This window comes from Drepanopeziza brunnea, assembly GCF_022702325.1.
Source record: "Drepanopeziza brunnea f. sp. 'multigermtubi' strain 214-2 chromosome Unknown ctg13, whole genome shotgun sequence".
In the NCBI taxonomy this organism is placed as follows: Eukaryota; Fungi; Ascomycota; class Leotiomycetes; order Helotiales; family Drepanopezizaceae; genus Drepanopeziza; species Drepanopeziza brunnea.
The window spans coordinates 730,670-802,758 of NW_027094076.1; positions in this window are offsets into that span (position 1 = coordinate 730,670).

Consider the following 72,089-nt stretch of genomic DNA (forward strand, 5'->3'; position numbering starts at 1 on the left):
TTTTTCTCTTTTATTTGCTTACAGCTTAGCAACTACTCTGCTGACTTAAAAGGTGTGTTGTGCGGAATAAGCATAGTTCTACTTAAGCTATATATAACATGTCATGTGACCTCGCTTAATAGCGCCTTTAGCATACTAAAGCTCTTAAGTACATATACATAGATCTTAACGAGCTTCTTAAATAAAATATACCAAGCTTCATTCAATCTACAAAATCTCTTCCTGATCTTAGTGCTAGTAAGCACTACATTATTTAATAGAGTAATTAAAGAAAAGTCTTCTAGATTACCTAAAGCCGATAAAGTTATAAAAGACGTAAAAGGAAAGGTTAAGATTATTATTGTAAACACCCTGCCTGATAGGGTACTTGCCATGGCCACTAGGGCCATACTAAACGGACCTAGCCTTTATAAGAAGGCACACATCTCTTAGCTAAAACAATCAACGAGCTTTCCACTTATCTTTTTAACACTTCTTTATAAGATTATAAAGTCTAGCTTTAGTGTCGGGCTTCTGTATGACACGTCTTTTTTTAAGTGCTTTTATATTAATGACTTACGCAAAGATTCAAACCTTTAGTCTTTGTCTTTATACAGCTTATTACAATTTCTTAATTCGCAATTAAGTTGATCTTCGTTTATTATTTAGCTTTTTATACTTAATTACAACTTCAAAACAATTAAAACTTTATTCTCGATAAGTTCGGACACCGAAACGCCGCAAAAGCCGAAGTGCAATATTTCGGCTCTTTAGCAAAAACTCTTTTTTATTATTAATAAAAAAGAATTTTCACTTATTAGTAAAAATACTTTTTTATACTTTAGCTTTCGTCTTAAATTAAAGCAATTGATATAGTCCGGAGTTATTAGCGAAGCTAATCAATTGATTCTTAAGTTTTTTATAGTTCTAATTTTAATTATTAATTTACTTTTGCAAAAGGTTTATTCTTTTTAATTTCGGATCGAAAATACTTTATAAGAATCATTTATTTAGCTCGTGAATTCGGTTTACGAGTTAAAATTAAACAATTTAAAAACTTTTTATTAACTCGATCATTCTTAATATATATATATATCTGATTCTTAAAATACCGAAAAGTTTTTTAAGATTCTTAATATCGAAGTCGGCGCCGAGTCACTTTTTTTTTCGTTAGAATCTTTTGAATTTATTAAATCTTTTAATCGTATTTTCGTAAGCTTCGGATTATTTTTATCTTACTTCGACTTTTAATCGGAACTTTTATTTTTAACGGAAACACTTGCTTTAAAAATGCTTTTTAAAATTAACATCGGTTTTAAGACTTATACTACTCTTTTTTCTTTTGCTTTTTTATTAAGCTTTACGCTAATTATAATCGACTTTGCTATCTTGCACGCTTTTATAACTGCTCGTATATTATTGCTAAGTGCTTTAAAAGCTTTTTGCTTTGATAATGTTAATATTATCGATTTTATTAAAAAGTATAAAAAGACTTATAATAACTTCGATATCTTCGAAGACGATCGGTTCGTTAAGCTCTTTCGTTATTATAATAACTTTCGTAAAAAAGTTATTATAAGCTTGCTCGAATAAAAAGCTAAGAAAGAGTAAGCTGCTTTCGTTAAAGCTTTAAGAGCCGAGTTTCGTAAGAACGATACTTAGCAAATTAAAGACTCGATCGCTTTCTTACGAGAATTTGCTATGCAAAAACGAAATATTAATAACTTGAAAAACTATTATCGCACTTTCTTTTAAATCTTTAAAAAGCTTATTTTAATACACTTTTTAAGCAAGACCGAATAAAGCTGCTTGTTCTTTTTCGGATTGCTCGTCGGAATTCGAAATAAAACGATTAAGCATTATAAAGTCGACGAACTTAACTCGGACTTTTATACCGCTTTCGACGACTTCGCTGCATTCGCTTTTAAAACCGATTAAAATGCTAAGATTATAGAAGCTATAAATCGAAAAAAGTCTTTTTTAATCAACTTTAAAGATATTCAGACTTTAATTAAAGAGTATATCGAGTTAGCTAACGTGCTTAAGTCTATTAAAAAAGCTTTAATAATAATGCCGTTTACTCGTAAACTACAATTCACGAGTGAAAAAAAGGAAATTAATAAAGTAAGTTTTATAATTAAAAAGTTTTTTAAGCTGCAAATTAATGCGATTTATAATCGAATTAATCATTTCGAAGACTAAGTCGCTAATTTAACTGCTCGACGCTTTATTTAATCTTAGCTTTAAATTCGATTCGAAAATCACGACGAAGCTTTTATTAAGTATACCGCTTAAAATGCTCGAAATAAAGTCAGCTTCGAAAGTAGAATTCATATTACTATTATCGGCTACGGATTATAAAAACGAAGAAAAAAAAAGTAAAAAATACAAGAACTAAATGCAAGATTATAGCTTTTACGAGAACTCCGAAGATATAACTTAAGCTTTTTATTAATATTAAGATAAGTATAAAGCTTTTAAAAACATAATTAATAAAAGATGCATTTATATTAATAATTACGAACGCTTTTACTTAAGATTTAAAAGGATCGATGCTTTTATCATTTAAAAAAAGCAAAAAAAGACTTAATTTAAATTTATCGTGCTAAACGTTCGTAAGACGGAATACGACAATATCTTAAAAAATCAATTTACCAGCGGACTTAAGACTTATAAACACTTGCTCTTTTATTAATAACCAATCTAATAGCTAGCTCGGTATTAGCTAAATCAAAATGCTTAGCGACTAATCAATTAGCTAAGTAAGCTTATTATTATTTTTAAAAGATTAATCTATATTAAAAATATCAATGTTATAAAATAGATTAATACGCTTAGCTATTTATTTAATATAAAAGTCGCTTCGGTCAAAATCAACGCTATCGCAAAAGATAAAGCTAAAAAGCCTTTCCCGCTTTCGGAAAGATCTAAGCTTATTAAAATAAAAAAGAATATCCGATAATAAAAAAAAAAACTATAGCACTCTTAAGGCTCGTGCTTTTTAAGAATCGAATACTATTATAAAGATAAACTTAAAAGATAAGTTATTCGATAATATAATTAAAAAAGAGTCTTTTAAACTAATTAAAGCCGACGAAATTATAAAAGATGTAAAAAGAAAAGTTAAGATTACTTAACGAATATTAAGAAAAAAGAAAAAAAAGACTTATAAACGAAAGAAGTTCATTAACCTTTACGTTATTATTAAAGCTTAAGAAAAAGCAATAGCGGCGATTATAAAATCGAGAATCGAAGTTTAAATTAAAGACTTGTTCGGACTCAGCTTTCGCTTCGACAAGCTATTAAGCTATTATATTCTAATAGTTCTTGATGCTAAAGAAAACGTAAAAGTCTTTTAGAGTAAGCTTATTTTTATAAACGCTTTCACTATTAAACGTTTAAGTCGGAATAAAAAAAGCAAGCTAGACTTTTTAATAACGCAAATTCGCAAACAATTTATCGCTCGCAATTGCTTCGAAGTAGCGATAAAGACTTTAAAGGTTTTTATTAATATCAACGGTATAATTAAAAGCAGATCTTTCTTCGATAATAGATTTAAAGTTAATATAATAAATAAAAAAGTAGCTAAGATAGCTAAACTGTTTATTATAACGAATCGAGCTTTGATTTATATTACCGTATCCGAAGATCTTTATAACTTTAATAAGTAAATAAACGACGTCGAAATCATTATTAACGAAATCATTAATTACGCCGATTTTTTTATTATTAACAATAATAATCACGAAGTTATCTTAAGTATGCTTTTCTTTTTAAAATCTTAATTCTCTTTTTTTTACTTCGATAATAGCACGATAAAAGCTTCTTTTTAAAACTACGATCGATTTACTTAAAGACAAATTATTATTATAAAAAATAAGTCGGATTTAATCGAAAACTCGAGAAACTAATAGCTAGCATATAAGCTAAGATAAATGCTAAGCTAAAAAGAAGCTTAAAAAGAAATTCCGCTCGTGAACTATAGTTTATAAGTAGATCGGCATAAAAACAATAAAATTATAAAAAAACAATTCAATTTAATATTAAGCAAAGCTTATTAAAATTAAAAATATTAAAAATATTTGCAATTAAACTTGATAAATCGAAAAATTTTATATTTATTATCGATAACGATAAAGACCTTTTAAAAAAAATATAATAAAAGTTAATACGATATACAAGAAAAAAGCGAAGAAGGTTAGACCGGTGGATTTAAAAGTATTAGATAAAAAGATATTTAAAAAGATCGACGATTAGTTTAAGCAAGATAAAAAAGCGAGACTTTTTAAACTTAAAAAACCTCTTTCAAAATACTTTATTAATAAGTTTTTAAATTTAAAAGTTAAATCAAAATTAACGAAAGAACGATTCGAAACATTTACGATTAGCTTTTAAATCACTTCGAAAGAGAAAGAGCTGCTTTACTAATGCTTTTTAAATCGAGAAAAAGCAATAGCTTAAGATTTTATTTATCTTAGCTAAGTCCGAAAAGAAGTTATGCTACTTTGAAAGATCAAGACGGTGCTTTACGAAGTTTAGCAAAAGAAAACGTTTATAATACTGAAAGCGCTACAAGAAATAATTATTATTATATTAAAAAAGCGATTAAAGCAAAAGGTTTTCGAACTATATTAAAGCTTTTACCGAAACAAGTGGTTCATTATAATAAAGAAAAAAAAAAAGAAAATACAAGCTGATTATTACTGTAATTAAAATGAACCGTGTTATAATTAAAAACGTTGATATTGCTTCGAACGTAAACTAATTCTCGAACGAATTTGCCGGTCTTACGATAGTTACACTTTTAAATTTTTTTTTTAAATACGATTAATTCTTCTTCGATATTAAGTTTAAAAATATAATAACTATTTAAACGCTTATCAAATTGCTTCGGATAACTCGGATACTTATAAATGCTATTAATTCAATCGCTTAATTCGTTAAAGTCATTTACAAAATCCTTATAAACTGCATTCTTAACGTTTGCTTGCTTTATATAAATAACGTAAGAATTAAAAGATCGCGATTTTTTTATAATTATAAAAAAGTTTTGCTCGAAATACAACGATTCGTTTTAAAATACATTTAGAATATCGATAAAGTGCTCGTAAAGTTTAAAAGAGCTAAAACGACCGTCGAAACGAAATCTTAATATTGCATGCTTAGCTTTAATATCGTTAGATTCGTTACGAATAGCGAAAAACGCTATTTTTAAACCGTTAAAATTAAATTGATACTAAAATGGATCAAGTGCGAAGATATATTAAAAACCCGAGCTTTTATTAAGATCTTAGTTTATTATAAAATTTAAATTAAAAACTTCTTTACGATTGCTGCTTTAATCTACGCGACGATAAAAAAAAAATCGAATTCGAATAATTAAAACTTTAATAAAAAGCGATAAAGCTGCTTAAGGAAGCCTTGATTTCTGCTTTCGCTTTTATTAAGATCGATTATAGCAAAGAAAAAAAGAAAATCTACTTGACGGTAAACGCTAGTCTTAAAAGATAAAAAATAGTATTGCAATAAAAAGACCTCGATAAAAAGCGATATCTTGCTAAGTTCGAAAGTAGTTTTTAAAACCTTATTAAAAGCAAGTACGACGCGATTAAGCGAGAATGCCGCGATGCTTTAAAAGCTATAAAAAAAATAAAAAGCGAGCTATACAAAGTTTACTTTATCTTAAAAACCGACGCTAAAGTACTAATTAATTAATTTAATAGATTAACGAGCGATTTACTTGAAGTTTTCGTTATGAATTAAATTGCTTAAATAAGATTAATAGACTTCGAAGTTAAGTATATCTTTAAGATTAAAAACATAATAGCGGACGGTCTTTTTAAAAAAAGAAGAAAGCATTTTTTAAATATTAAAAAGAAAGAAGAAAAAGATATTAACGATTAAGTTATCAACGAGCTAAGTATTGTTTTAGTATTCTCGATTAAACGACTCGTAAACTATAATTTACGAGCTAAAAAAAGAGTTTTAAAGCACGATTACTCGCTCGAATCTAAGCTTATTGCTTATTTCTTTATTACTTTTAAACGCTTTCTTTCGATCAAGACTTACGACTTTTAAAAGTTTAAAAACAAAGCACTTAACTATTTAATTAAAGATAGTTACTTTTATAAGCGAGCAGATAATTCTTATTCGATTAAGCTAGTTATCGACGGAATTTAAAAACGCTACACGGCTATTTCCGACGCTTATCGAAAATCCGGATATAAAAGAGCTGAATTAACTTATTACCGTATATCAAAACTCTTTTTTTAAAATAAATATTACGAAAACTGCAAGGCTTTCGTCTAAAGCTATAAGCTTTATTAAAAACGCAAAGCTAAACGAATAAAAAACTTTCTATACTCGACTTAGCTTACTTAAATATAATTAAAAGTCAGCTTAGACGTGTTACGAGTACTTATTACCGATGAAAAAATAACTTGCTTCGTACTAGCTAAAAAAGATCTATTTAAATAGTTAAAAAAGCGACTACTTCGATCAGCTAACGCCGAATCTATTAAGTTCTTTTAAGAAGATATCGTTTGCCGTTATAAACTGTTCGAAAGATTGATTATCGATAAAAGACTCGAAAACAAAGCAATTGCTAAAGCCTTCGCTATTAAATACGAAATTAAAAAGGTTTAAATCTTAAGTTATAATTTAAAAGCTAATAGAATAGTTAAAAAAAGACATAAGGATATCTTAGATAGCTTATCGAAAGTCACAAATAAAAGATTTAAAGATTAAGTTCGCGAATTTAATAAAATGCTTTTTACGGTCCGGACATCGATACAAGCATTTATTAAAGTTACTTTCTTTTTTTTAAATTATAAACGAAAAGCTAAGCTACTTTTAAAATCACGATAGTTAATCTAAAGGTTATTGCTATAATAAAAAATTCAATTTCGCGTTGACTTACTTGTTATAAAGTTTAAATAATTAAAATTTCCAAACGAAGATATCGATAAGATCATTTTAAAAAAGAAGCGCTATCGATTTGCTATTAAAGCTACTTAAGAACGAACTAAAGTTTTAAAGTCAAAACTTATTAAAAAAAAAGACTTAATATTTTTTTACGACGTCAAACGCAATATCGATATGTTCGCGGATATTAAGCTAGATTATAAATAGCTAAGACTTTATATCGTCTTCAAAGCTTACGATAAAAGATACTATAAGCTTTAAAAAACTGATAAAACTAAACTTAAAAGCACTTTTGCAATTAACCGCTTTAAACGATTCTATCGTTGCGATCAAACTGTTGAACGGTAACACGGGGAAGAAGATAAATAAAAAGATTCTTAATTATTTCTGATGAACTTAAAGAATAGCCCTTTACTTATACATTTAAAAAGGTCTTGACACGTAATAGGTCTATCACCTGATCATATCCGACACTCTTACTCAAGACTTTTTTAAATGAAAAAGATTTTTACTAAAGTTTATAAATAAAGCTTCTACTTAAAGTAGATCCGAAAAGAAAAACAAAAAAGATATAAGAGTATTTTACAAAGAAAAACAACAAAGGCCGAAAAACCTGAATATAAAAAGAAACCAAGAGATTAATTCTAATTGCTCGCTTGTTTTTAAAAAAGGAAGATTATCTTAATCTTTAGTTCTCGTCTTTTCACTTAACTGCACTTAAAAGAGCTTTCTTTCTTTAAGTGAGCTATCTTCTTCTTTTGCTAACTGATCCGAAAAGTGATTAGCAGCATTATTAACTAATAGAAAAAAGTGCTGCGTAATGCTTGTCGAATTTTCAACGTTGTTTTCTATTCGAAAAATAAAAGATCTGCGCGATAAAGCTTAAAAGGATCGAGTCTTTGCTTTCGACAAGGATTTTTAACGTAAAATTAAAGCAGCTTTTATTTATATTTTCCGTCTTAAGTCAGACTAATTGATTTTCTTTGCCTTTTTTTATTTAAGCTCGTTTTCCGATAATAGCTAGTTTTTTTTAATTCTTATTGCTTAACGTATTACGTAGTTAAGTAGCGGTGTAAGTCACGCATTAATTATTTAAATTACCGTTAATTAAGTCGAAAATCTAAAGATCTTCTTTATTAAAGCCTTTTTATTAACTAAAACATATTTTAATAAATTCTTTTTATAAAAAAAGAAGCGCGGATTTATAGACTTCGTTAAGATCGGTATTAAGATAATTGCAATTATAAATCGCGAGACTAAACTTCTTACCGTTTTTCTATTGCTAAGCTGCTTAAGCGTGATCGTTCGGCTATAAGCTTTTTTTTTCGGTTAATTATTAACTTATTTTTCCGTTTTTGTAATAAACTAGCCGAAACGAGAAGTAGCTAGTCTATTATTACGTTTCGTAAGCAGTTTAGCGAATTAAGAAAAAGTATAATTATTTTTAATCTTAATATAACTATTAGCTTGCTCTTTGCAATCGATATAAAAGAATAATCGAGAAAAAAGAATTTAATATAAAGTGCTGGTTTTGTTTATTAAGTAATATAATTAATAATATTTGAAATTCATCGTTAACAAAGTTAAGTAACTCGTTATCTCGTCGGTAATAGCATTTGATTATAATTCTTTTAAATCTAAGATTATTTATTAATTTAGCTTAATAGCGTTGCCGACTTCGTCGGCACCGATAAAAAGGCTTTATAAAAAAAAGTCGCAAAGCAAGAATTAAAATCTTCGTTTTCTTTATTATAAATTATGTTTTCGAAAGTAAGCGTCTTTTCGAGCTTCTTTAACGAATGCTAAGCTATTAGCTTTAATAATTCTCGTACGAGCTTTAATGCGAGTGCGAAGCTCTTTATCAGTCTTGATTTCGGAAAAAAAGAGATCATCGCGGTCGGATTTAAAAGAGTCTAAGTCGCTAAAACGTGCAGTTCGCTTAGCGATCTTTTTTATTCGAAGTATAATTTGAAAAGAGTAGAATAATAAAGTATATAATTAAAAAGAAAAGTAGATTATTATTAGTCTTTTATGTTTTATTAGTCGCAAAAGTCTTAAAAGAAAAAGGATTTTATAAGTTTATAAGAATATTAGTTTAAGTTTGCGCCGCTACGATCAAATCTTTCAAAACTTTAATAATTAAATAAAGTGATTAAAAAGAATCAATCTTTATCGTTTAAAACCATTCTTAATTAAAAAAGAGCAAGTTGAATAGATCGGTAATAAAAGTGCTTTAATTACGTAATATCAAACTTTTAGCACTTTAATCGCTTTTTTGAATTCTTTAAACTGTCGCTTAACTAATAGCTTAATTAAGCCGTCGGCGACTTGATTTATAATAGCGACTTATTTCAAATCTATTAAGCTATCTCGTACGGTCTTTTAAATAAACATATAACGAAAGTAAATATGCTTAATTCGATAATAAAATTAAGTGTTTTTAATTAATGCGATCGCTTTTTAATTATCGCAATAGATTAAGATTAGAACCGTCTTTTTTTGCGAAAGTATTTCGATTAAAAAGCGTTAAAGCTAAATTGCTTTTTTAATAGCTTCCGTCTCGGCTATTAGTTCGGATTCGCACGAAGATAAAGCAACGGTAAGTTGCCGTTTCGAAGATTAATTGATTGCTCCGCTTCCGACGTTAAAAATAAAGCTTTTTATAGATTTGCGTATTAATTAATAACTATTTTAATTTGCGTTAAAGAAGCCGATTAAATCGCTTAAGTCTTTTCGATAAACGAATTCGTAGCGAATAGTTTCTTTTAAGTAACGAACGATACGTTTTGTTGCTTTTATATGTTTTATAATTAGATTTAAAGCAAAACGATTAATTATAAAAATTAAGAAAACAATGTTAAGCTTAAAACTTAGCATAGCGTATATAAGCGAACCGATAAATCGCTAGTATTCGTAATAAAGCTCGGAAAAGGCTTAATACTTTAATAAAAATAAGATTAAAACTTTAAAAGAAACCTTTATCGATGTATCGTAAGTATTGCAATCTTTTATTTCGAAGTCTTAAATAATCTTCTTAATATAAGCTTGTTGTCCGAAACTAAGCGTTCGATTAGCGCGATCTCGAGTAATTATTATGCTTAAGTAATAAGCTATTAATTCGAAATTAATTATTTAAAAACGTTTAAATAAAATAGCTTTAAGTTTATTAACTTCGGCGCGATCACGGCCGGATATAAGCAAGTCATCGACGTAAATAGCGATAATAACTCTTTCTTTATAAAAAACGCTTGCGTTAATGCTAAAAAGTTTAAATCTTATTTCGATAAAGAATTCGAATAAAGTATTATATTAAACGCGAAAAGCTTGTTTAAGTCCGTAAAGTACGCGGTTTAGTTTATAAACCTTTTTAATCTCGTCTTCGAGCTTAATAGATTGTTTTATATAAACGGATTCGGCAACTTTTTTATATAAAAACGTAATTTTAACGTTTATTTAATCGATCTTTTAATTTAAAGCAGCAGCGATAGCGAAAATCATTTTATAACTTATAAGCTTAACGATCGTAATAAAAGTCTCGGTATAATCAATGCTTTTTTTTTATTAATCTTTTTTCACGACTTAGCGTGCTTTTTAACGGATTATAAAGCCGTTAAGTTTTCGCTTGTGTTTATATACTTATCGACCGAGAAAAACGCGCTAAATCGTAAGTAAGTCGATAAAGTCTTAAGTATTATTTTCGTAAAATGATTTTTATTTTTCGGCTATAGCTTTTAGCTAAGCCGTTCGATTATTATTAGCTATAGCTTGTTTATAAGTCTTCGGTTTTAAAAGTTTAAAAGAGTTAGCTTCGAAGAAAGTGATTTTTATTATAAGACCGAGTAAAGCTTGAATATAAAAGCTGTCTTTATTTCCGGCGTACTTAACTTTAAGTTTCTTTTTCGATTTTAAGGTCTGCTTTATTAAAAGTGTTATAAAAGCGATTAAGTTAAGCGAGTTAAGGTTTCGGTAAAGCTTAAAATAAAGTTTAAAAAGAGTTAGCGAAAAAAAAAGAGTTCGAAAAGTAAAATCGAACGTACTTTCGAAAGACGAAAAGAAAAGAAAAAAAGTCGAAAAATAATAAAAGCGATCAAGAGTATCGAAAATATAAAAGTTCTTTTAAAAAAGTATAAGTCGGAGATCTTAAGCGGTAAGCCTTCGAGCTAAATAGTCTTCGTTCTTAACGGTAAGCGAAAAGCGTAAGCATTTTAGCTTTGTATTAAGCGAACTTTCGGTCTTGCGCTTTAAAGCGTTAAAAAGTAAGAATTAAAAAAGTAAAAAGCGAAGTTAAAGTACGGAAAAGTAAATGATCTTTTTATAAAATCTATTTATTCGATAGCAGCAAAAGCTAAAAGCTGCTTAATTATATGCGCGTTATATGCTTTTTTAATAAAACCGTCGGTCGTTAAAATACGATAAATATAATCACTTTCGTATTTAATTAGCTTTTCGTAAAAGATCCGTTTAATATACGGTTTTGTCTTTTTAATTTTGCTTTCGAGAAATTAAGCTTTAAAGCTGATAATACGTAAGTGCGAAACGAACGTTTGCATAAGTTCGTAGCTTTAAAAAAAGTTATGCTAATAAAGCTATAAAAGCGACGAAGATAAAAATAAATAATAATGCGAAGCAGTTCCGGCTATTATTTCGCATCGAACTTAAAACTTTATAAAAGCGTTTTTATAATATTTTAAAGTATTCGTTCGATCTTTTCGATAGATTTATTTATTTATAGATTATACGAAACGGCAAGTTTAAATCGAACGCTTATCTCGATTAAATGTTTTTAAAAACGTTAAAAGACGTATTCGCTTTTGTTATCGGTGCGAAAACGCATGATCTTTTTTTAACGAAAAGCTTAAAAGAATTTGAATTTATTTAATGCTTTTAACTTGTACTTTATATTATAACATTCGACTTTTTTTATCTTATCGCAATAAAAGTAAATAAAATAAGTAAAGCCGTCGTACCTTTTGCGAAAAAGTTTAATAGTATTTATATAAATAAGCTCGTCGAAATACCGTTTTAAATTGATATGTCTTTTATATGCTTTTTTAATTATTCGATTGTCGAAGCAGCTTTCGTAAGCGCATAAAAGAAAAAGTATACGTAAGTTTATATCTTTTAATAGTTTTTATATTTTTAATAAGTTTTTTTATTCGAGATATTTAAAACGCTTATGCTAAACAGCTTAAGCTTTTTTAATAGAAAAAGCGGCTAAAGCTCGATATTAAAATCGTTATTAAAAAAGATCTAAAGTATCGAAAGTCGAAGCTAACTAAGAAAAGTAAGCGTAACGTCGTTAGCTAAAGTCGAAAGCTTTATATATATAACTTAAGCGAAGAACTCGGTCTATAAGCTAGCGCAAATCGATATTAAAGTAAAATAAGTCTTAAGCGATTCGAGCGGTGAAAACTAAAGAGTTCTTGCTTAATAAAAAGAGCAAAGCACTTTTCTCGCTTAAAGTTATACTTATACTTTTTCGAATAAGATTTAAATAAAAAAGAAAGTTAGTATTAAAGTTCGGATAATAAATAACGTTATATAAACGAATCCAATCGAAGCCGCTATCGTTCGTTTTTAATAAGTAAAGCAATTATGCTTTTCTTTTAAAGTGAAAGTAAATAACTTTTTATTTTAAAAACGGTAATTGCTTCGCTTAAGTCGAGTGAAAAAATGTTTTCGAAAAACTCTTAACGATAAAATATATGCTTAATACAGCTATTATTAAAGATAAAAGTGTTTTCGAGTATATTTAAAGATTAAAAAGCGAAAGCGTATAAAGTTTCTTAAGAGAATTAAAGAAAAGAGTCCTTAAAGAAAGCTTTAATAAAAGGTGCGGTATATTAAAGTAAGAAAGAAAAAAGATAAAAGAATATTATTACGGCGATAAGCCGTCGTGTTTTCTAAAGAATAAAAAAAAAGAATAAAAAATAAAGTAAAAAAGTAAGTATTATAAAAAGAATAAAAATTATTTAGTACTTAAGAATAAAAGTAGTATTCGATAATAAAGTCCGGAGCTTTCGAAAACGCTGCTTTAATTGAAAATTACAAGAAAAGTCAAGTCGAAGAAAAGAATAATGCTTTTAAACTAGTTTTAATTAAGATAATCTACTTCGAGCAAACTTTAATTGCTAATTTATATTAAAATCTCGAACGTCGAATTGTTGTTGTTGTTGTTGTTGTTGTTGTATTTATTTACGTCGGGCGGGTAGCAAGCGAAGCTTGCCGCCTTAAGACCTCCTATAAGGTACGGCGACGTGCTAAGCTAAAGAGTTATATATAAGAAAGCTTTAGAAAGCAATTTAAAATGCTATAGCAAAAGCTATTATCGCATGCGCTTTTCTTTTATAAATAAGATAGATCATATAAAAAAAAATCTTTTATTAAAGGAAAATTATAAAAAAGAAAGTTAAGTAAGTATAGACTGCTATAGCTAGCTAAAAGCGAGCTGTTTACGTCGCGTAGCGACAAGAGTTAAGGCCGGACCGAGGTCAGCCGAGTATAAAAGAAAAGGAAAAAGTAAATACAAAAGCTTAAACTCTAAAAGAAAACTTAATATAATATATTAATGCTTAAGAGAATTCTTTCGAAAGCGCATTACGCTATTTTAAAGTCTTAATCTCGTAACGCGGTTAATTTAACGAGCTTTTATAGCTTAAGTAAAGCGGAGCGTACTTTATTCTTTTTATTAAAGCAGTATCAATTAGTTAAAGTAGCACTTTTATCGAATGCAATACTTAAAGTAGAACTTTATAATAGTTAAAAAAGCTTAAAAATCGGCCGGATTATTAGAAAGACTTTTAAAAAAGTCGTAAGCTTTCGAGATCGTGCTCGAAAAGGTCCGCGGTCGAGTCTTATAAAGCTAAGAGAAAAAGCGTCGCTGCGTAAATCAGCAAAAGGCTAAGTATAAAAAAGACTTGCGTTTATTGCAAGCATACTTTAAGTTAGCGTCGTAATACTAGAACTTAATATAGTATTAAGTAAAGTTTTTATATGTAATCCGAATCGCAAGTAGTTTATATAAAATATATCGTAAGAGTTTAAGCTTTAAGAAAGGCTTAATTAAGTATAAAAAGCTTTATTTTTAATACGAGCGTAAGAGCTTAAAAAAGCTTGCGCTTTATTAAGCTTCTCGTGCTTTATCTCGTATATCGCGGAAAAGTATACGGATGCCGCTAATCGTAAGTTGCGATTTTAAACTAATATTTTAATCCGGTTTTTTTGCTTTTAAGTTTGCAAGCTTATCCGCTCGTTCGTTCTTTTTAATACTTATATGCTTCGAAGACTATCGTATTCGCACGTTTCGAATCTTTATTACTTTTTAAACGTTTAAAAACGCTTATTGCGATAATAAAAAAACATTTTCGTAAAGATATTAAATAATTAATATGCTATCGATACAAAGCTAAATCCGTCTTGCCGTTAAATAAGCGTATACTACTCGTTCGAAGCTTTTTTATACTTTTATCGCTTTCGCGTTAAAGACGTAAAAGCAGTCGTTAATAAAGCCGTACTCGTAGCTTGTCTTTTGTTTTCTTTAATAGATTACGTACTCGTAGCTTATTAATCGATTGCTTTAATCGTATTATTTTAACTCGTTCGAAAAGATCGTAATGTCTTTTAACGAGAGCTATTGCTATTATATTTTAAATGCGGCAATAGCTTTTTTTTTCGTTTTGCCGTTCGCCGAGTCTCGTTTGCTCTTCGATATAAAGTGCGAAAAAACAAAGCGAAAGCGAAAAACGTTTAAAAAAAGAGTTTTTAATTTTTAAATCTTAATCTCGAGGATCTTAATAGTCTTCGCGCCGCGACCGCGTTATTAGATCCGCAAAAGTATCCGGCTGATTAATAAGTGCTTATCGTTTATTATCTTTAGTTTTATTATAAACTTAGCTTTAGCTTTTTTTAAAGCTATAGCGCCGGAAAGAAGCTCGGCATTTCGAAAGAGCGTTGCCGTTAATATCGTTTTTTAAACCGAGAGTACTTCGCGCGCCGCGAAAGTTATCGTTTTATTAATAAAGTCAATTATTTTTTCGATTCGAGCGCTAACAACTTTTAATCTTTCGAACTTGTAAATTAAGCGATAGCGCTTTGCGTATTACGCTTTTATACCGTAAAGCACCGAAAGCAGCACGTAAGTAATAATTGCTTTACGCAATAAAGCCGTAAATAAACCGTAAACTATTTTAACGAGATTGCGAATGTATTAAACGACTTTCTTAACTTTAACCGCTCGTTTTCGAACGTATTAATAGAACTTTAGCTTGTAGTTAAACTAAACTTTAAGCTATCGTATCGCAAGTATATTTTCGTCTTTCGGACTTGTAATAATATACGAAATAATTATAATATCGATTACGAAAAGAAAAGCATACGTACTTTTCTTACGAAAAAAATGTATTATCTCGATCTTCTTTAAAGCGAAAGCGATCTTATAAGTATTACTTTACTTAATAATAAAGTTGATATCGTCTTAAAGCATAGCGATATTCCGATCGAAAATACGATTAACGCGATATAAATAAATATCGTTAACGTATTCGAAGCGTAATATCCGGTCTTAATTAAATAACTCGGTTAAGTAAAGTATATAAAGCACCGGTAATAATAAAGATTTTTACGGAATACTGCACTTTACGTCGTAAGTGTTCGTAATTTCTTTTTTTAATCGGACTTTGACTTTGCGGTTTAAAAGAAAAGATTTTATTAGCTTAAGCAATAAGTACGGCTAGCTTTGCTTCGTTATGCGTTTAAAGAAGCGACGGGTCAAGACCGTATCGAAAGCTTTTTAAACGTTTATAATAATTATAATAACTTAATATTTAATTGCAAGTGCGGACTCGATATCGTATATTAAGCACGAAGCGAAATCTAATATAAAGCGCCGTAGAAAAGCTTTTGCGTATTATAAACTAAAGACGTCGTTAATAAAAGTAATCTACGCAATTCTCTTCGTAACGATACGCTTTAATCTTTTAAAAATGCACGAAAGCAAAGTAATCGATTGTTAAAAGCAAATAAAAGTTTTTTTTTTTTTTTTTTTTAAAATTATCGAGACTTTAATAAGCTTTTACGCATTCGAGAAATAGTAAAAAGCTAAGCACTTATTAAAAAAGCTGTAAAAAAAGTAATAAACGTAATGCTAATATATTTTAAGCAATCGTATAATGATTTTGTCTATCTTAAGTAAAGTGTTTGTCACTTCGATCACGTAAGACTCTACTTTTTTTAATAATATTATAATATCTTAAAAGAGCCGGCTAGTACTTTCTTAACTAGCGAGTAGATCGTAATCGAAGTCGTCGGCGGCGCTAAACCGTTTAAAAATGCTTTTTCGTAGCGCGTCCGCCTTTTCTTTAATGTTTTCGATAGCTTCGTCGTTAATTATTAAAAAAAGCGATTTTAAGTTCGGAATAAGCTTATATTAACTTATAACTTTATACAAGTCTTAGTTCGATTTTATTCCGTCGATTACGTAAGTCTAATAAGCCTTTTTAGCTTTCTTAATTATAGCGAGCTAATCTCGCGTTTTTTAAGTCGGTTTTTTATCGTATATTATAAAGCGCGCTGCTAAGTGTTTCTTATACGTTATCTAATAGTCTGCCGTTTATTATAATACAGCCGTTAGCTTTTCTCGAGCAAGCTATCTTGCAACTTTTAAAACAAAGTTAAAAGCAATAATTAAGCTGATCGTAAGCTGATCGAGTTTTTCGATAAAATATATCGTTTACGAATCGAAGAGTTAGTTTACGCTTAACGTTATAAACGAAGCGAATTTCTCGAAGTTTTAATCCGATACTCAGTATTAAAAACGCTTTAAAAAAACGACTTTTCGGCTAAAGATAATCGTAACTTAAATCTCGTAGTTTAAACTCAAATAAAAATCGAAGCGAATTATCGTTTAAGCAAACGAGATATTTAAAAAGGTCAAGTTTAAAACGTAATTAGCTTTATAAATAAAGTCGCTCGAGAGTTTAATATAATCTATCTTATTAGTATTAGACAAAGCCGCAAAGTCTTTTTTTCGGCTTTTAAGCTTAACTTTTAATTCGAATATATCGTATTATACGTTAAAGTTCTTTTTAATTAAGCACTTAAAAAGAAGAACGAAGTAAGTGATATAGTTTATAATCGGGTTTATTAAAAGTTGTTAATAAACGTTTAAAATAGCGAAGCCGTTTATATCGACTTATAAAAGATTTTTATTACAAATAAAACGGCGTTATTAAGTGCGAAGACTTACGTTTTTACGTACGTAAGTTATTACTCGTAATCGCTTAACGAAGTATTAAGCATCGTTTTAATTATCTTACGATTCTATCGAAGCATAGCAATCGTAAAACAAGTAGTTTTAAGTTTTAATACTCGAGTGCGTATACGGCTTTCAAACATAAATACTAACGTTAATATTTACCGAATAGCAAAAGTAAAGTAAAGCAATATAATATAGCTGCTTTTTGCTAACGTTCGCTTAATAAACTTAGATTTCTTTAAAAAGCTGTCGATTGCAACGAGTACTGCGATACCGTATCGGCGTGCTTAATATATAAAGTTGTTTTAAGCATTTTAATTAATAATAATACTCGAACTTTTTATAAACGAAAAAGATAAGTTGATAGTATTATTTACGTAATAATCCGATATCGCTATTAGCATATCTTTTTTTTCGTTTATAATAGAAAAAGCGTTATTTATTAAAGTCTTTTCGTTAAGGTTTTTACGCGTAGCTATATTACGCAAAAGTCTCGTAGCTTGCGTAAAAGATTAAAAAAAAGATTATAAAAAGACAGCTTAAAAAAAGGTCGCTCGCGCGTGCTTTTGCATCGCAAAAGCGCGTCTTTTTCGAAAAAAAGCCGCGTTAATACCGATAATAAAAGTTTTTAATTAAAAAGCCGAAGTCGATTCGTTTTCTTCCGTTATAAAAGCAATAGTAATAACGTAAGCTTAAGCTCTTAATCGTCGGACGGCGCTTAACTCTTTCTTAATAAAAATGATTACCTTACCGTTAACTCGCTTAAAAGCCGTAAAGCAATTCTTATAATTAGCTTCGTACGAGCCGTAGTAGTTTATATAACGAAAAAGCGCTATATAGTCTTTGCTATCGAGCCCGTCGTACTAGTCTTTTCGCTCGCCGTAATAAAAGCAGCGTACGTGCCGAATACACTTAGCCGAGTTATACTAGCTGAAGCAGCTAAAGTCGTGCTTTTTAATAAGTTGCTTTTTATCGACTAATCGAAAGTAATTATTATAGCCGAACAACTTAAAGCTGCGAACTTCTTTTAAAAAGAAGATTATCTAATAGATCAAGCCGGTCGCTAAGTTAGCTCCGTGTTAAAAGATACGGACGCTTATTACAGCTCTTTTAATTTAAGTTAAGATTTCTTCGTCGATATGCTCCGCTATCTTAAAAATCTCGTTAAAAAAGCTTTTGATTTCGGCAAAGACTTTTTAAATAGCGTACGTATATCATTTGATTAAAATAATCGCTTTCGTAGCTTTAAAAACTTTTTAATACACTTTTTTAACTTTATTTATAATAAAAAAGTCTTTCGCTTTAAAGTTGATCGGAATAAGTACTTAATTAATGCGAATAGCTTTAAGACAAAAGATAATAGTTATATCGACGCCGTTTAATTTATTAGCACCTTTACATTATCTCTTGAATTTGAAGGATCCTTTGATAAGGCCCTTTCTTGCCGTCCAAGCTTGCAAACAACTTCATTTTCTAACGTTTTAGACCTCTTTTATTCTTTTCGAACTGCCTTCGTTTCGGTAGCTCGAAAAATAATAAATAAGACACTAAACCGCCGCCTTCGAAGCAATACTACGGCCGACTTCACTCGACCAAACGAAGCAATAACACTTTACTATAACCTTATTAAACGTCTTTAAAACGAGCAACGAGATATAAACAATCAAGTACTTTCGAAGCTCATTATAAGTGTTAAAGACTAACCCGATACTTTTAATTACGCTAAAGTAAAAGCGCAAGTAAAAGCCTTAAATAAAAAGAGAGCGGACACGCAACGTATCATCTTTTAATACTTCGAAATGAACGATAAATTCGTCGCATCGATCTAAAGCATAACGGATAAAGCTATTGCTCGTAAAATTATCGAGAAATCTACGAACTTCATCATTACTGCTTTTTACGCTAAGTCCGGCGGAGAGATCTTTGCTTTTATTCGCATTCGCAGCGAATCTTCGTACTTACCTTTTATTAAGACGCCACTACTACTTCTTCTTATTAACTTTGCGAAGGCAGCGGCCAAGAGAGTCGATTTGACCTTGATAAAAGCTAAGCTTTAAGCTAAAGCTTTAATTAAGAAAAGCGGACTTAATCAAACCTTATCTTCGAGTAAGGCTTTATTATCGTCAGCTCTTATACACTCGGAAAAACCCGACTTTCGAATCCTCGTTATAATTACAAACGAAGCTAAGCGCAATCGACCTTAGCATCCTTATGCTTTGCGCAAAGCGCTGATCGACTCTTTTCGCGATTTCACGGTGGACTTTATCATCGAAATTCACGCGACTCAAACTAAATGGTCACTTTTAATTAAGGACTTATAAACACGTGATACTTTTACTAGCTAAAAAGGAAAAGAAACGGTTATGTGACGACACGCCAGGTCTCTTGGACGCACCTCATATGCGCCAAGCTACTTCCCTCCTTTTTTCCTTCGTATTCTTCGTATTCTTTTATTCTTCGCTTTTAACTTATAAACTATGGTTCACGAGTCCTTAACGCTTTTACTTTCGTGTATATAGACCTTAGCTACCTTCGACTTTTACATTCGGTAGTTGTTGATTTTAAGTTATTACTTTAAGATTCTTTTAAGCTCTTATATGAACCTTCGCGCTCTCGTAAGTTCTTTTAAATAATCGCTTAAGGTCGTTATATTATTAACAACTATCTCATTCCGCCGGAAACGGCTTTAATAATATTCTTCTTTAGAATTCCTTAATAGTTAGACGTTAAAACACTTAGACGACTTTAACGGTCACGAAAAGGTTTATTCTAAGTATAACTTAAAGGATAGCACTTATATAATATAGCAACCTTCGCCTCGCGAGCAAAATCCTTCGCATACCTTTTAAAGCTGCTTTAGCAGCTCCTTTTTCTTCTTCTACGGCCTAATCAGTAGTTCTTTTTACTTAAAAAGAAGCTACTAGTAAGCAAGACGATGAAGATGATCTTTCGGCTTTTATTAACCTCGAGAAAGCTTTGGCTTAATACTAAGCTCTCTTCTAGTCTTAACGAAAAGCCGCTAAGCTTAAGAAGCTCTTCGCAGATATAAAAACCCGCAACGAAAAGCTCGATAAAAGCGCTAGCGAATATAAAACCTTCGTTAAAAAAGCTGAAAAAGAGGCCCGTCGAGCTCGAAAGGAACTAAATCAGCTTTAAGCGGTCTTGCTAACTACGGAACGCCCGTCAGAGCCTCTTTAAGTCTTTTTCGAAGATAATTTTAAAAGCAAAGAGCTATATAAGCTTTCGGTCTTTTAGACCACTCTTTTTACTTATAGAATCGCTAACCTTCGTCGTTTTTTCGCCGACGACGATGAACTACTTTTTCTTTATAAGCTAATCAACTTCCGCACTTTAATTAAGTTTAACACTTTTAAAGCTTTATCCTTAGCTTTTTAAAGTCGAGCTCGTATCGAGCGAATCTTTAACTTTAAACAAAAGCTCTTAAACGGTGTAAGCTACCGAGCACGCTATTAGCAAGCTTGCGTCTTCGATAATTTAAAAGCTTTCGAAGAATACTTTTTTATAAAACGCTAACGTAAGAATTACGTCTTTAATTAAACCGAAAAAATAGCTTACTTATTCTTAGCCTTTTTGGTCATAGATCGTAGCAACCTCGTAACCGCTTTAGAGCTCGTCTAGATCGCTTTCGAGTTTCTAAACGACTTCGCTAAGAAGGCTAAAGCGTCAATTGAGTTCGAAAAACTTTATATAAAGCTTAATTAGCAATTCTAAGACTTTTACTTTGTTTTTTCGAAGCTTGCCGTTACCGTTGAAATCAAAGACGAAGACCGATTACGTAAAGCCTTGCGTTTTAAAATCATTAAGACGCTGCGCGACTAGCTCTATTTAGAATTTACTAAAACTACAATTTTTAAAGACTTTTAAACCGCCGTCTAGCAGTTAGCTGCTAGCTAATACGCGTCCGCAAAGCTTTACGATGCTTTACAAGCTAAGTATAATACTTAATTCGCGAAGAGCTTTTATAATAGAGCTCGTAACGAATCTCGCTCGGCTTAAAAAGCAGCGGTTAAGTAAATCATTTATTACGAAAACCGTTAAAATAGCTTAGCTTCCGTTTCTTTCTTTACTTTTTAGCGCTAAACTTTTAATAGCTTTAGCGCTAATGCAGATCGATCTAATCGATCTAACAAATTCTCTTTTTTCGGAAACGCTTTTAAGTTAGCAATCAAGACTTTTAGATCGTCTCGTAAAGACTCGAATACGCCGAAGCTCTTCCGCTATCACTTAGTCAACGAGATAAAATACGGCGCTAGACTTGAATACGGCCTTTATTCGGATGATTCGGACGATAAGCTTTACTCCGACGCTCTTAAGGATCATTAAGAGCTCTTTTTTGTTGACTCCGACGCTCTTGATAATAAAAGAAACGTCGAGGCTTAAGCAAAGCTTCTTTTTTAAGCTAGCTTCGAGATATGCGATACTTCGACCTTACGAAGCTTCTTGATAGTAAAGCTATAACTATACTCGTCACTTTTACTAAGAATAGCTTTTCGTATAAAGTATCTGCTTTACTCGATTCAAGAGCTAATAAGTACGCGCTGATTGATTTAGCGCTACTTAAATCACTTTTTTTCTTTCTTAAACTTTTGATTCAATCTTTTTCGGCTTTATTCCTTATCAAATTATATAATAAAGCTCGTAGAGCTATTATCTTACATTTTGCACTTCTTAACTTTACGGTTGATAAGCGCGTTTAATCTTTTACTCTTTTTCTTATCATTAATCTTAAAAATCATAGCGTGATCTTCGGACGAGCATAGCTAGCCGAGTATTAAATTCTTTTTAACTGCGCTCGCTGTAAGCTTTATTAACTTCGTTCTAACTTTCCGACCGCTATTTACGCTAAACTTATTAAAATTATATACTTTAATTAGCGTAAAGTGAACGCTCGTTATTAATACGACGCTAACAAGCGTGATCGAGCTTTAGACCGCTTTTAAAAAGCTTACGACGCTAATTCACTCGTGAACTATAGTTCACGAGCTAATCAAGCAGCAACGATAATCGTAAAATCACTTCTTTTTTTTCGGAATCGTTCTTCTTCCGCTTTTTCTTTTAAGATTATTAAACCTTTTTCTTTTATTCATCTTCTCGTAAAGCCGTCATTCTTTCGCTTTACGAAAAACACTTTTTTTAAGGACTACGCTAAATTAATATCTTAAATGAACCGTAAGCTTATATCAATCGATATCGCTTCTGTAAAACCTCTTTTACTCGTTAAACGCTTTCGCTAAACATTTAAACACAAAATCAATAAAAACCTTAAAATCAACGGCGTCTTCGAATACGCTTTTTATATGATCGCTCGCTAGAAAGACGTAGAACTGTTCTCTACGTCTTTTTACGAGCTCGATTACTTAATCTCCGAGCGTTAAACGATTGTTTCTACTTAAGCTAACTATTAAGCAATGCTAACACGTTTTATTAACGGCTTTATCTTTGCTATCGACCTTGCAGCGGAACTGTTAAAGCTTATTAACGACCTTTTTATCTTTTTCGAATACTTCGATTATATATACGTGTTTTTTAAAGCCGCTAGCAACGTGCTAGCATTATACAAGCTTTACGATTACAAAATCGAGCTTTTCGAAAAAAAAGAAAAAGCGCTTTGGTACTTATTATTATACAAGATATCGATCCTTAAGCTAAAGCTTATTAAAGCTTACTTTATCGACAATCTTAACAAAAGTTTTATCGAACTTTTAATAGCGCTATTTGCAGCTTTAGTCTTCTTTATTAAAAAGCAAAATAGTTCTTTCCGCTTTTGTATTGACTTTCGCGCGCTAAACAACTTTACTCGTAAAGATCGATACCTTTTCTTTTTGATCGATAAAACTTTCGCACGTCTTTTAAGAGCTAAAATCTTTACGAAACTCGATATTCGGCAAGTTTTTTATAAAATACAAATAGACTTAGCTTTAAAAGAGCTTATAATATTTAAAATACGTTACGGTGCTTACAAGTGCAAGGTTCTTTTATTCGGACTAACTAATAGACCCGCCACTTATTAACGCTATATAAATGACCTTTTTTTCGACTTTTTAAATATCTTTTGCACGGTATATTTAAACGATATCTTAATTTATTCTTCCGACTTTTTAAAGCACGCTAGCTACGTCCGCTAAGTTCTTTAACGACTCGACGACGCTAACTTTTAAGCTAATATTAAAAAGTGCGAATTCAGTATTATTAAAGTAAAATACTTAAGCTTTATCATTTCTACCGAAAGCTTAAAAGTAAATCTGGATAAGACTTCGATAATAAAGCATTAAGCGCTTTTTACAACCGTTAAAAGCGTCTAAAGCTTTTTTAGATTTTGCAACTTTTACCGCCGATTCATTCGAGATTATAGCGTGATCGTAAAGCTTTTAATGCACTTAATTAAAGCTAACGTTCTTTTTTTATTTAATTCGCAATGCTAAAAGAGCTTCGACCTTTTAAAGCTCGCTTTAACTATTGCGCTAATCTTATAATATTACAACTAAGACTTTTTTTATATGCTAAAGACTAACGCTTCCGACGGCGTAATCGTTTTAATCTTTTTTTAAAAGCATAATTCTAACTAGCTACTAGTCGCTTATTATTTTAAAACTATAGCTCTCGCTAAACTTAATTACGTCGTCTACGATAAAAAAATGCTAGCTATTATACGCTCTTTTAATAACTTCCGCGCCGAACTCGCCGGCTCTTTTTATTAAGTTTAAGTAATTACCGATTATAAAGCTTTAAAGTACTTTATAACTTTTAAGACCTTTAACGCTCGTCAAGCACGCTAAACAAAGCTCTTTTTCGATTACAACTTTATTATTACGTACAAACTAAGTAAAGACAACTTTTTAGCTGACGCGCTAATACGTCGCACCGAAGAGCTCTTTTTTTAAAATAGCTTTAAGCGCACTTAGCGCTTGCAAACGCTGCTCCGCGCTAACAACGTTGATTTACGACTTTTGACCGAAGAGTTACGTTAACTTACGCTTTCGAAGACCGCCGTTATTATCGAAAAGATCGTAGAGCTTTTACCGATATTCCGAGTTATTAATTAAGTCTTAAAAGCTAATCGGACTGCTTTTAGTTTTATAGCATTTCGAATTCAAGCTTTTAAAGCTGAGTCTTTACTCGTAAACTACGGTTTACAAGCTAAACTTATTATAAAAAGCGACTTGCTGCTTTATGACGGCCGCTTATTAGTTCTTAACGTTTAAAACTTGCGCTCGTTATTCGTTCGAGAAGTCTACGATTAAGTATTTACGATATACTTTAGCTCTCGCAAAACTTACAAACTCTTTGCAGCATAGTATTACTAGCATAGTATAGTTAGATTCGTTAATTAGTATTGCCGCAACTGCTACGCTTACAAACGAGCTTCAATGCTTCGCGATAAGAAACTTAATTTGCTTTAACTTCTTTCGATCTTTTCGCGCTTTTAAGAATACGTTATTATAGATTTTTATAGCTTTAATAAAGATAAACACGGTTATGACAACGTCTTTATAATAATCGACCGCTTTTTTAAGCAAGCAATCTCGATCCTTTATCACAAGTCTATCGACGTTAAAAGCCTCGCTAAGCTTTATATCTATTACATTTACAAGTATTTTAAAGCTCTTTTAACGCTGACTTTTGATAAAAGACTTTAATACTAGTTCGAATTCTAAAAAGAATTTAATAAGATCTTCGGCACTAAACTAACTTTTAGCACCGCCGTACACTTCGAGACTAACGGTTAAATCGAAATTTACAACTAATACTTGCAAAAGCGCTTTTGTCCTTTCGTAAGCTACTACTAAAACGATTAAAGTAAGTTCTTTCTTATAATAGACTTCGCTTAATTGACGCTTTTTTACGACTCTTTCGACGGTCTTTCCTTTTTTAAAATAATCTACGGCTACGCTCTTCGGATCATTTAAAATTAAAGCTTAAAACGACTTGACGACTAAACCTTTTTTCGCAAGCTTAATCAAGACGAAGCTTACGCTTACGCTAACCGCTACTTCGGAGCTTAAAACCTCGCTAAAGAGTACTTTTAGCGCGCTTAAGACCGCATAGTTAAACAAGCTAATAAATTAAAGCGCTCGATTGACTTCGACGTTAATGATAAGGTTTAATTAAATATGCGCTCGTTTTTTACCTCGCGATCGTTAAAGAAACTCGATAACCTTACGAACGGTCCGTTCGAAGTTATCGAGAACGTTTATAACAGCTTTAAACTCAAGCTTTTCGAGTCAATAAAGATTCACTTAGTATTCTACTTCGAACGGTTACGAAAAGCTCTTAATGACTTTATCTTCGAGCAAATCGTTCTTGAACCTGACCCGATTAATATTATTAGCGAACTTAAGTACGAAGTAAAAAACATTTTAGCCGTACGTTAAACTAAGAAGCACTTTAAATACCGCGCTTTTTAACTCGGCCGCGACATTGACTTTATTTAGTACTTCGCTTCCGACTTTATGTACGCTCTTTTTAAAGTACGTGACTTTTACTTAAAACATAAAGAGCTCTTCGGCCTTTTCGCGAAGCTTTTCGATTAGATCAAAGCTTATTCGGACGGTATTGATAACTACGATCACTTAAGCAGTGATATAGCAATAAATAAACGCTTAAGGACGAGCTTTTTTCGGACGGGAAAATAGTGTGACGATACGCTAAGTCTTTTAGACGCACTTTACATACGCTAAGCTACTTCTTTTTTTTTTTCTTTCGTATTTTTCGTATTCTTTTATTCTCCGCTTTTAACTTATGAACTATGGTTTACGAGTCTTTAGCGCTTTTACTTTCGTATATATAGACCTCAGCTACTTTCGACCTTTATACTCGATAGTTGTTGATTCTAAGTCATTACTTTAAGATTCTTTTGAACTCTTATATAAACCCCCGCGCTCCCGTGAGTTCCTTTAGGTAATCGCTTAAGGTCGTCACAAGTTAAGCGTCTTTTATCCGCGACTAAAGTCGAAATACTATAGCTTTAATATAATTACGCGGTTTATTATATCTTTTATTTTATGCACGTCCTTAATAAAAACGGCGAGCTAGAACTAATATTAATCAAAGACCTCGTCTTCGATAAAATAGTTGCACAAACGGGACAAACGCTAGTCGAAATCAAAATCAGCGATAAAAGTGTCGACTTTAAAGCTTTTAACGTTATTATAACTTTAGTCGTCTTTTTTTTAAAAAAAGTAAAGCCTTTCCGTCTCTTTAATACAAAAGATACGGCTAAATTAATCAAAAAGAAATACAAGATCACGAAACACGATCTAAGATGCTAAAAATATTACAACTTTATTAAGTGTACCCGATACTTTCGCTATAGCAAATGCAATTAAAGAATCGATTAGCACGACGGCTTAGCTTATAGCGATTGCATAGCGCTAGCGAAGTGCGCGAACTGTTACGATTTTTTCGAAGCCGAGCATTAAAACTGCTTTGCTATCTCGCATAAAAAAGACGGCAAACTAATATAGCTTATAAAAAAAAAGCTCGCAGCTATCCGACGAATTAGCGCTAAGAACTATAAAAAGAAGCACGCACGTAACAACACTTTATGCTTTATATTCGCAGCTCTTACAAGCAGCGTTACTACTACTATTATTATTAGCAATAGCACTTTTAACACAAACACTTCGGTATATTTATTACGCTAAGCATAAAGCTCGAAAGCAATTAATGCGATAGATATCGACATAGCGAAAGCCTTAACAACGCGTAAGCGCGTTACAAAATAAAAGGTAACGGAACACGAACGCATAACTTCGATACTTATCTTTACTTTTAGCAATCGCTTAAAAGCTTAAAGAAGCTACAAGGTAATCAAGCAAAAACTTAAAGTCAAGCTTAAGATTTCACTTTTAACGGACGCGGACGCGGACTCGGAAGACGAACTCATTTCTTAATCTACTTAATAAGTAGTACACCGATACGAACCGGCTATAGCTATACGACACGGTTTAAGCTCGACATATACGTTAAATAAGCTAATATAAAACGCTTTACATTTAATTACTAGATCATACTTTCTTTAACGCATAAGCATAAGATAAATATAATATACGTGTAAAAACTAATCACTTACTTTAATACAAAGACATAAACACATTTCGCTTTTAACATCTACTCTTTAATAGACTTATAAAGAACTTCGAAAAACAACTTCGAGGCCGAAAAGCTTTAAGTCTTTACTTACATTCGCAAAAAAGCTAGACTTTATATAAAGCAGCGACGATCGGTCTAAAGCAAGAACATGCTTTAAATCGACGTTAATAAATATACTATCTTTAACGCTTATAAATAACCGACTACTAATAAAGTCATCGACTACGTCTCACACTTTACTTTTAATCATAAGTGCTTAATAAGAAAAGACTTTAATATGCAATACAAGATATTTAAATTAAAGGTTCGAACCGCTCACCGAAGAAAAGATCTTGCGGATTAATTTATAACGAGCAGCATAGACTTTATCAGCGTGCTAAAAAAACTTATATATTAGCTCGGCTACGTTTTAAACTTTACTTTCTTAAATATACCGCACGCTATTACGATAGTAAAAAAAGACTTGTATAGCATCTTAAACTATTAAACTTTAATCACTATAATCCCGAGAAAAAAGCGTGTGCTAATAGACTAGTTTTATAAGAAAATAACGGATAAAGACATAAACAAGTTCGAAGACTTTATACGTAACGGTATAAACACTTTTATTAATCTTTCGAGTTTCTACGACTTTGCATAAATTGAAAGAAGTGCTTTAGCTTTCGCAAAGATCTTTAAAAATGCAGTTAAAGCCGTCGGCACACTTTGTCGAAACATAAGCAAGACCGCTTTTTAATAGACTTTAAAAGTTAAACAAGCTTATTACGAACATATCGAAGCTCGTTAAAACTTCACCGACCGTGTCTTAACGGACGAAACTAAGCACTTTCGCAACGCTATACGCAAGGCTAAAAAAGACTATTAGATGCAAGTATTAAACGGAGTTGCAAACGATAAAGACTTGTATAAAGTAGTCGGCTAGCACAAGCTAACTACTAACTTTAAATCCTTTTTTTTTATATATAAAAAAGTCATCGTGCAAGACATTAAAAAGAAAGCAGACTTATTACGACGGATTATACTCGGCCGGTTTAGCGCTGAAAATAACCTCTCGGAAGAACCTTAATACGATAACACAAAGCACTTGCCGTAAGACTTGATAATCTTTTTCGAAAAAGTAGAATAAAGTATTATAAAAGTAATTAACATCTCGCTAAATACAAACCGAATCATTATTAAGCTTTTAAAAAAAGTTTAGCAGCACATCCGACACTATATTTACGCTTTACTTAATACTTGCTTCTAGCATAGCTTTTTCTCAACTTATTAAAAACTAACAGAAGTAGCTATAATGCTTAAAGTAAGCAAAAAAAACAAGACTTCGGTGCGCTCGTAGCGCTTTATAGCCTTTCTCTTATATATGTTTAAAAGCTTAAAGCGCATCATCGCTAAGCGAATTGCTTAAACCTTTTTAATTGTAAGCATTTTAAGCCTTTAGCACAACGAAGCTCTATCTAAGCGATCTATTATAAACTTCGTAGCTTGCTTCACTTACGATATCGAAGCAGCTTTCTTAGCAAGCAAGATTATTACGATAATAATACTAAACGTCTAAAAGGCTTTCGACGCTTTATTTAAGCGCCGGCTTCTTAAGCGCATAAATAAGCAAAGCTAGCCCTTTTTCTTCTTAAAGCTCATTCATTCTTTCTTTAACGATCGACAAGTCTAAGTACGCTTCGAAAGTATAATCACGGACCGTTACGACGTAAAATACGATATACTTTAAAGATCACCGCTATCTTTCGTTTTATATATGCTATACTTCGCGGAACTCTTTAATCAAGACACGACACTACGATTTAAATACGCTAATAATATCTATATCTATAAAGCATCATACTCACTTATATTTAATATCACTTTCTTAGCGACGAACATCTAAAACATCTTAGCTTACGAAGCAAAGAATCAAATCTTTTTCGCTTTAAAAAAGATAAAAATAATCTACTTTTCTTATAAGAACGGCGACTTTGCTTTAAACATAATTATCTTACAGCTAAATAAGACCGACATCATTTTAAGTCTTTAAGCGCAGCCTTCGACGATAAAAGCTACTTTAAAGCTACGATAACTTAAAGTTTAATTCGATCGGAAAATGACTTTTAAACGCTACTTGTTCGAAAGAGCTAAAAAAGCACGACAAATAGCATTCTATATCAAAAGCTTCGTTCGCACGGCGGACGGTCCTTTCGCTTACGCGTTACGCAAAGCAATAATCACTTACGTATTACTATCGATTTTATACAACACCGAAGCTTAATACAAAAAACGAACGAAGCCTTTACGACACTTAACTAAAAACAACTTAAACAAAAAAATCAGCGCAAGCTTAAGAAAACATATCGACACGGTCAATAAGATTATTACTTACGCAGCGAAAAAAGTCCTTTTCACTTAGCGCACGGCTTTAACTACTACCTTTTTAAAAGACGCCGGACTCTTTTCCGAAAAAGTAACACTCGAAAAAACTAAAGTGCGACAAGCATTGCGGCTACGAATAATAAACGAAGCTTACTCGATAATAAAGCGTATCCTTCTTTTTATAATTATTAAAAGTCTTGCCGCAAGCTCTCGATAGCGGATTAAAATAAAACTTTAAAAACTAAGAGCTATGCTTTTTTTTTACTTACGACCAAAGCTAGCTCTTTCCCACTTCTTAGCTAAGTGTCGCACGGATCCGACTTAAAGCGTCAAGAAAAAGCAAGCTGCTAAAGACTTTAAAAAGTAGTAAGCTTAACTCACCGACCGAAACATCACCTTCTTTTTAAACGGCTTAAAGCAATATAAAAACGAGCACAGATACGTCGAGTACGGATACGCTATCTATTAAAGATAAAAGAAAATAATTACAAGCAAAAAAGCTATCAACAACTTATCGCATATCTTTAACGCGAAAGCAATAAAAGCTTAAAAAGCACTCGAGCACGCTATTCGGCCCTTACTAAACCTTAATCATTATCGTATATAGCTATGTATAAACAATACGTCCGTAATCTAATATATACGAAGCACAGCTTCGGCTACTTCTTAATAAGCGTTCTTACGTATTTAAGAAGTGATAAAACAATTAAAAGTCAGCGTTAAATAAGCTTCGAGATATACTAGCATCACGAGCAATAAAACTGCAAATCGACTCGCCGACGAAAAAGCGAAGCTTAAGCTTATACTAAGTCTTACTTCCGAGCTTACAGCGTCCGAGATTAAGTTTATCATTAAGACTTTAATCGAACAAGCAAAAGACAAATAGTAAAGTGTAAATAAAGCGAAGCTCTTTACTTAATATCGCGATTAAAGTCTCGAGTACGCAAGTAAAGCTCCGTTAAAACTACACTTGCTTAAGTATATCTTGTATAGACTACTCGCGCTACGCACTTAGCACGGTGACTTTGCGTAGTATCATCGGAAGTATCGTTATAAAAACGCGAAAACTACTTGCTTTTATCGAAAAAACAAGTCTTCGATACACATTGCTTTTTGTAAAAAAGCGCAACGCTCTTTCAAACGATAGCTTAAAAAGACACGACTACTTACTCCGTCCTTTACCCCGCGAGAAGCGACTGCTTATATACGCTCTTTTAAAGCCTTATCAACTGACTTCTATAGCTTCTTAAAAGTTACGGAATTCTATTTTAAAATCTGCCCTCGGTATTAATAACAAATCGACCTTGCACGTCGAAGCACTACTACGAAAGCTTACACTTATTTAACTATTGATTTATTTTTAATAGTTTTTTCTCTCTTTTTCTTTTCTTTTTTATACTAGACGAGCTTAAGTGCTTCGTTATGAACTCAGCTACCCGCGTAGCCCGCTTCGGCAAACGACACTAACTTCGGTCTCTTATAAAAACTCGCTTGTATACTTGCTTAATATATTCTTTACACACCGTTTCAACAAAAGGAAACACCGTTGTATTTGTACTATTCTCTCGAGATCTGCTCTTACGCTATATGCGTCTTATGCTCTTATGTATGTAAAGACTAGCTGCACGTCTGTATACCTTTAGGGAGGTCACAGGACTCGCTGTAAAAAGCGACCCGTGGACGTTAAACGAATACTACTACTACTACTACTTAATTTATTAGCAATAGCTTTGCGAGCGGCGTAGCTATCGAGACGAGCTAAAAGTGCGGCGAAAAGTACTTAAATCAAGACTCGTTTATCTTAACGTATTTTAAGTTGTTCGTTAAAAGACTTGCGAATAGCTTAAAAGCTCGTAAGTTTACAAGTCTTTGCAAGTTTTATTCTTATAACGAAAGAAGATCAAGACAGCTTAACGATTGCTAATTAAGCGGTAGCTTTTAAGTTTTTCAAAGTCTTCGAAAGCCTCGCGGAATCTGCTTATAAGACAGACTTAAAAAAAGCCGTTTGCTCGCTATTATAAAAAGCGGTCGAAAGAAAAAAAAGAATAATTGCTTCGGTAGTTGCGTATAAATAAGTACGCATAAACGTAAAGAGATTCTTAAAGAACTCTTACGCATAATATCGAAATTCGAAGTTAAGTTAATCGTTTATAATCTAGTTCGAAGCAAAAGCGTATTGCTATTAGACTCGTCGTTTAATAATAATTGCGCGGTCGATATCGTCGAAGTAGCTTTCGATAGCTTTCGTCGCCGTGTTAATAATTAATGCTCTTCGTCTTAATACGAAAAGAAAAAGCTGCAAATTGATAGCAGCGTTCTTTCTTTTCTTTTTAAAGTGCTAAGTAAAGTTAAACAGCGATGCAACGTTTTAAAGCTGTATATAATCGGCGTTATTAGTATTGTTATTATCCGCAAAAGATCGAGATAAAATGACGAAAACTATTTTTCGAGCTGTGCGGCGAACGCAACGAGCTATTGATTTAGTTCTAGCGGATTCTTAAAGAAACCGTATCTTAAGAATCGAATGCAATAAAAATCAAGTCGTTGTAAGCAAGTTGAAAATTTCGTGTTAAATAATTAAGATGTTTCGAACGTCGAAAGCGAGTTAAAAGGTTTTATTGACGCAGCTACGAATCGATAATATAAAAAAAGCAGCGGAAAAAGTCTTTTCGAAGAAATCGGTATTTTTAATCGTCTTTAATTTAGCTTGCTTAATAGCTTTGTCTTTACGCTTCTTTTCGATTCGTTTATCGAAAGCAGTTTTCAAATAAAAGTAAGTTATTACGCATTTTAGCTTAAAGTAATAAAGTTTCTTATAATAATTATAAATTATAATTAACTTATCTTTTCTTATAAGCTTATTAAGTTTTCCGTATACGAAGAATGCTTTGCTCGAAAAGTGCTATATCAATTGCTTTTCTTTGCGAGTAAAAGTTATAAAGTTAGCGAAAGCAGTTTTAGATTTATCGCCGTCGATATAATCGTTATTCGAGACTTAATTAAATTTAAAGTTTTCGTACGAAGACGGTAGCTAATTAAAATAAACTTTAATTATTTATAAAGCGAAAAGTTAAGTATTATTATTTAAAAGCTTAAGTTATCCGTTTAAGCGTATGAATTCGTTATTAAAAGAAATGACGTCGTCGAACTTATTAATACGAAGAGCGAGTAACGCGGACTAAAGACGGTAAAACGTCGCGACGCTTTTAAATCGAAATCGTTTTTTTAAATTTATTAATAATAATTTCTTAAGATCGTGCTTTTTAAAATCTCCGACAATTGTAAAGCTTATTTTTTTTCTTTTAGCGAAGTCTACGGCGGTTAGCTCGAGTCTATTGCGGATAAAAGAATAGCTTTGAGTTTAGAATTCGTTTTACGCGTCGAGTCTTTTCTTAAACGTAGACTCTATCTCGCTTAAAAAGCGAGTTAATCGGACTCTTATACTTTTAAAGATTTTTTTATTAAAGTAGTTTTTATTAATAAAAGCGAAGTCGATACGTCGGAAGAACTCGACTTAGTTTTCTTTATCGAAGAACGGAACAGCGAAAAAAACGAAAGAAGAAATAGATTAAGTGTTTACAACTATTCTTAAAAATCGAAGTCTTAATAAGCTTGATAGAATCTTTAACGTTAGCTAATAGTGCTAGAATGATATTTATCGAGATATTCTTATAAATAATAAAAAGGTTTTTTAACTCGGAAGCCGAAGAATAAAGTAAGTGAAAAAGAGTAAAAAAGCTCTTCGTCCGAAGCCGATAAAAAAGAAGTGTTTAAGTTTAATTCGGTATTAAAAAGTTAAAAATCAAGATTAAAGTCACGATTTTTAATAAAGTCGAAAGATTAGAAAAAAATATTAATAAGTGTTTGTATATAATTTGTAAAAAGATTAAAGCGGTAAAAAAAAGTAGAGTTAAAAAGTTAAAAGATCTTACGAGTTTTCGTTTTTTTTAATAATACGAAAGTATCGTCCGTAAGAAAAGCTTTTTTTGAAGTCTTTCGAAGTTCTTAATTAATTAAGCTGTCCGTAGCGTCTTGATTTATAATTAGTTTGCGATAAGACAAATGAAGTTAAGAATAAAATAAAGAATCTATTAAAGTTGTTCGAGTTTTATTTTATCGTAAAAGCTAAAGCGCGTTATTATAATACAGTTAAGTCGTTTAAAACATAATAATCTCGAGAAAAGAGTTTTCAATTGATGCTAGATATAAGTAAAGTATATATATAAAGTAGATCTATAAAAAGTTAGATCCCGGAAGATTAAAGTTTATTTCGGCGTATTCCGTCGAAAAATCTATAAATATATATATATATATATAAACTTTAAAAAAGCATTATTATCCGAGATAAGTGTTGAACGGTAACACGAGGAGGAAGATGAGTAGAAAAATTCTTGATTGCTTCTTTAATGAACTTAAAGAATAGCCCTCTACTTATACATCTAGAAAGGTCTTGACACGTAATAGGTCTATCACTTGATCATATCCGACACTCTTACTTAAGACTTATTTAAATGAAAAAGACTCTTATTAAAGTTTATAAATAAGGCTTTTATTAAAAGTAGATCCGAAAAGAAAAAACAAGAGAGAATATAAAAGTATTTTATAAAGAAAAACAGTAAAAGCCGAAAAACTTGATTATAAAGAAAGAAACCAAGAGACTAATTTAATTGCTCGCTTGTTTTTAAGAAAAGAAGATCATCTTTATCTTTAGTTCTCGTCTTTTCGCTTAATTGCATTTAAAAGAGCTTTCTCTTTTTAAGTGAACTATCTTCTTCTTTTGCTAACTGATCCGAAAGGTGATTAGCAGCATTATTAGCTAATAGAAAAAAGTGCTGCGTAATACTTATCGAATTTTCGGCGTTGTTCTTTATTCGAGAAATAAAAGATCTGCGTAATAAAGCTTAAAAGGATCGAGTCTTAACTTCCGATAAAGATTCTTAACGTAAGATTAAAGCAGCTTTTATTTATATTTTCCGTTTTAAGTTAAACTAATTGATTTTCTTTGCTCTTTTTTATTTAAGTTCGTTTTCTAATAATAATTAGTTTTTTTAATTTTTATTACTTAACGTATCACGTAGCTAAGTAGCGGTGTAAGTCACGCATTAGTTGTTTAGATTGCCGTTAATTAAGCCGAAAATTTAAAGATCTTTTTTATTAAAGCCTTTTTATTAGCTAAAATATATTTTAATGAATTCTTTTTGTAAAAAGAGAAGCGCGGATTTATAGACTTCGTTAAGATTAATATTAAAGTAATTGCAATTATAAATCGCGAAACTAAACTTCTTACCGTTTTTTTATTGCTAAGCTGCTTAAGCGTAATCGTTCGGCTATAAGCCCTTTTCTTTCGGCTAGTTATTAACTTATCTTTCCGTTTTTATAATGAACTAGCCGAAACGAGAAGTAGCCGGTCTATTATTACGTCTCGTAAGTAGTTTAACGAATTAAGAAAAGGTATAGTTATCTTTAATTTTAATATAGCTATTAGCTTGCTCTTTGCAATCGATATAAAAAAATAATCGAAGAAAAAGAATTTAGTGTAAAGTGCTAGTTTTGTTTATTAAGTAATATAATTGATAATATTCGAAATTCATCGTTAATAAAGTTAAGTAACTCGCTATTTCGTCGGTAATAGCATCTGATTATAATTCTTTTAAGTCCGAGATCATCTGTTAATTTAGCTTAATAGCGTTGCCGACTTCGTCGGCACCGATAAAAAGGCTTTATAAGAAAAAGTCGCAAAGTAAGAATTAAAGTCTTCGTTTTCTTTATTATAAATCATGTTTTCGAAAGCAAGCGTCTTTTCGAGCTTTTTTAACGAGTGTTAAGCTATTAGCTTTAATTATTCTCGTACGAGCTTTAATGCGAGTGCGAAGTTCTTTATCGGTCTTGATTTCGAAAAAGAAGAGATCATCGCGGTCGGATTTAAAAAAGTTTAAGTCGTTAAAACGTGCAGTTCGCTTAACGATCTTTTTTATTCGAAGCATAATTTAAAAAGAGTAAAGTGATAAAGTGTGTAATTAAAAAAAGAAGTAAAATATAATTAATCTTTTATGTTTTATCGGTCGCAAAGATCTTAAAAGAAAAAGGATTTTATAAATTTGTAAGAATATTAATTTAAGTTTGCGCTGTTATAATCAAATCTTTTAAAACTTTAATAATTAAATAAAGTGATTAAGAAGAATCGATCTTTATCGTTTAAAACCACTTTTAATTAAAAAAAACTAAGTTAAATAAATCGATAATAAAAGTGCTTTAATTACGTGATATTAAACTTTCAGCACTTTAATCGCTTCTTTAAATTCTTTAAATTGTCGCTTAACTAATAGCTTAATTAAATCGTCGGCGACTTGATCTGCAATAACGACTTATTTTAAATCTATTAAGCTATCTCGTATAGCTTTTTAAATAAACATATAACGAAAGTAGATATGCTTAGTTCGATAATAAAATTAAATGTTTTAAGCTAATGCGATCGCTTTTTAATTATCGCAATAAATTAAGACTAGAACCGTTTTTTCTTGCGAAAGTATTTCGATTAAGAAGCGCTAAAGCTAAATTGCTTTTTTAACGGCTTTCGTTTCGGTTATTAATTCGGATTCGCACGAAGATAAAGCAATAGTAAGTTGCCGTTTCGAAAACTAGCTGATTGCTTTGCTTCCGACGTTAAAAACAAAGCTTCTTATATATTTGCGTATTAATTAACAACTATTTTAATCCGCGTTAAAAAAGCCGGTCAAATCGCTTAAGTCTTTTCGATAAACGAGTTCGTAGCGAATAGTTTTTTTTAAGTAGCGAACGATGCGTTTCGCTGCTTTTATATATTTTATAATTAAATTTAAAGCAAAACGATTAATTATAAAGATTAAAAAAGCAATATCGAGCTTAAAACTTAGCATAGCGTATATAAACGAATCGATAAATCGTTAATATTCGTAACGAAGCTTAAAAAAGGCTTGATATTTTAATAAAAGTAAGACTAAGACTTTAAAAAGAACTTTTATCGGTGTACCGTAAGTATTATAATCTTTTATCTCGAAGTCTTAAATGATCTTTTCGATATAAGCTTGTTATTCGAAACTAAGCGTTCGATTAACGCGATCTCGAATAACTATTATATTTAAGTAATAAGCTATTAGTTCGAGATCAATTATTTAAAAACGTTTAAACAAAGCAGTTTTAAGTCTATTAACTTTAACGCGATCACGGCCGGAGACAAGTAAGTCATCGACGTAAATAGCGATAATGATTCTTTTTTTATAAAAAACGCTTGCGTCGGTGCCGAAAAGTTTAAATCTTATTTCGATAAAAAACTCGAACAAAGTATTATATTAAATGCGAAAAGCTTATTTAAGTTCGTAAAGTGCGCGGTTTAATTTGCAAACCTTTTTAATCTCGTTTTCGAGCTTAATAAGTTGTTTTACGTAAACGGATTTAACAACTTTTTTATATAAGAACGCAATCTTAACGTCTATTTAATCGATCTTTTAATTTAAAGCAACGGCGATAGCGAAAATCATTTTATAACTTATAAGCTTAACGATCGTAGCAAAAGTTTCGATATAATTAATGCTTTCTTTTTGTTAATCTCTTTTAACGACTTAACGTGCTTTCTAACGGATTATAAAGCCGTTAAGTCTTCGCTTGTATTTATATACTTATCGATCGGGAAAGACGCGTTAAATCGTAAATAAATCGACAAAGTCTTAAGTATTGTTTTCGTAAAGTGATTTTTATTCTTCGGCTATAGCTTTTAGCTAAGCCGTTCGATTATTATCGGTTATAGCTTGTTTGTAAGTCTTCGGTTCGAAAGGTTTAAAAAAGTTAGCTTCGAAAAAAGTAATTTTTATTATAAAGCCGAGTAAAGCTTAAATATAAAAGCTGTCTTTATCTTTAGCGTGCTTGACTTTAAGTTTCTTTTTCGATTTTAAAGTCTACTTTATTAAAAGTGCTATAAAAGCGATTAAGTCAAGTGAATCAAAGTCTCGATAAAGCTTAAAATAAAGCTTAAAAAGAGTTAGCGAAAAATAAAGAGTTCGAAAAGTAAAATCGAACGTATTTTCGAAAGACAAAGAGAAAAAGAAAAAAGTCGAAAAATAAAAAAAGCGATCAAGAGTATCAAAGACACGAAAATTCTCTTAAAGAAATAAAAGTCGGAGATCTTAAGCGGTAAGCTTTCGAGCTGAATAGTCTTCGTTTTTAATAGTAAGCGAAAAGCGTAAGCATTTTAGCTTTGTTTTAAATGATCCTTCGATCTTACGCTTTAAAAGCGTTAAAAAGTAAGAATTAAAAAAGTAGAAAGCGGAGTTAAAGTGCAGAAAAGTAAGTAATCTTTTTATAAAATCTATTTATTCGATAATAGCAAAAGCTAAAAGCTGCTTAATTATATACGCGTTATATGCTTTTTTAATAAGACCGTCGGTCGTTAAAATACGATAAATATAATCACTTTTGTATTTAATTAGCTTTTCGTAAAAGATCCGTTTAATATATAGTTTTGTCTTTTTAATTTTGCTTTCGAGAAATTAAGCTTTAAAGCCGATAATACGTAAGTGCGAAACGAACGGTTTGCATAAGTTCGTAGTTTTAAAAAGAGTTATAATAATAAAGTTATAAAAGCGACGAAAGTAAAGATAAACGGTAATGCAAAGCAGTTCCGGCTATTATTTCGTATCGAACTTAAAACTTTATAAAAGCGTTTTTATAATATTTTAAAGTGTTCGTCCGATCTTTTCAGCAACTTTATTTATTTATAGATTATGCGGAATAATAAGTTCAAATCGAACGCTTATCTCGGTTAAGTGTTTTTAAAAACGCTGAAAGACGTATTCGCTTTTATTATCGATACGAAAACGCATAATCTTTTTTCGACGAAAAGCTTAAAAGAGTTTGAATTTATTTAATGCTTTAAACTTGTACTTTATGCTATAGCACTCGACCTTTTTTGTTTTATCGTAATAAAAGTAAATGAAATAAGTAAAGCCGTCGTACTTTTTACGAAAAAGTTTAATAGTATTTATATAAATAAGCTCGTCGAGATACCGTTTTAAATTAATATATCTTTTATATACTCTTTTAATCATTCGACCGTCGAAGCAGCTTTCGTAAGCGTATAAAAAAAGAAGTATGCGTAAGTCTATATCTTTTAATAGTTTTTACATTTTTAATAAGTTTTTTTATCCGAGATATTTAAAACGCTTATATTAAATAGCTTAAGCTTTTTTAATAGAAAAAGCGGCTAAAGCTCGATACTAAGATCGTTATTAAAAAAGATCTAAAGTATCGAAAGTCGAAGCTAGTTAAAAGAAGTAAGCGTAGCGTCGTTAATTAAAATCGAAAGCTTTATATATATGACTCGAGCGAAGAACTCGGTTTATAAGCTAGCGCAGATCGATATTAAAGCAAAACAAGTTTTAAGCGATTCGAGCGGTGAAAACTAAAGAGTTTTTGCTTAATAAAAAGAGCAAAGCGCTTTTTTCGCTTAAAGTTATACTTATACTTCTTCGAATAAGATTCAAACAAAAAAGAAAGTTAATATTAAGGTTCGGATAATAAATAACGTTATATAAACGAATCTAACCGAAGCTGCTGTCGTTCGTTTTAACGGATAAAGCAACTATGCTTTTCTTTTAAAGTAAAAGTAAATAACCTTTTATTTTAAAAACGGTAGTTGTTTCGCTTAAGTCGAATGAAAAGATATTCTCGAAAAACTTTTAACGGTAAAACATATGCTTAATACAGCTATTATTAAAGATAAAAGTGTTTTCGAGTATATTTAAAAACTAAAAAGCGAAAGCGTATAAAGTTTTTTAAAAGAATTAAAAAAAAGAATTCTTAAAGAAAGCTTTAATAAAAAGTGCGGCGTACTAAAGTAAGAAAGAAAAGAGATAAGTTTACTTAACAGTTTTATCTTTACGCTTTTTTTCGATTCGTTTATCGAAAGCAGCTTTTAAATAAAAGTAAGCTATTACGCATTCCGGCTTAGAATAATAAAGCTTCTTGCAATGATTATAAATTATAATAAACTTATCTCTTTTTATAAGTTTGCCGGGTTTTCCGTATGCGAAAAATGCTTTACTCGAAGAATGCTATATCAACTGCTCTTTTTTGCGAGTAAAAGCTATAAGATTAGCGAAAACAGTTTTAAATTTATCGCCGTTAATATAATCGTTATTCGAGACTTAATTAGATTTAAAGTTTTCGTACGAAAACGATAGCTAGTTAAGATAAACTTTAATTATTTATAAAGCGGAAAGTTGAGTATTATTATCGAAAAGCTTAAGTTGTCCGTTTAAGCGCATGAATTCGTTATTAAAAAAAGTGACGTCGTCGAATTCGTTAATATAAGAAGCGAGCAACGCGGATTAAAGATAATAAAACGTCGCGACGCTTTTAAGTCGAAATCGTTCTTTTAAATTTATTAATAATAGCTTTTTAAGATCGTACTTTTTAAAGTCTTTAACGATTGTAAAGCTTATTCTTTTTCTTTTAACGAAGTCTACGGCGGTTAGCTCGAGTCTGTTGCGGATAAAAAAGCAGCTTTAAATTTAAAGTTCGTTTTACGCGTCGAGTCTTTTCTTAAACGCAAACTCCGTTTCGCTTAAAGAACGAGTTAGTCGGACTTTTATACTTTTAAAGATTTTTTCGTAAAAGTAGTTTTTATTAACGAAAGCGAAGTCGATACGTCGAAAGAACTCGATTTAGTTTTCTTCGTCGAAGAACGGAACGGCGGAGAAAGCGGAAGAAGAAATAGATTAAGTATCCGTAATTATTTTTAAAAATCGAAGTCTTAATAAGCTTGATAGAATCTTTAACGTTAGCTAATAATACCGAAGTGATATTTATCGAGATATTTTTGTAAGTAATAAAAAGGTTTTTTAACTCGGAAACCGAAGAGTAAAATAAGTGAAAAAAAACAAAAAAGCTTTTCGTTCGAAGCCGATAAAAAAGAAGTATTTAAGTTTAATTCGGTATTAAAAGGTTAGAAATCAAAATCAAAGTTACGATTTTTAATAAAGTCGAAAGATTAGAAAAAGGTATTGATAAGTGTTTGTATATAATTTGTAAAAAGATTAAAGCGGTAAAAGAAAGTAGAGTTAAAAAGTTAAAAGATCTTACGAGTTTTCGTATTTTTTAATAATACGAAAGTATCGTTTATAAAAAAAGCCTTTTTTAAAGTCTCTCGAAGTTCTTAATTAGTTAAGCTGTTCGTAGCGTCTTAATTTATAATTAGTTTGCGATAAAATAAGTGAAGTTGAGAATAAGATAAAGAATTTATTAAAGTTGTTTAAGTTTTATTTTATCGTAAAAGCTAAAACGCGTTAACGTAATGCGGCTAAGTCGTTTGAAATATAATAGTCTTAATAAAAGAGTTTTCGATTAATGCTAAATATAAATAAAATATATATGCAAAGTAGATTTATAAAAAGTTAGATCCTAAAAGATTAAGGTTTATTTCGGCGTATTCCGTCGAAAAGTCTACAAATATATATATATATATATAAACCTTTAAAGAAACACTATTATCCGAGATAAGTTATTACTAAAGTGTTTTTAAAAACAAAAAGTCGTATGTTTTTAAAAAGAGATATAAAAAGTTAGCGATAAACGCAAGCAGTAAAAAAAAAGAGTTGTATATATCGCTAGAAAATAGTTTTAAAAAAGAATATCGTATTTCGTTCTTGATTTTGTCTTTGCGAAGAGTTCGATGCTAAAGAAGTCGCAAAGAGTATTAGTTGTAGTATTTCGGCGCTAAAGAAGTCGCAGCGGAAGCTTATAACCTGTTAAACGGTAACACGAAAAGGAAGATGAGTAAAAAGATTCTTAATTGCTTTTCTGATGAACTTAAAAAGTAGCCTTTTACTTATACATCTAGAAAGGTCTTGACACGTAATAGGTCTATCACTTGATCACATCCGACAATAAGTTATTATTAAAGTGTTTTTAAAAACAAAAAGTCGTATGTTTTTAAAAAAAGATATAAAAAGTTAGCGATAAACGCAAGCAATAAAGAAAAAGAATTGTGTATATCGCTATAAAATAGTTTTAAAAAAGAATATCGTGTTCCGTTCCGTTTTAATTCTGTCTTTACAAAAAGTTCGATGCTAAAGAAGTCGCAAAAAGTATTAATTATGATATTTCGGCGTTAAAGAAGTCGCAGCGAAAGCTTATAAACTATTAAACGGTAACACAAAGAAGAAGATAAGTAAAAAGATTCTTAATTATTTCTAATGAACTTAAAAAGTAGCTTTTTACTTATATATCTAGAGAGGTCTTGACACGTGATAGGTCTATCACTTGATCACATCCGACACAAACTTTCTTTCTTTTTAACGACGACGAAAAAAAAGAAGAAAAAGATTCGAGCTTTTTAAATAACTCGGACTTTAATAAATATAAGCTTTTCGAAGACGGCAAAAGTGAACTACTCAACTTAAAAGTGATCTTTAGACTTAAGTCTATTAACTTTTAAATTATTCTTTTAACACTTTCGAAAGAATAAAAACTAGTTTATAAAACTGTTTTCTAATTTATTCTTTTACCTTTATTTTCTTACTTTCTTATCTTTTCTTTATTTTATATTTATTTTATGAAAAGACGTGCTTCTAAATGATCATTCGCTTTATTTTAATAAGAAAAAGTATTTCTTACGTTTGTTCTTTCACTTTTAAACTTGCTTTTCATTATATTCTTTATTCTTTTTTTATTCTTTTCACTTTACTAACTATTTACTTATCTTATACAAATTGTTCTTATTATTTAATTGTTTTTCACTTGTTTTAAGCTTATACGGTTATTTCTTATTTCTTAATCGAAACTGTTCTTTTATTTTAAGCGTGCTTAACTACGTGTATTCGAAAGTAAACTGCTATTAAAAAGAATAAGTCTTCCTTACAAATATATTTATATAAAAAAGCTTTCTTTTCTTTTTTCTTAACATTTTCTCTTTTTATATAATAACAATTATAATAATATTATAATTACCTTTCTTTTTTTTTATAACTACACAATACTATAATAACAACAACGACCTTAATTATTACTTAATTAATCACTACTATTATTAGCTTTTATTCCGCTATTTTATATTTGACTCGTGAACCGTGGTTTACGAATCAAATATGCTTTTTAAGTTAATCGCCGTTAAAAGAAAAGCTTTTTTTCGAGATGCACTTTTTAACTTATTAATAAGCGAAAAGCAAGCTGCTTTAATCCGATAATCGAGTTTCGAATTAAAGTTCGAAAGACGAGTCATTAAGACTTTCGATAAGTTCTTTTAAACTTACCGTTAAATAAGCAACTTTAATCAATTAGTTATGCTTAAAGTAGCAACCTCCGATTTTAATAACAAATTAAATAAAAAAGACGATTTGATCTTATAATACGATTAGTTTTTACGAGCCGAATGCATAAAAAAGAATATAAACGCTAAAGACTTTTTTTCGGCTTACGACTAGTTTACTATTGTAAAAGGGAAGAGCTCCGACATATACTTAACGTCAAATCAAAAGATATATATGAATATAGCTGTAATAGAATCGTAAGTGAATAAAAAAGGAAAAGGAAGACGATCGAAAGACACTCGAATGTGTGCTGTAAGTACGTGTATTGTATTGTGTAATGATGTGGTGCTAGTTTAAAAAGGAATTAATTACTCGTTTATATAAGAGCTTGCACGTGACTTAATTACGTGCTTAGCAAGGCTAAAGCATGCAGCGCACTTACGTAACAAAGGTGCTTAGCATTAGTATTATATATATAAACAAAACAAATACAAAGCCTTAACTTTATTATATACGTTTTTTTTTCGAATTTGATTCGCTTTCGAATTATTTTTTATTAAAGTGGTAAAGTTAGGTTTGCAAAACGAGCATATAGCCGAATTGCACGGTCGTAATATAGTTTTAAAGTATTACTTAATAATGCATCGTCGGATCGATGCTAGTACGAAGCGTATGTAATATAACAAAAAAGATAAGAATAGCAACGAAAATATAAGATAATCTTTCGAGTCTAACTTCTTTTTATATCTTTTGTAGCACTTTTATTCAATTATAAGAACAATATTAATTCGAGCGTTAGTATTATCGTTAAGATAAGCGTGCGCCGATTTAAGCGGTCAAGTAATAACGCACTGCCGGATCGGTAATAGCGTAAGGCTTAAAGCGGTAACGTAATAAAGAAAACAAAAGCGGTAGTATATACTCGAAGTCTTGCTATAAACAATTAATTCTTTTCTTATATCAACTTTACACTTTTTTATTTTCTTTTTAGCATTACTACTTATTAACTTTATCACTTATTATTATGTTTTTAATTTGTTTTCGATGCGTAAGTTACGTAAGCAGAACTATCGATAATGCTGCGAGCCGATGTATATTCTTTTTTAACACTTTTATTAAATGCGAGCGTTACCGTGCTATTAAGTCAACTTACATCTTCGTAAGTTATCTTACTTTCCGTCTTATACTCGTTTTGACTTCGATTCGATAGCTCTTCGCAAAAGTCGTCGATGCTGATATAATTTTAATAGATACGATAACGGATATAAACAATAGAATTAAAACGGCCGACGACGTTTTTTGTAAAAACATAATTGTAAATAACCTTTTTATAAAGATCCGCTGCGCTTTTGCTTTTCGAGTTGATAATCCTTTTTTTTTCTCGAGCTCGTATCGCCGCTGCTTCTTTTGCCGCCGCTAATGCTAGAAGTCTTTTAACTAACTTAAGTCTCGTTTCAGCGTTACGCTTACTTGCCGCCGCTGCTACCGCCGATTTAGCTTCGCTAGACTTATTGCGTTAAATCTTAATTGTAATAGATCGAAACAATATTTTGTTAAGTAACTTCTTTAACCGCGTAAATATATATTACGAACCTTTTATAATTCTTTTCTAATTTAATTACAATAGATTATTGAAAAGTCTTCGACTCGCTTATCTTTATCTTCGCAATCGCTAATACTTTTTTAAGCGAAGAGGCTCCGCCGAAGTGCTCGCTAAGCTTTTAATCGCGGCAATACCGGTAGTTTTTTTTCGCGAAGTTCTAGCTATAGCAATACTCGTAGTTTTATAAGAGGTTTGAATCGTAGCAATATCAGTAAGTTCTCGAAAAGTAAAAGCAATGCTTAAAGTGCTACGGAAAGCTTTCGTACTATTCTACTTAGCTTTAAGTTGTAAAGTCGGAAAAGTTTTTATCGCGTGTCGGCAGCTTGTTAAGTAATTAATATAATAAATTTTTCGTATGCTCTTTTTGATTAGCCTTCGAATAAAGTCCGCTTTATATATATAATATGCTTGTATATAATAAATCGAAAGCATATAAGTATAATAACGTAAAGCTCTTCGATATAAAGAAAGAAATAAAAAAAGTATAAGAAAAAAGAAAACAAAGAAAACTAGACTTAAATAAAAAAAAAATTAAAAAATTAAATTTAAACTTATCTTTTTTTTACGTATAATTATGTTTTTATAACTTAATCACTTTTTGTTGCTTTTTTATTATTGCTTATAAAAACTCTTGCGTATTAGCTTTATTGCTCTTTCGTAAAGCTAAGTAATCGAATGATAAATTTATTTAAGCGCTTGATCTAAGAGCCGGACTCGGCTATTTTATTTAGTAAGAGCTATTTTAAAGATCTTTTTGTTTAAAGCTTAAAGCGAAGTAATGACGCTTTAAGAGTATATCGTACGTAAAACTTTTTTAATCGATTGCTAGCAAATGTTTTATTTAATAAAGCTTCGTCTTCTTTTAGCTTTTTTAATTTATAATATTTTTTTGTATTTACCGACGAAATTTAATAAAGGTTAAGCTATCGAAAATCTAGCTTCTTAACGTTAAATATATTTACTTTACGTATCGAGTCGTGCTTAAAGACTAAGTCTCTTACTTTTAAAGGTTTAATTCGGAAGTTTTTTTTGCTATTAAAAGCATCTTTTTTCTTTTAACGGCAGCGGGTTTTCTTAAGTATAGCTTTCGTAACGTTTTCGTTTCGTATTCGAAATTAGCGTGCTTTCAACTCGATAAGCTTAATACGATTGATTACTAGCTCTTAAAATAACGTAGTTTAAGATTAGATTCGAGTCTTAATCGAAAGCATTGCTTTTTTATCGTATATTATATAAAAAAAAGTAAATCCGGTAAGAGTATGCACCGAAGTGCGGTCGGCGAATAAAACGGCTAGCAATTGCGCAATCTAATCGGTGCTTTTAAGCTTATTTAATGCGTCTTTGATTAGTCCGTAGCCGCGTTTTATTATTCTATTCGCTTAAGAGTAGTATGCTAAAACTACGACTCGATTGATTTTCTAATTGTTAAGTAAGTCGATTACTTTTTTTTTAAACTCCGAACTTTTATCGATTATTAATTGAAAGAAAATCTTATAATAGCAGATGATATCTTTTTAAATAAACTTAATTATCGAAAGCGAGTTTCAGGTCCGAATCGCTTTCGCTTCGATTTATTTATTTATATTATCTTTAATAACAATTAAGTAGCTTTTGCTATTGCGTGCAAGTAGATAAGTGATATCGATAGCTTAAAGTTTTATTAAGCTATTAAATCGGGTAAGATACAATAGTTTTTCGAGCTTATTAGCTGCTCGGTGCTAGTATTTTTTATAAGTTTTAACGAATCGTTTAACGTTCGTATAGCATTTATTTTAAAAGTAGCGTTAAGAAATACGATAGTAAGTCGATTTACGGCTTTTATAATTATTACTTTTATTATAATAAGCCGTAATAATGTCCGTTTTAATCGAAGGCTTGTCGATTATTAATCGGAAAAGAAGACTTTTCGTCGAGAGTCTTTAAAGCTTTTTATTATTCATTTCGTATTTAATAGCTTCTTTCTTAAATTTACGGCATTTTATTTTGTTTAAGTCTTTAAGTCTTCGCAAGATCGTTAAGAAAATAATTATTCGAATTGATTTCGAAAAGTATTCGATTAAGTTTAAAAGGCTTTTGTAATCGTAGTCGTCGTTAAACTCGTTTAAGTTTGTATTCTCCGCTTTTTTCGAGCGTTAAAACATGTCTTTAAAAATAGATTAGCGAATATCTATTAAAAGGTTTATCGAAAGTTCTTCGGAGCCGTCTCGAGCTTTAATAAGTCTTAAGTCGATTAATAAGCTGTTATCGAACTTATTCTCGTTTTTCTCGCTTAAATTATCGAAGTGCTATAATCGTTTCGATAATGTATCGGCAGCGGTGTAATCTTTATCGAAGATATATCGTACTTTAAAGTCGAAAAGATTGATTTAAACTAGCTAGCGTATAATTAAAGCTAAAGGTATATTAGTAGCTCTTCGTCGAAGTTAAGCAACGAGTACTTTAGCGTTAGTCTTAAAAATAAAGTGCATTTCGATAATTTATAGCTTAAGTTTTTTAAAGACTTTAAGTATTCCGCGGCATTCTCGTTTAATAGCGTCGTAATTCCGTTTTACTTTCGTTTAAGCTTCGGACTCGTATCGAGCCGGTTGCACTTTGTTAAAAGTAGTCTTGCGTTAGCCGATATATCTTTTTTATCTTTTTAAGTTAACGTCCGTTTTTATTATTATTTTTTTGTTTTAGCTTTCGTAATCGATTTTAATTAAAACCGAAGCCGTCGTTAAAGCGTCTTGTAGCATTCGTATAGCTTTCGAATGCGCTTTAATCTATTGTTAATTTATATCTTTTTTTATAAGGTTGTAAAAAGGTTTAGTAATATATACGAATCTTTTAACTTAGATGCGAAAATAAAAGCAAAAGCTTAAAAATCTTTTAATTTTAGTAACGTTTTCGAAGGTTTTTTAATTATTGATCTTAATAACTTTATTCGCAACGGGTTTTCGACTTTTTGAATTGCATACGAATCTTATTATATTTATCTTATTTTAATAAAACTGCGATTTTTCTTCGATTATAACATTAGCGCGCTTAATCCGTTTTAAGGTTTTATCGATGTTTTAGATGTGTTCGAGCACGAATCAGCGTATACTCGAGAGTACTTCTTCGTCGGAATAGTCTATTTGTGATCTTTTTATTTTAATATCGTCGATAAATAGCATAAAGACTTTAAGTTGCAAAGGCTTTAAGATAAGATTAATTGTTCGGACGAATTAAGCTATCGAATTTATAGCACTTTACGAAAAAGTAATATATTAAAAGAGACTTAATAGTGTAAAGAAAGCAGTAAGGTCTTTATTCGACTAATAAAGTGTTTGCTAATTATAGCTTGAATAAAGGTCGATTAAGCTAGCTATCTAGCAACTAAAAAACTTTTTAGCAAACTTATTTATAATTAAAAGTAGATTAGCGTCATTTCGTATAATTGTATTAAATAGAGTTGTTAAGTTGATAAGTCTATATTAGCTCGGTTGCTTTTTAGCTATTAAGAATTATTGATTCCGGTATAGTCTTTCGCAATACTTTAAAACTCTTTTATTAAGCTTGTCTTAAAGCATTTTGATAATAATAAGCTATAAAGCTTTCGGATACGAGTAATTAAGAGCTTGTTAAGCCGTGTATAAGATAGTTTTAAGCTTAATCGATAATAAAACGTCGTCGTAGAACTTACCGCACTTTTGTTAAGCGAATGCGATTGATTTTTCTTTACTTAATATTATCTTTTTAAATAAATTCTTTTTTTTAAGCCGTAAAGTATTATCGATATTTAAGTTCGCTATGCGTTCGAATATGATTCGAGAGCTTTTCGGTATATCGGCAATGCGCGAAAAGAAGTATTGTTTATATTTTTTTACTTGCTTTTATAGCGTATTTTTAGTATTCGATAGCTTATATTAATTAACTTTGCTATTTAGTATAGCTCTTACGCCGTTTGCTTCGTCGATTAGCTTGATCTTTTTATCTTTAGTCTTATATATACCGAATACTTTAGCCGAGTTCAAAGAGATTTTTTTTCGGGTTCGATAAAGTATCGAATTTTAATAATCGATATAATCGTAATAGCGAGTTATAAAGTTATCGGTGCTAACGGTATCTATTTAACAAGTTGTTAAAAGATCGCATTCCGTAAAAGCAAGAATATCGATAAACTGCTTTTAAATAATAAAGTCGTCTTTTTTTCGATGCTATAACGTTTTGCTTTCGAAACTAAGCGAAAAGCAAAAAGCTTTTAATATATCGACTTTAGCGTTTTTAACGAGGCCGGTTATTAGTTTTTCGAATCGCTGCCGCTGCTATTCGAAGACTTATCGTAATAAATAAAGCTTATACTTTGCTTTTTTAAGCGATCGACGGCTTCGTCGTATTGATTCGTTTTATCGCTTACTTTAGCTTAAGTAACTTAGCTTATAAACGGATCAGTTATTATCGTAATAATAAAGCTATTTTTATAGTTTAAAAAGTATCGGAGACCGATTTTCGCTTTGCGTATAAAAAAGTAACCGAGTATAAGTCGAAACCTTAGCGAATTTATAACGTAAAATCGATTACGGATCGTAGCACTTTTAATATTAATAAATATATTATCGGCGTATCCGATAAAGCGCGATAATAAACCGGTGATTGTTCGGAAGCTTATCTTTTAATCGTAAGTTATAAGAACTTCAAATTTAATCGCGGCGTTATAAGTGATAACGCTAACTTTCGCATTTATATCGAGTATAACTTGCGTATTAATAATTAAAGATTGTTCGAGTATACTAATAATGACTTTAAGAGTTAGCGAATAATAATAAAAGTATCTAAAGAATAGCTAGTTAAACGTCGAAGCTAAGCCGATTTCCGTTGAAAAAGGTTTTATATTACTTTCGATTGCGGTTCGTAAAGTACGCCGATCTTTACGAATAAACTAATCGAAAAAAAGATATTAGAATTAAAAAACATTATAAAACATAACTATAAGAAGAGCCGGAATAAAGCCGATAATAAAAATAAAGCAAAACCGTTTTTAAATCGAAAAAGCTTCGAGTGCGAGAAGCGTAACGCGTCGGCGGTGCTTAATTTAATTATTATAAATGTTCTTTTGCAATTGAAGCTTAGTTATTTAAGAGAATTCGAATAAGCGTTTAAATTAAGACCGCTAAGCAATAGCATTTTTATATCAGATTCGTTTTAATCGAGCAAAGACTTGTGTAAAGTCCGCTTTACTAGTGATTCGGCCGTGAATCGAAGTAGCAAAAGAAAGAAAAAAAAGTTAATTCTTGCGATAAAGCGCTTTACTAATAAAGCGACTTATAACTTTATAAAATAAATCGCTATTAGTTAAAGAGATATTATTTTCTTTTTAAATAAGTCGTTAAAGCTTCGAAGCAAGTTCGTCTTTTATTATATTATCCGTCGCTTTTAATATAAGCTTGCTACTTATGATTAAGCAATCTTTCGAAGCTTTCGCAACGCTAACCGTAACTTAAAGGTAGTTAATAGCGCTTTCGCTAATAAAGGTTTGCTAAATCATCTTATCGATTATACTTTCGAAAGAAGATCGTTTAAAAGTAAAAAGAATAGCGAAGAACGCAATAGTCTTATTAAGAGTTAAGTTCTTAAGCAAATCGCGCTTTTTTAAGAGCTTAATACGAGTCGTTTCGTAATCTATTCTTAAAAAAAAGATTACTCTGCTAAGTTTTTCGTATGATTTAACAGTCTTAAAAAGCTTGGCATTAAGCTTAAGTGCAGCTTTAAAAGCTTTTAGCAGCGTAACGAGCAGATTCCGTAAGTCTTTCAGTCGTAAAGCGTTTCGGTTTAAAATCGCGGTATAAGCGAGCTCGAGCTTATCTATTTTTATTAGCTTAATAAAAGTAACTTTAAGCTGGTTATAATTAAATTAGACTTTTGCTTTTGCCGAAAGAGCGTCTTTTAGCGGATATAGCGTAACTCGAGAAGCTGCGTTGCGCGCTCGAGTTTTTATCGGTGTAATAATAGCTTTCGTATTAAACACGCGAGTATATAAATCCGTCGATATAATGCATCGCTAGCGAATTATATCCGAAGTATTAAAGTCGTTAATACGAAAAGCTTCCGTATTGCCGCCGTTAGCTGCTCGAATAAGCGCTTTAGCGCGTTCTCGTATAGCTTCTTTAATAGATTCTCGTTACGCTTTTAAAGTTTTATAACGTCGCTTTAGATTAAGATTATTTATCGTTTTACGAACTTTTTTTAAAACTTGCTCGTACTTAAAAGTGTCGTTTCGAAATTAAAACGGAATCGATAATATTTCTTTTCGATACGGTCTTATACACATCAAGTCCGCTTTATTAAAGTGAAAAGCAAGTCCGTATTAAAGCATAAACAAATAGCATTGATTTTAATATTTATATGGTTTTTGTTAATAGCTAAGTAAGTTAAAAGTCTATTAGCATTAACAAAAAATGCAAGTAGAATCGTTTAACGACCGTTTCTTTTTCGATATAGCGTAGCTTCAGTTCGAATAAGTGTCGGCCGTATTAATTTCGTAGACTTAGTGCAAAGCGATTTCTTAAGTCTCTTCGTATTAAGCAGCTTTTAATAAGTTTATATAAGCTTTTTTCGGTACGAAAGCGAAGCTATCAATGAGTTTTAAATGAATATTAACTTTCGCTAATTATTCTATAAAAGCTTCGATCTTTAAGTTAAGATCGACGAACGAAGTAATCGAACTCGCAGCAATAATGCTTGCGCGATAAAAAAGAAAAGCATAAGTACTATCGGAATAAGTGTTATAAAAGAGTGAAACGTATAGGTTTCGCTTATTCTCGAGAATAATAAACGGTACTTAAAGACGAAAGTTCTCGTTTTAATAAAAATTATAACGAGAAAAAGCTTTAAAAATCTTAGCGTAATTATATTCTTTAATTCGTTTCGCCGTAATTTGTTTTTGCTTAATTAAGTCGCTTATTATAATATATATTATATTATAAGTTTGCAAGTGATTTTCTTTAAGTTTAACGTTCTTTTAAGTCCGATTTTATATCGATAATAATAAGTAATCGAAGAACTTTCATTTTAACTACTTATCGATAATATCTTTATTAGCTAAGCAAGTAAAGCTCGTAAGATTGAATTATCGAGTGAATTATACAAGCTCCGCTTTAAAAGCTCTTTTTTTTGTTATTTACTTATTGCTTAAATCGTTTAAGAAGCTAATATTATCTTTTTACTTAGCTAGATCGAAAGCTTTATACTTTTCTTTAACTATCGATTTAAAGTCGTTTTAAGTTACTTTCGGATCCGAAAAGCCGCCGAAGCTTTCGATATTGCAACGTATATTATAATCGAAAAGGCTAGAAATATTATATTTAATAAAGCATTGCTTCTTTTCCGAATCGTTAACGATACCGTAGTTTTTAAACGCTCGTTCGAGCTAGCGAATATAGTTCGTAATATTAGCTTTGTCGAAAGCAAGCATTTTAAAAGCTTTAAGTTTAAAAAAAAGTCTACGGATATTTACGTAATTTAAAGTATTTACGAAAAGTAAGAAAGCTTGAATCTTTTTTACTTCGTCTTCGGTTAACTTGCGAATAGCATTTTCGTTAAGTCCGAGATCCTTTTAAGTCGAAGAAGTCATAGCTCTTTTTGATTTCCGAAAGCTTTAACGTAAAGCTATTAAGTTGAATTGATAAATATCGATTAAGATGTAAAAGTGTTTCGAAACAGATATAAAAAAGTAACGAGAATAATATAAATATAAATGAATAACAAAAATAAAATAAGTATAATTTGTAATGAATATTAAATACATAAGAAAATGTTATAAAGATATAAGATCTCGATGCGTTGAAAGTAATTTATTAAAAAGTCGAGTGTTGATCGCTTCGAGCTAAATAATCGAAATTAAATCGATATAATAGATAATATTAATAATACGTTTAACTCTTAAACGTAAGATCTATAATAAGCGGAAGAGTATTTGCCGAAATTAAATATATCAAAATAAAAACAAAGTAAAGTAATAGTCGAGCTTTTGTGCAAGCATATAACTTGCTTTTAATATAATGCGATATCGAAACGGTTCCGAATTGCATAACATTTATTTCCGCTCGTCGTATCTTTCATTTGCTAAAGCGAAAGATGTTCGAAAGCAATTCGAAGTCTTTATGCGTAATCTTCGTTGCAAAGTAAGTATTAAATTTTCAACTTTTTAAGCTTAGCGTAGTATTTCCGGTACTTAGCTATTGCTTACTTTTTTCAAGAAGAAAGAGCAATAGACTCGTATTAAAAGCGATATTAAATCGAAAAAGTAAAGTATGTTAAACGAATAGTACTTCGAGCGTATCGCCGTGCAAAGTGGCTTAAGTAAATAAAACTTTATAGATATCGAATTGAACTTTAGCTAGCTCGATCTTCGAATTAAAGTAACGACTTTTTAAGTAGTACTTATCGAGTATATCGAATAGCATGCTCGACGGACACAAATCGAAGAAAGATCGTTTTTAAAGTAATAGCTTCGAAGCTTATATGCAAAAGCACTTGACTGTTAGCTTAGCGTATATCGAATACTCTTCGAAAGAGCACCGTAAAAGCATATAGTTAATAGCTTAACGTATAACGTGAACTCCGAATATATAGCTTTTCGTAAAAGAAGCAAGTCTAAAAAGGGTATAAAGACCAACTTTTAATTCGATTCTTTACGTAAGTTATTAAATATATATAAAAGAAAAGAGCTCCGATATATACTTAACGTTAAATCAAAAGATATATGTGAATATAGCTATAGTAGAATCGTAAGTAAATAAAAGAGGAAAAAAAAGACGATCGAAAGACACTCGAATGTATGCTATAAGTACGTGTATTGTATTGTGTAATGATGTGGTGCTAGTTTAAAAAAGAACTAACTACTCGTTTATATAAGATCTTGCACGTGACTTAACTACGTGCTTAACAAGGCTAAAGCATATAGCGCACCCACGTGACAAAGGTGCTTAGCATCAGTACTATATACATGGACAAAACAAATGTTGAACGGTAATACGAGGAGGAAGATGAGTAGAAAGATTCTTGATTAATTGTCTGATGAACTTAAAGAGTAGCCCTTTACTTATACATCTAGAAAGGTCTTGACACGTAATAGGTCTATTACTTGATCATATCCGACACTCTTACTCAAGACTTATTTAAATGAAAAAGACTCTTATTAAAGTTCATGAATAAAGCTCTTATTGAAAGTGGATCCGAAAAGAAAAAACAAAAGAGAACATAAAAGTATTTTACAAAGAAAAACAACAAAGGCCGAAAAACTTAATTACAAAAGAAAAACTAAAAGAATAATTTAATTGTTCGCTTGTTTTTAAGAAAAGAAGATCATCTCAATCTTTAGTTCTCGTCTTTTCGCTTAACTGCACTTAAAAGAGCTTTTTCTCTTTAAGTGAACTATCCTCTTCTTTTGCTAATTGATCCGAAAGATGATTAGCAGCATTAGCTAGTAGAAAAAGGTGCTGCGTAATGCTTGTCGAATTTTCGGCGTTGTTTTCTATTCGAGAAATAGAAGATCTGCGTAATAAAGCTTAAGAAGATCGAGTCTTGACTTCCGATAAAGATTCTTAGCGTAAGATTAAAGCAGCTTTTATTTATATTTTCCGTCTTAAGTCAGATTAAATGATTTTCTTTGCTCTTTTTTATTTAAGCTCGTTTTCCGATAATAGCTAGTTTTTTTAATTTTTATTGCTTAACGTATTACGTAGCTAAGTAACGGTGTAAGTTACGCATTAGTTGTTTAAATTGCCGTCAATTAAGCCGAAAATCTAAAGATCTTCTTTATTAAAGCCTTTTTATTAGCTAAGACATATTTTAATGAATTCTCTTTATAAAAAGAGAAAAGCAGACTTATAGACTTCGTTAAGATCGGTATTATAGTAATTGCAATCATAAATCGCGAGACTAAACTTCTTGCCGTTTTTCTATTGCTAAGCTGCTTAAGCGTAATCGTTCGGCTATAAGCCTTTCTCTTTCGGCTAATTATTAACTTATCTTTCCGTCTTTATAATAAACTAGCCGAAACGAAAAGTGGCCGGTCTATTATCACGTCTCGTAAGCAGTTTAGCGAATTAAGAAAAAGTATAATTATTTTTAATTTTAATATAGCTATTAGCTTGCTTTTTGCAATCGATATAAAAAAATAATCGGGAAAAGAGAATCTAATATAAAGTGCTAGTTTTGTTTATTAAATAATATAATTGATAACACTCGAAATTCATCGTTAATAAAGTTAAGTAACCCGTTATTTTATCGGTAATAGCATTTGATTGTAGTTCTTTTAAGTCCGAGATCATCTGCTAATCTAGCTCAATAGCGTTGCCGACTTCGTCGGCACTAATAAAAGAGCTTTGTAAAAAGAGGTCGCAAAGCAAAAACTAAAGTCTTCGTTTTTTTTATTATAAATCATATTTCCGAAAGCAAGCGTCTTTTCGAACTTCTTTAATAAGTGCTAAGCTATTAGCTTTAATTATTCTCGTACGAGTTTTAATACGAATGCGAAGCTCTTTATCGGTTTTGATTTCGAAAAAAAAGAAATCATCGCGGTCGGATTTAAAAAAGTCTAAGTCGCTAAGACGTGCAGTTCGCTTAACGATCTTTTTTATTCGAAGCATAATTTAAAAAGAATAAAGTAATAAAGTGTATAATTAAAAAGAGAAGTAAGTTATAATTAGTCTTTTATGTCTTGTCGGTCGCAAAGATCTTAAAAGAAGAAAGATATTATAAGTTTATAAGAATATTAATCTAAGTTTGCGCCGCTACGATCAAATCTTTTAAAACTTTAATAATCGAATAAAGTGATTAAAAAGAATCGATCTTTATCGTTTAAAACCACTCTTAATCAAAAAAGACTAAGTTAAATAAGTCGGTAATAAAAGTCCTTTGATCACGTAATATTAAACTCTTAGCACTTTAATCGCTTCTTTGAATTCTTTAAACTATCGCTTAGCTAATAGCTTAATTAAACCGTCGGCGACTTGATCTATAATAAAGACTTATTTCAAATCTATTAAGCTATCTCGTACGGCTTCTTAAATAAATATATAACGAAAGTAAATATATTTAATTCGATAATGAAATTAAGTGTTTTTAGCTAATGCGATCGCTCTTTAGTTATCGCAATAAATTAAGACTAGAATCGTCTTTTCTTACGAAAGTATTTCGATTAAGAAGCGCTAAAATTAAATTGCTTTTTTAACGGCTTTCGTTTCGGTTATCAGTTCGGATTCGCACGAAGATAAAGCAACGGTAAGTTGCCGTTTCGAAGATTAGCTGATTGCTCCGCTTCCGACGTTAAAAATAAAGCTTTTTATAAATTTGCGTATTAATTAACAACTATTTTAATCCGCGTCGGAAAAGCCGGTTAAATCGCTTAAGTCTCTTCGGTAAACGAGTTCGTAGCGAATAGTTTCTTTTAAATAGCGAACGATACGTTTCGCTGCTTTTATATATTTTATAATTAGATTTAAAGCAAAACGATTAATTATAAAGACTAAAAAAACAATATCAAGCTTAAAACTTAGCATAGCGTATATAAGCGAACCGATAAGTCGCTAGTATTCGTAACGAAGCTCGAGAAAAGCTTAATACTTTAATAGAAATAAAACTAAAACTTTAAAAGAAACCTTTATCGGTGTATCGTAAGTATTGCAATTTTTTATATCGAAGTCTTAAATGATCTTTTCGATATAAGCCCGTTATCCGAGACTAAGCGTTCGATTAGCGCGATCTCGAGTGATTATTATACTTAAATAATAAGCTATTAATCCGAGATCAATTATCTGAAAACGTTTAAATAAAACAGCTTTAAGTCTATTAACTTCGGCGCGATTATAGCTAAAGATAAGTAAGTCATCGACGTAAATAGCGATAATAATTCTTTTTTTATAAAAAACGCTTACGTCAATGCCGAAAGGTTTAAATTTCATTTCGATAAAGAACTCGGACAAAGTATTATATTAAACGCGAAAAGCTTATTTAAGTCCGTAAAGTGCGCGGTTTAATTTATAAACCTTTTTAGTCTCGTCTTCGAGCTCGATAAGTTATTCTACGTAAACGGATTCGGCAACTTTTTTATATAAAAACGCAGTCTTAACGTTTATTTAATCGATCTTTTAATTTAAAGCAGCGGCAATAGCGAAAATCATTTTATAACTTATAAGCTTAACGACCGTAACAAAAGTCTCGGTGTAATCAATGCTTTCTTTTTGTTGATCTCTTTTAACAACTTAACGTGCTTTTTAACGGATTATAAAGCCGTTAAGTCTTCGCTTATGTTTATATACTTATCGACCAAGAAAGACGCGCTAAGTCGTAAATAAGTCGATAAGGTCTTAAGTATTGTTCTTATAAAATGATTTCTGTTCTTCGGCTATAGCTTTTAGCTAAACCGTTCGATTACTATCAGCTATAGCTTGTTTATAAGTCTTCGATTCGAAAGGTTTAAAAGAATTAGCCTCGAAGAAAGTGATTTTTGTTATAAAACCGAGTAAAGCTTAAATATAAAAGCTATCTTTATCTCCGGCGTGCTTAACTTTAAGTTTCTTTTTTAATTCTAAAGTCTGTTTTGCTAAAAGTGTTATAAAAGCGATTAAGTTAAGTGAGTTAAAGTCTCGGTAAAGCTTAAGATAAAGTATAAAAAGAGTTAGCGAAAGAAAAAAAGTTCGAAGAGTAAAATCGAACGTATTCTTAAAAGACGAAAAGAAAAAAAAAAGAGTCGAAGGATAATAAAAGCGATTAAGAGTATCGAAGACATAAAAGTCTTTTTAAAGAAGTAAAAGACGGAGATCTTAAGCGGTAAGCTTTCGAGTCGAATAGTCTTCGTTTTCAACGATAAGCGAAAGGCGTAAGTATTTTAGCTTTATATTAAGCGAACCTTCGGTCTTGCGCTTTAAGAGCGTTGAAAAGTAAGAATCAAAAGAATAAAAAGCGGAGTCAAAGTACGAAAAAGTAAATGATCTTTTTATAAAATCTGTTTATTCGATAGCGGCAAAAGTTAAAAGCTGTTTAATTATATACGCGCTATATGCTTTTTTAATAAGACCGTCGGTCGTTAAAATACGATAAATGTGATCACCTTTATATCTAATTAGCTTTCCGTAAAAGACTCGTTTAATATACGGTTTTATCTTTTTAATTTTGCTTTCGAGAAATTAAGCTTTAAAGTCGATAATACGTAAGTGCGAAACGAACGGTTTATACAAGTTCGTAGCTTTAAAAAGAGTCATGTTAATAAAGCTATAAAAGCGACGAAAGTAAAAATAAACGGTAGTGCGGAGTAGTTTTAACTATTATTTCGTATCGAACTTAAAACTTTATAAAAGCGTTTTTATAATATCTTAAAGTGTTCGTCCGATCTTTTCGATAGCTTTATTTATTTGTAAATTATGCGAGACAGCAAATTCAAAACGAACGCTTGTTTTAGCTAAGTGTTTTTAAAAACGCTAAAAAACGTATTCGCTTTTATTATCGATGCGAAAACGCATAATCTTTCTTCGACGCGAAGCTTAAAAGAGTTTGAATTTATTTAATGCTTTAGACTTATACTTTATACTATAACACTCGATCTCTTTTGTTTTATCGTAATAAAAGTAAATGAAATAAGTAAAACCGTCGTACCTTTTACGAAAAAGTTTAATAGTATTTATATAAATAAGCTCGTCGAGATACCGTTTTAAATTAATGTGTCCTTTATATACTCTTTTAATTATTCGACCGTCGAAGCAACTTTCGCAAGCGCATAAAAGAAAAAATATACGTAAGTTTATATCTTTTAATAGTTTTTGCATTTTTAATAAGTTTTTTTATTCGAGATGTTTAAAACGCTTATGCTAAACAGCTTAAGCTTTTTTAATAGAAAAAGCGGCTAAAGCTCGATATTAAGATCGTTATTAAAAAAGATTTAAAATATCGAAAGTCGAAGCTAGCTAAAAGAAATAAGCGTAGCGTCGTTAACTAAGGTCGAAAGCTTTATATATATAACTTAAGCGAAAGACTCGGTTTATAAGCTAGCGCAGATCGACGTTAAAGCAAAACAAGTCTTAAGCGATTCGAGCGGTGAAAACTAAAGAGTTCTTACTTAATAAAGAAAGCAAAGCACTTTTCTCGCTTAAAGTCATACTTACACTTCTTCGAATGAGATTTAAATAAGAAAGAAAGTTAGTATTAAGGTTCGGATAATAAATAACGTTATGCAAACGAATCTAATCGAAGCTGCCGTCGTTCGTTTTAACGAGTAAAGCAATTATGCTTTTCTTTTAAAGTAAAAGTAAATAACCTTTTATTTTAAAGACAGTAGTTGCTTCGCTTAAGTCGAGTAAAAAGATGTTTTCGAAAAACTCTTAATAGTAAAACATATGCTTAATATAACTATTATTAAAGATAAAAGTGTTTTCGAATGTATTTAAAGACTAAGAGGCGAGAGCGTATAAAGTTTCTTAAGAAAATTAAAAAGAAGAATTCTTAAAGAAAGCTTTAATAAAAAGTGCGGCGTGCTAAAGTAAGAGAAAAGAAAGATAAGAGAATACTATTACGGCGGTAAGCCGTCGTGTTTTTTAAAAAGTAAAAAAGAAGAGTAAAAAATAAAGTAAAAAAATAAAGATTATAAAAAAAATAAAAATTATTTAATACTTAAAAGTAAAAATAGTACTCGATAACAAAGTCCGAAGCTTTCGAAAACGCTGCTTTAATTGAAAATTGCAAGAAAAGTTAAGTCGAAAAAAAGAACAACGCTTTTAAACTAGTTTTAATTAAGATAATCTATTTCGAGCAAACTTTAATTGCTAATTTATATTAAAATCTTAAACGTCGAAAGCGGGTTGAAAGGTCTTATTAGCGCAGCTACGAATCGATAATATAAAGAGAGCAGCGGAAAGAATCTTCTTAAAAGAGTCGGTATTTTTAGCCGTCTTTAATTTAGCTTGCTTAGCAGCTTTGTTTTTACGCTTTTTTTCGATTCGTTTATCGAAAGCAGCTTTTAAATAAAAGTAAGCTATTACGCATTCCGGCTTAAAATAGTAAAGCTTCTTGCAATAATTATAGATTATAATAGACTTATCTCTTCTTACAAGTTTGCCGAGTTTTTCGTATGCGAAAAATGCTTTGCTCGAAGAGTGCTATATCAACTGCTCTTCTTTGCGAGTAAAAGCTATAAAGTCAGCGAAAGTAGTTTTAGATTTATCGCCGTCGATATAATCGTTATTCGAGACTTAATTAGATTTAAAGTTTTCGTACGAAGATAATAGTTAATTAAAATAAACTTTAATTATCTATAAAGCAGAAAGTTAAGTATTATTATCGAGAAGCTTAAGTTGTCCGTTTAAGCGTATGAATTTGTTATTAAAAAAAGTGACGTCGTCGAACTCGTTAATACAAAAAGCGAGCAACGCGAATTAAAGACGGTAAAACGTCGCGACGCTTTTAAATCGAAATCGTTTTTTTAAATCTATTAATAGTAGCTTTTTAAGATCGTGCTTTTTAAAGTCTCCGACGAATGTAAAACTTATTCTCTTTCTTTTAACGAAGTCTGCGGCGGTTAGCTCGAGTCTATTGCGGACAAAAGAGCAGCTTTAAGTCTAGAGTTCGTCTTACGCATCGAGTCTTTTCTCAAACGCAAACTCCGTTTCGCTTAAAGAACGAGTTGGTCGGATTCTTGTACTTTTAAAGATTTTTTCGTAAAAGTAGTTTTTATTAACGAAAGCGAAGTCGACACGTCGAAAGAACTCGACTTAGTTTTTTTCGTCGAAGAACGGAATAACGAAGAAAGCGGAAAAGGAAGTAGATTGAATATCCGCAATTATTCTTAAAAATCGGAGTCTTGATAAGCTTAATAGAATCTTTAACGTTAGCTAATAGTACCGAAGTGATATTTATCAAGATATTCTTATAAGTAGTAAAAAAGTTCTTTGATTCGAAAACCGAAAAGTAAAGTAAGTAAAAAAGAGTAAAAAGGCTTTTCGTCCGAAGCCGATAAAAAAGAAGTGTTTAAATCTGATTCGATATTAAAAGGTTAAAAATCAAGATCAAAGTCACGATCTTTAGCAAAGTCGAAAGATTAAAAAAAAGTATTAATAAGTGTTTGTATATAGTTTGTAAAAAGATTAAAGCGGTAAAAGAAAATAAAGTTAAAAAGTTAAAAGATCTTGCGAGTTTTCGTATTCTTTAATAGTACGAAAGTATCGTCCGTAAGAAAAGCTTTTTTTAAAGTCTCTCGAAGTTCTTAGTTAGTTAAGCTGTCCGCAGCGTCTTAATCTATAATTAGTTTGCGATAAGACAAGTGAAGTTAAGAATAAGATAAAGAATCTATTAAAGTTGTTTAAGTTTTATTTTGTCGTAAAAGCTAAAGCGCGCTAACGTAATACGGCTAAGTCGTTTGAAACATAATAGTCTCGATAAAAGAGTTTTCGGTTAATATTAAATATAAATAAAGTATATGTGCAAAGTAAATTTATAAAAAGTTAAATCTCGAAAGATTAAGGTTCATTTCGGCGTATTCCGTCGAAAAGTCTATAAATATATATATATATATATAGACTTTTAAAAAAACACTATTATCCGAAATAAGTTATTATTAAAGTGTTTTTAAAAACAAAAAGTCGTATGTTTTTAAAAAGAGATATATAAAAAGTTAGCGATAAACGCAAGCAGTAAAGAGAAAGAGTTATATATATCGCTAGAAAATGGTTTTAAAAAAAAATATCGTATTCCGTTCTGTTTTAATTTTGTTTTTGCGAAAGGTTCGATATTAAAAAAGTCGCAAAGAGTATTAGTTATAATATTTCGGCGCTAAAGAAGTCGCAGCGGAAGCTTATAACTTATTAAACGGTAACACGGAAAAGAAGATGAGTAGAAAGATTCTTAATTGATTGTCTGATAAACTTAAAGAGTAGCCCTTTACTTATACATCTAGAGAAGTCTTGACACGTGATAGGTCTATCACTTGATCACATCCGACAACAAATACAGAGCCCTAACTCTATCACACTATTAAAATCATTGCTATCTACTTTTTACGCAATAAAAACGTCGAAAGACACAAACGAATTAAAAGAGCTTTCGATAGCGTTAAAAGCCAATTGCTATACGACGACTATTTTACAGCTATATGCATTTTAATCCGCAGCGCTCGTTAATTAAGCGTTATTTTAAAGACTTGCACTTTTAACGCTTACGCTATCTAAGTTATTAATTATTATATTATTGCTTACGTCGCTTTTTAAAAAACTATAGCTAATATAGTTCGAAGACGTAAATTTATTAAGCTTAATACTACGGTAATTAACTTTATTTGCTAAACCGTAAAAGACAAGACTAATATTAAGTAAAAAGATAAGATTGCTATTTCGAACGAAAGACTTTTAAAGAAGCTAAGATTAAAGGTCTTATTATATAGCTTATTGATTTTAGCTTTCGATAATATTAAAAGCGAATACGACGAGCTTAAAAAACGTATAAAGTTTGCTAACGAAAATTAAATTTAGAATTTCGTTTTATAAAAAGAACTCGAATCCGAAATTCTATTCGTAAACTATAGTTTACAAGTGTTAAATGACTTAGCAATTAAAGCGAAACTAAGTCAACCTTCCGCTTTTAAAACTTTCTTGCTTAGATCACTTATTGCGCGCTTTTTATTGTTATTAGCTTTGTCTTAAAAATCGATATCATTTTTTATTAATAAGCTTTCGAACGCTAACTTGATTGCTTTGATTATATTTACTTTACGCAAGTTTATCGACGTAAGCTTTTTTTTAGCTTTTGTATTTAAAGTATAACGCGACCTTTTCGAAAACTGACTGCTATTAGCATTACTCGTTAAAGAAAAAGATAGCTTCGAGTACGAATTAGCTAAAGCCGTATCGAACCGCTGCTTTAAACTCGTCGAGATTAAAGACTTTATAAGTATAAACGTAACTCTTATCAACTTTTGCTAAGACTTTTATTAATTAGCTTTCGACCGTTTAAACTTAAACGAGAATATCGATAATGCTTTTTAAATTGCCGCGGAATCGATTAAAAAAGCTGTTAGTTAAATCCGTAAGCTTTTAAAAAACGAATTTTTTAATAACGCGATTTTACGACTTTTCGACCGTTATAGCTAAGTAAAGGTAAGTAAAGAAGAAAGCAAAGTAATAAACTACTCTTATTATCCGAGATCTTTAATTTAAGCTTTAACGACGACGATTGCAATTGTATAAAGATCTTTTAAAAAGTGAAGATAATGTTAAAATTTAAAGATAAATTTAAAGAACTTTTTAACTTAAACGTTTAAAGGAAGCTCTACTTTTATCGTAAAGTCTTACCGTTCGTTATCGAACTATTAAATAAAGTCTTTTGCGAAATCTACACTTTCGAATACGCTAAGTACTTTAAGCTAATTACGAAAAGCTTTATAATAGTAATGATCCGTTTTAATTTATATCGATTTATCGAAGCTTATTAAACTAACGCTTTTAATAACTTTATGCTTTACTCGAGCAATTAATCGATGTTCGCTATCAAAACTAAAAGTAATACTTTAGCTAAAAAGATGTTTAGCTTAAGCTCTTTTAAGTTTAAAGCTAAGCCGATATCCTTTAATAAGCTGAATTAAAGCATTAGCTTGATAAGCATCGCTTAAAAGAACAGCTTTTTTAATATTATAAATGCGAATAGCTATACGAAAGTTTAGCTTATATTAAAAGCTTTCTTTTTAAACGATAAGCACGGCAATTAAACCTTCTTTATTATTATAAACAAAGAGATCTAGATGTACTTGCATTACTTTCGAACTAATGATTTAAAAAGAGCTTCGACCGGTGTATTCTTTAATATAATGCACTCTTTAACTTAGCAAGTCTTTTAAAGCTATTATAAGCTATACTTTGCCGCTTTATTTAATCGCTAAAACGGAAACTATAAGCTTATTACTTACTCGAAACTCTTTTAGCTTTTTAAATATAATAATAATGCTCGAGTGATTGCGATTAAGCACGACGTTAATATTAAACGACTCGTAAACCGTGATTTACGAATAAAAGATAGAGTTTTAAATTACTACTTAATGCTTTACAGCGTAAACAGTTAAATCGGAAGCTTGATTGTTTAGCTTAAGAGCTACACTTACGATATAACTTTTAAAAAAACTGTTAAATAAAAAGCTTTTAAACTTAAGTCGAAGACCTTAAATACTCTTAAGAATATTGCGTTACGCTAGCTTTTCGCTATAATTAATAATCTTGTTACTTTTATATCGATTATTACAAAATAAAGTGTTTTTTTTAAATATAAACGCTTTTTAAAATTCGCTTTGCAAATAAGCAATCTTTTTTAATAACTATACCGCTTTGCTAAACGATAGCACTTTAGAAAATAAAGTCAGCTTTGCAAAGCACGCTTATACGATCGTTTTAAAACGCATGCCGTTAACTTTTCGATAAAAAGTTATTAATAAATCAAGCTAATTTTTCGCCGTTATAATTTAGTTAAATTACGTTAGTTACGTATCGGAAGCTTTGATCGGAAAAATAAACTAAAATGAATCTCGAGTAGTAAAAGAATTAATTGCTATCTTTGCTATGTTTCGAACTTAGTTTTAAAAACACTTTATCAAGCATAAAAAAAAGTTGTTTTCGGTATTTAAAAAAGGATTTGCTATTATTCTAAACGTTAAAGCTAAGACTTACGGAGCTAAGTCCTTTTCTAAAAGCAAAAGCCGCCGAGCTGACGACCTTATAAACGCCGATAAATTAAAAGACTTTAAAGAAAGTATGCGACCGATTGAATTATCTTTTAACGACTCCGATTTAAGTATAAAGATCAACTGAAAAAGTGCGAAATCTACTCGTGAATTACGGTTTACAAGCTAAATCGATAATCTTAAAGCATTATCTTTTTAGCTTAAATCTTTAGACTGCGCATTCGATAAAGTTATAAAAGCTTTAAATGATTTGCTTAAAGACGAAGACGACTTAATTAATAGCTTTAAACTTTATTTTAGCTTTGCTAACTTTTTATCGGCTAAGTTTATACTTATTAACGATACTATTAACAACAAGCGTAAAAACGATACGCGCTCTTTTACTTTTAAAGATGCTATTGTTAGCATATCGTTATTTAAAATTAGACTTATTAAAAAAAGAAGACTCTTTTAGCTTAAAAAGAACGAAAGAGTTGAAGACGTAAGCACGGAAAAAGACTATAAAGAAGCTGCCGAAGCGTAATTTAAACGTTTAAAGTTTAAAGACAAGATACTTTTTTTTTTATATATATATTAGATTTTTTTCTTATTGAACGGTAACACGGGGAGAAAGATGAGTAGAAAGATTCTTGATTATTGTCTAATGAACTTAAGAAGTAGCCCTTTACTTATACATCTAGAAAAGTCTTGATACGTAATAAGTCTATCACTTGATCACATCCGACACTTTTATTCAAGACTTATTCAAATGAAAAAGACTTTTATTAAAGTTTATAAATAAAGCTCTTACTAAAAGTAGATCCGAAAAGAAAACAAAAGAAGACATAAAAGTATTTTACAAAGGAAAAATAGCAAAAGCCGAAAAACTTGATTACAAAGAAAGAACTAAGAGACTAATCTAATTGCTCGCTTGTTTTTTTAAAAAAAAGATCATCTTAATCTTTAGTTCTTGTCTTTTTATTTAATTGCACTTAAAAGAGCTTTTTCTTTTTAAGTGAGTTGTCTTCTTCTTCTGTTAACTGATCCGAAAAGTGATTAGCAATATTATTAACTGATAAAGAAAAGTACTACGTAATATTTATCGAATTTTTAGCGTTGTTCTTTATTAAAGAAATAAAAGATTTGCGCGATAAAGCTTAAGAAGATCGAGTCTTGACTTTCGACAAGGATTTTTAACGTAAAATTAAAGCAGCTTTTGTTTATATTTTCCGTTTTAAATTAGACTAATTGATTTTCTTTGCCTTTTTTTGTTTAAGCTCGTTTTTTAATAATAGCTAGTTTTTCTAATTCTTATTGCTTAACGTATCACGTAGTTAAGTAGCGGTGTAAATTGTCGGATGTGATCAGGTGATAGACCTATCACGTGTCAAGACCTTTCTAGATGTATAAGTAGAGAGCTACTCTTTAAGTTTATTAAAAAACAATTAAGAATCTTTCTACTCATTTTTCTCTTCGTGTTACCGTTTAACAAGTTATAAGCTTCCGTTACGACTTCTTTAGCGCTGAAATACTACAACTAATACTCTTTGCGACTTCTTTAGCATCGAACTTTTCGTAAAAATAAAATTAAAACGGAACGAAACACGATATTCTTTTTTAAAATTATCTTTTAGCGATATATACAATTCTTTCTTTTTATTGCTTGCGTTTATCGTTAACTTTTTATATTTTTTTTTTAAAAATATACGACTTTTTGTTTTTAAAAACATTTTAATAGTAATTTATTTCGGATAATAATGTTTTTTTAAAGTCTATATATATCATATATATTTGTAGACTTTTCGACGGAATACGCCGAAATAAACCTTAATCTTTCGGCATTTAACTTTTTATAGATTTACTTTGTATATATACTTTATTTATATTTAGTATTAACCGAAAACTCTTTTACCGAAACTATTATGTTTTAAACGACTTAGCCGTACTACGTTAGCGCGCTTTAACTTTTACGATAAAATAAAACTCGGATAACTTTAATAGATTTTTTATTTTATTTTTAACTTTATTCATTTTATCGCAAATTAATTATAAATCAGGACGCTGCGGACAGCTTAACTAATTAAGAACTTCGAGAGACTTTAAAAAAAGCTTTTTTTACGGACGATACTTTTGTACTATTAAAAAATACGAAAACTCGTAAGATCTTTTAACCTTTTAACTGTCGGATATGATCAGGTGATAGACCTATCACGTGTCAAGACCTTTCTAGATGTATAAGTAAAGGGCTACTCTTTAAGTTCATTAGATAATAATAAAGAATCTTTTTACTTATCTTCTTCTCCGTGTTACCGTTCAATAAGTTATAAGCTTCGCTGCGACTTCTTTAGCGCCGAAATACTATAATTAATACTCTTTGCGACTTCTTTAGCATCGAACTTTTCGTAAAAACAGAATCAAAACGGAATAGAATACGATATTCTTTTTTAAAACTATTCTTTAACGATATACATAACTCTTTCTTTTTACTGCTTGCGTTTATCGCTAACTTTTTATATTTCTTTTTAAAAATATACGACTTTTTATTTTTAAAAACACTTTAATAATAACTTATCTCGGACAATAGTGTTTCTTTAAGGTCTATATATATATATATATATTTATAGACTTTTCGACGGAATACGCCGAAATGAACTTTAATCTTCCGGGATTTAACTTTTTATAAATCTACTTTATATATATACTTTATTTATATTTAATATTAACCGAAAACTCTTTTACCGAGACTATTATATTTCAAACGACTTAACCGTATTACGTTAGCGCGCTTTAGCTTTTACGATAAAATAAAACTCGAATAACCTTAATAAATTTTTTATTTTATTTTTAACTTCATTTGTCTTATCGCAAACTAATTATAAATCAAGACGCTACGGATAGCTTAATTAATTAAGAACTTCGAAAGACTTTAAAAAAAGCTTTTCTTACGGACGATACTTTCGTACTATTAAAGAAAACGAAAACTCGCAAGATCTTTTAACTTTTTAACTCTACTTTCCTTTACCGCTTTAATCTCTTTATAAACTATATATAAACACTTATCAACACTTTTTTTTAATCTTTCGACTTTGTTAAAGATCGTGACTTTAATCTTGATTTTTAACTTTTTAATATCGAATTAAACTTAAACACTTTCTTCTTATCGGCTTCGAACGAAAAGCTTTTTTGCTTTTATTTATTTATTTTATTTTTCGGCTTTCGAATTAAAGAACCTTTTTATTACTTACAAAAATATCTCGATAAATATCACTTTAATACTAGTAACTAACGTTAAAGATTTTATTAAACTTATTAAGACTTCGATTTTTAAGAATAGCTACGGATATTTAATTCATCTTTTCTTTTGCTTTTTCCGCCGTTCCGTTTTTCGACGAAGAAAATTAAATTAAGTTCTTTTAACGTATCGATTTCGCTTTTATTAATAAAAACTACTTTTACGAAAAAATTCTTAAAAGTATAAAAGTCCGATTAATTCGCTTTTTAAGCGAGACGAAGTCTACGTTTAAAAAAAGACTCGACGCGTAAGACGAACTTTAAACTTAAAGCTGCTTTTTTATCCGTAGCAGACTCGAGTTAACCGCCGCAGACTTCGTTAAAAGAAAAAGAATAAGCTTTATAATCGTCGGAAACTTTAAAAAGCACGATCTTAAAAAGCTATTATTAATAGATTTAAAAAAACGATTTCGATTTAAAAGCGTCGCGATGTTTTACCGTTTTTAATCCGCGTTATTCGCTTTTCGTATTAACGAATTCGACGACGTCATTTTTTTTAATAACGAATTCATGCGCTTAAACGGACAACTTAAGCTTCTCGATAATAATACTCAACTTTCCGCTTTATAAATAATTAAAGTTTATTTTAATTAGCTATCGTTTTCGTACGAAAACTTTAAATCTAATTAAGTTTCGAATAACGATTATATCGACGGCGATAAATTTAAAATTGCTTTCGCCGACTTTATAGCTTTTACTCGTAAAGAAAAGCAATTGATATAACACTTTTCGAGCAAAGCATTCTTTATATACGGAAAACCCGGCAAACTTATAAGAAGAGATAAATCTATTATAATTTGTAATTATTATAAGAAACCTTATTACTTTAAGCCGGAATGCGTAATAGCTTACTTTCATTTAAAAGCTACTTTCGATAAACGAATCGAAAAGAAGCGTAAAGACAAAGCTGTTAAGCAAGTTAAACTAAAGACAATTAAAAATACCGACTCTTTCGAAAAGACTCTTTCCGTTGCTCTTTTTATATTATCGATTCGTAGCTACGTTAATAAGATTTTTCAACTCGCTTTCGACGTTCGAGATTTTAATATAAATTAGCAATTAAAGTTTGCTCGAAGTAAATTATCTTAATTAAAATTAATTTAAAAGTATTATTCTTTTTTTCGACTTAACTTTTCTTGCAATTTTCAATCAAAGCAACGTTTTCGAAAGCTCCGAACTTTATTATCGGATACTACTTTTACTTTTAAGTATTAAATAATTTCTATTATTTTTATAATTTTTACTTTTTTATTTTATTTTTTACTTTTCTTTTTTACTTTTTAAAAAACACGACGGCTTACCGTTATAATAATGTTTTTTTATTTCTTTTTTCTTTTACTTTAGCATACCGCACTTTTTATTAAAGCTTTCCTTAAGGATTCTTCTTTTTAATTCTTTTAAAAAACCTTATACGCTTTCGCTTTTTAGTTTTTAAATACACTCGAAAACACTTTTATTCTTAATAATAATTGCATTAAGCATATGTTTTATTGTCAAGAGTTTTTCGAAAACATTTCTTTATTCGACTTAAGCGAAGCAACTACCGTCTTTAAAATAAAAGGTCATTTACTTTTACTTTAAAAGAAAAGCATAATTGCTTTACTCGTTAAAACGAACGACGGCAGCTTCGATTATATTCGTTTATATAACGTTATTTATTATCCGAACTTTAATACTAACCTTTTCTTTTATTTAAATCTTATTCGAAAAAGTATAAGTATAACTTTAAACGAAAAAAGTGCTTTACTCTCTTTATTAAGCAAGAACTCTTTAATTTTCACCGCTCGAATCGCTTAAGACTTGTTTTACTTTAATATCGATCTGCGCTAGCTTATAAACCGAGTTCTTCGCTTAAGTTATATATATAAAGCTTTCGACTTTAACTAACGACGCTACGCTTACTTTTTTTAATTAGCTTTAACTTTCGATACTTTAGATCTTTTTTAATAACGATCTTAATATCGAGCTTTAACCGCTTTTTCTATTAAAAAAGCTTAAGTTGTTTAGCATAAGCGTTTTAAATATTTTAAATAAAAAAACTTATTAAAAATATAAAAATTATTAAAAGATATAGACTTACGCATACCTCTTTTTTTGTGCGCTTGCGAGAGCTGCTTCGACGGTCGAATAATTAAAAAAATATATAAAAGACATATCAATTTAAAACAGTATTTCGACGAGCTTATTTATATAAATACTATTAAACTTTTTCGTAAAAAGTACGACGGCTTTACTTATTTTATCTATTTTTATTACGATAAAACAAAAGAGGTCGAGTGTTATAGCATAAAGTACAAGTTTAAAGCATTAAATAAATTCAAACTCTTTTAAGCTTTTTATTAAAAAAGGATCATGCGTCTTCGCATTAATAACAAAAGCGAATACGTTTTTCGGCGTTTTTAAAAACACTTAGCCGAGATAAGCGTTCGATTTAAACTTGCTATTCTTTATAATCTATAAATAAATAAAACTGCTGAAAGAATTAAACGAATACTTTAAAATATTATAAAAACGCTTTTATAAAGTTTTAAGTTCGATACGAAATAATAGCCGGAACTGCTTCGCATTGCTGTTTATCTTTACTTTCGTCGCTTTTATAATTCTATTAGTATAACTCTTTTTAAAATTACGAACTTATGCAAACCGTTCGTCTTGTATTTACGCATTATCGGCTTTAAAGCTTAATTTCTTAAAAGCAAAATTGAAAAGACAAAACCGTATATTAAACGAGTTTTTTATAAAAAGCTTATTAAATACAAAAGTGATTACATTTATCGTATTTTAACGACCGACGGTCTTATTAAAAAAGCATATAACGCGTATATAATTAAGCAGCTTTTAACTTTTGCCGTTATCGAATAAACAGATTTTATAAAAAGATCATTTACTTTTTCGCATTTTAATTCCGCTTTCTACTTTTTTAATTCTTACTTTTTAACGCTTTTAAAGCGCAAAACCGAAAGTTCGCTTAATATAAAGCTAAAATGCTTACGCTTTTCGCTTACTATTAAAAATGAAGATTATTCGGCTCGAGAGCTTATCGCTTAAGATCTCCGACTTTTACTTTTTTAAAAAAACCTTTATATTTTCGATACTTTTAATCGCTTTTATTATTTTTCGACTCTTTTTCTTTTCTTTTTATCTTTCGAAAGTACGTTTGATTTTACTTTTCGAACTCTTTTTCTTTCGTTAACTTTTTTTAAATTTTATCTTAAGCTTTACCGAGACTTTAACTCATTTAACTTAATCGCTCTTATAGCACTCTTAATAAAGCAGACCTTAGAATCGAAAAAGAAACTTAAGGTTAAGCACGCCGAAAATAAAGACAGCTCTTATATTTAAGCTTTATTCGGTCTTATAACAAAAATCATTCTTTTCGAAGCTAACTTTTTTAAACCTTTCGAACCGAAAACTTATAAATAAGCTATAGCCGATAATAATCGAACGGCTTAGCTAAAAGCTATAGCCGAAAAATAAAAATCACTTTACGAAAATAATACTTAAGACTTTATCGACTTACTTACGACTTAGCGCGTCTTTTTCGGTCGATAAGTATATAAGTATAAGCGAAAATTTAACGGCTTTATAATCCGTTAAAAAGCACGTTAAGTCGTTAAAAGAAATCAATAAAAAGAAAGCATTAATTATATCGAGACTTTTGCTACGGTCGTTAAGCTTATAAATTATAAAATAATTTTCGTTATCGCCGCTACTTTAAATTAAAAGATCGATTAAATAAACGTTAAGACTACGTTTTTATATAAGAAAGTTGCCGAATCCGTTTACGTAAAACAACTTATCAAGCTCGAAGACGAGATTAAAAAAGTTTGCAAATTAAACCGCGTACTTTACAGACTTAAATAAGCTTTTCGCGTTTAATATAATACTTTATTTAAATTCTTTATCGAAATAAAATTTAAATCTTTCGGCATTAACGCAAGCGTTTTTTATAAAAAAAAAATTATTATCGCTATTTACGTCGATAATTTACTTATCTTTAACCGTAATCGCGTTAAAGTTAATAAACTTAAAGCTGCTTTATTTAAACGTTTTTAAATAACTGATCTCGGATTAATAGCTTATTATTTAAGTATAATAATCACTCGAGATCGCGTTAATCGAACGCTTAGTTTCGGATAATAAGCTTATATCGAAAAGATTATTTAAGACTTTAAAATAAAAAATTATAATACTTACGGTATATCGATAAAAGTTTTTTTTAAAGTCTTAATTTTACTTTTATTAAAGTATTAAGCTTTTCTCGAGCTTCGTTACGAATACTAGCGACTTATCGGTTCGCTTATATACGCTATATTAAGTTTTAAGCTCGATATTGCTTTTTTAATTTTTATAATTAATCGCTTTGCTTTAAATTTAATTATAAAATATATAAAAGCAGCGAAACGCATCGTTCGCTACTTAAAAAAAACTACTCGTTACGAACTCGTTTATCGAAAAGACTTAAGCGACTTAATCAGCTTTTCCGACGCGGATTAAAATAATTATTAATTAATACGCAAATTTATAAAAGGTTTTGTTTTTAACGTCGAAAGCAAAGCAATCAACTAGTCTTCGAAACGGCAACTTACCGTTGCTTTATCTTCGTGCGAATCCGAACTAATAGCCGAGACGAAAGCC